Here is a 72,089-nt window from a genome sequence, read left to right as displayed (position 1 = left end):
AAAAAAAAAAAAAACAATGATAAACACTCTGATCTGTGTAGCAATCCTCGAATCATACGCCAATAAATGAAAAATGTTCTATACCACTGTAACATACGGATGTTCCCCCATCCAACCAAACGCACGGTGCGTACGTAGATATAGAAGACAACATCCATTTGGGTGCTATTTACTGTATTCACTCTGAACCGCTGAAATTTACAGAGTTGGCTAATTTGCATCCTCTTGTGGGCGAGCTACTCTCAACATTTTGAAACCGGATCTTCATGGACCTGAATACATCAAGCGTGCCTGTGTATCCATCTTTTCGCTTCACTCGACACGGCAATTGGCTCCCATAGTTCACTTCATCTCAAGAAGAGAGAGAGAGAGAGAGAGAGAGGGGGGGGGGGGGAGATAATTCTCCCGAACTTGCAAACGCGCCTGCGTTTGACAAGCCGTCCTTAGAAAAAACAACGACAAAAACAAAGTGAGGGAAGGAGTGCGAAATCGAAGCCCTACATGAATGTCGCCTGCTATCACACTTCGCTGAGCGAAAACACTTAAGGAAGGTGGTTCTTTTCGATCGGTTTGGCGGGGAAAGTAAATTAAACGCGGAAGAGGAAAATCAAATTTGTCTCATCCCAGTGGTCGGACGGTCGGTCGCTCCGTCTATCACGCCTCAAGGAAGTCTAGCTCCCTGCTAGGCATATGTAGATTGGAGGAGGCATCGTTAACTATTTGCATGCCGGGGTTCTAAATACGTGGGAATGTTAAGGCCACGCGCGACAACCTGGGATTTCTTTTTGCCTTGGTCGCGTTCCGCCGTAGAGCTCAAAGATCCGGACTGTATATAATCAGTAAATGCCCCTTCCTTTCTTACTACATCATGTGAAACGAAACTCCTTGGTGAAACTAAGATGACGTTTATCTGTGCTAAACATTGAGTTTTAAGGAAGCCGTCTATGGCAAAAACAAAACAAAACAAGAGAAATCTACAAAAAAGAACTGCCAGATTTGACTTTTTAGACACGAGCAAATAGAAGTCGAGGATTGACCAATATATATTACTTGATGACGATACGCTTTCGTGACATCTGGTAACGAGCACAGTAATTCCCATGTAGTGCAAGCCACCTTTTCTCCGTGTTAAAGCGTGTTTCTGCCGGGGTAAGAACACGATTCATGAATGTGAAGCGCTTTTACCTTAATACACAAGTCGGGTCTGCCCGGTAGAAATCGCAAGGGAACAATTCGCTTCACCGCGGCTATCGGTATCTCTGACGTTGGCCGTGCGTAGCCAAAGCAGAGACAATGTTCATTAAACACACTGGACAGATAGCTCTTTGTTGGCAGTCAACTTAATGATTCTTTCTATCTAAGTTCTGGCTCTTTCGCGTTCACTGTTGGTATCGCTCGGTCGTTAATTCTTCATAATGTTTGATATGTCATGAGGTATGTGATATCAATGATGATGACGAATAATCATAACAATATGAAATACCACTGGTATTCCATGAATCTTAATCATTATTGGGTTGCCTTTGTATGTTTCTATACTCATATCAATGCCTGTTTCAATTGTTTATACGTCTGCACATTGTTTTGAATAGTGAGAATCAAGTATATACTGAAAATATTGTCGAGTAACGTCTATTTGTGTATTTCCCACATGTATCAAGTCATGAACTAAAAAAAAAAAAAAAATCGATAGTTGTGAATTTTACGTAAGACGCACTATCTGCTATATTTTGCAGGTTTGTTTTTGAAAATGTCATTTTTAACGTACTGACATATCGGTCATTCTTTTGCTCAATTTTCAGATATTGACAATTGCTAGGAATATCGGGGTATAGGCTAGAGACTACTGAAGAGTCAGACGCATTCATACATTGTTTTTTTTTCACTCCTAAGAGATTTATTGATTCATTTTTACATGTGCATATCAGAAACACCGTTTCCATTTATTGGGAGTTGCAATGCTGTTGCAATACTTTGGGGGGGGGGGGGGGGGGTGATAGCAGCATTTTCTTCACTGTCATTGCTCGGGTGATAGTAACGTTTGCTTCTCTGAAGGTACATTGACCTTAGTGGGGAAAGCTATTTGCATAAAATTGCTGTATCAATCAATTAATCGAGGAAGGCTTTCCAATAACAAAAAAAAACCTATTTTATATAAAAATATCCAATCAATCCAATCCAATCAATATCTATCATGCTTAGTAGTATTCTGAATTCCTCTACTTTTCCGTCTTGATCGCTCGGATATAAAATCTCTCGTTTAATTAAGAGAGACTTGTGTATCTTTGTTTTTCTTGACAAAATTTATCAATTTTAGGATTTTTCTTCCGTTTATGTGTAGATGGATTCGCTAGGTCTGTTTTGGAAGAGACAGTGTTCTCGATATATCATGCCTTGAGTCTTGAAAAAGCTCTTGTTTCGAAAAGCATCTGACTTCAGCGGCACCTTGCACTTACAAACACAAATTTGAATAATAAGTTGTCGAGGGAATAACCTCGAAAGAACTTGACCGCCCGGTGCTATTTGAAATGCCTAGGACCAAACTTTTTCAACCGTTTCTGTGCCAAGGAGTTTGGATATAGTGCATACAATTATAATCCATGAACGCTACAGCGGGGTTTTAAGACCTAATCGGGACACAAAACACAGAAAGACTGAACCACCAGGTAAAACTGTCAAACTCTTGGTTTATTCGTTTGAATCGTATTTCTTTCTCTCATCTTCATTGATCCATTCAGTTGCGATTATAGTCATGTCTTTTGGTTGTGGGTATTTTTTTTTTTTTTTTGATGGGGGATGTATGCGCTGACGTACCACCGCGACTCAACATGACACACTAACATGAGCTCCGCGTTTACTAGAGTGAGAGTTATTTCCCAGACACGGTGCGTATTTGATGGGGACGAAGATCACTGATATAGAAGCGACCCCATGTCCGCGCGCTTGAAGGGGTCGTTCGTTCTCATTTGGGAATACCACGGTAGATACCGCGCAAAGTAATCCGTGTCAGGTGAACATGACGCATGGCGATAAATGCGAGTAGCGCTCGATTTCGGGGGCCCTTTCGGTATCCATTCATCTCCATATCTCGAGGACATGTGCCATTCGTGCTTGCAAGAAGGTCCTAGATGACACTCTATTCAAAATTTGACTATTAATCCCCTGCTTCATGTCTGTTTTACAATCATTCAAATGAATATGTAAGTTGCATTTCATGCCATGAGCTTCGGTATAAAATGATGAGAATCTATGTCTTAGAAGCGGTAAAGTTTGGATGTGCATTTTCTCATTTGAATCTTGCGGGGTTTTTTTTTCTTCAATTGAGATACGTCGACTCGCGTCGTTAATACAGAAACATTTCGCTGGAATCATTGCATACGTTCACATAATCTTTACAGAGAGTACCTGTAGCACTGACGCAGTCAGGTTCTACTGTTTACGTCACAGCATTTGAATTGTTTACCTTTAATTTGGATTGTGCTGATTCGAAGTTGTCTGAGACTATCCTTGGAAAAAAAATGTGTATATATATACAATAATCTCGAGTATAAAGTCAAACCTGTGTATAGTGACTGTTGTCAAATGGAAGCAGTGATTGTGGCCTTCATAGACAAGTGACCACTGTAGACAGGGTTTTGTTAATTCGATTTTGCCGCAAGTTGTAGACATGTAAACGCGTATTGCTGCACACGTGTAGGCTATAGGGTGCATAATATGATTAGTGATCTCCTCATGATGTAATGTACGGATGAATGTTAATTAACAATTGATATAAACAGTTTTCAATGTAGCAAAAATAGGTAATTGTGAAATTAAGGATTTTCTGTTGATTTTGTTATTGATGAGGCTTTTTTATCTTTTCTTTCTCACTGGCCATGAAATGGCATCGATGGCCACTATAAAATTAGATAACAACTTTTTCGGATAATAATTGTGTTGCTAGTGGCCGCGTTCGACAGGAAGGTCTTTAATACTGTGTGGGTGGGGGTGGAGATTTTAGACGACCGCATATATCAGGTGGTCGCTATGGACAGGTTAGAGTTTATATGCCTGTAAATATGTACAGGAATCGACACTAGCTTTTTTTCTCTCTCTCTGGTGGCCCATTCCGGCAACAGAAATATGTAAATTTGAAATTGTGGTGGCCCGCAATAAAAGCAAACATAATCAAAATATTTGAATCGTATAGTTGCCGGTCGGGCCTCCATAAAATAAACTTGTAATCTCCCGGGCCACAGGACCACCGCTAATCGCTAAGATCTATTCATAAAACGGCCTTCATGTGAGCATATATGAAACAAAGTTCTCACCGTATGCAAGGCACGCTCTTAGAGGTTACCTTTAACACGACAACTGTCACCTACGATAAAGCCAAGAATACCGTGCGTAGGCTAACAGCAAACAACCTCATGACGCATGTTCGGGGCAGAGACATTACACCCGCATGACTGTATTTTGGGGGCGAGGGGCATTTTAGGGTAGTGTGTGTATGTGTTTTGTTTGTTTCTTTTTTTCAAAGATTGACACTAATGGATGTGTCTGGCTTTGTGGTTTCACATTGGTGTATATATCTTAGCCTGTATGCGTGAGGGTAGGTGGTTGGGGATTTGTCTATATGTGTGCGCGTGTGTGCGTTTGGGTATGTGTGTGTGCGTGTGCTTAAGTTGACTCTGTGTGGCTTAAGATATCTTGCAGTTGCCTTTAAAATCTAAGATGCTATACACTTTAACCATCATATCATTCTCTCTTGTGGCGCTTTATGAAAAGTAATTAATAAGTTAATATCTTCACCCGATAGCAACCTAATTGTATTTCACTTATTGTGTAAGATATACTACGCACTTGCATTGAATTATTATGTATGTATGCATCTTATCTTTACATATGTATATATATATATATATATATATATATATATATATATATATGTGTGTGTGTGTGTGTGTGTGTGTGTGTGTGTGTGTGTGTGTGTATCTAAGGATGAGTGTATGCACACCACGATGACAGGTAGGGATTTTTCCCTTCTCCTATCGAAAACGATATACCTTCAGAGTTATAAAGCGTGTCGAAGGTATTATACTTTTCAGTTATCTCTCTGTCTGTTCCAGTCTTGAGTTGGGAAAAGAAAAGGAGACTCGTCAGTGGAATCTGTAGTTTGCCGACATGAGGTGTAGATTGACGTGTTGACTTTGTGTTTGGCTATATCGCTCGAGGTCAGAGGAAGGAGGTTAAGCGGGTAGACTGAACTATGTCCACAGTGTCATGATTAACAGCTAGGCCTTTCACACCTTCAGGCTGGGCATGTCCAGTGGGGATATACTTTGGAAGAAATGTTATGAATAAGTAACTGTGGGTGTAACATAGATCAGACGTCAACATCAAAGTTCATTGTTCCTATGTGACTTATGATGAACCTATTTCGGGACTGCATTACTTTTGTGCGCTAGGTCATTGAGGATCAAAAGGACGCAGGGTATAAATATGGCTTGGAAGGCTATTCGAATTTCTTTGTCCCTGAATTCATATGATTCCGTATGTAGCTCTTACCAGAAGACTATATACGAAAACGCCCCATTTCTATGGGATTTACGACCTAGTTGGCACGTTACGATAAACTTGACAATAGAAAGTATTTTTTTTCGAATCATATCGTGAGGATTTATGATGCGCAAAGTACACCTGCAGGGTCCGTTTCATGAAAGTCTTATGAGAGGCCCTTTACTCATAAGACACACTTTTGAGAGACTTCATGAAATAAATTTGAAAGTCTCTAATGACTACATAATATGTAATATTATGAGCGACTTTGGCCATTCTGTGGTTAATGTAAAGACGTTTATGTGATGACTTCATGAAACGGACCCTGGTATGATAGGTGAGGCGCTGTGAAAAGTGAGTACACACAGCTCAAGAGAGATAAAAGCGACAGGCTGATAATGCGTATTGTACAAAAGGAATGATAGCTTGTACGAAGAAATGGCTATCTTTTGTCAGCATTTTGTCTGGCTACACAATCATGATGTGTACCCTTTTCTTAGAGACATCATTGCAAAGTACGTGAAAGCAAGGACATTATAATTATGATCGGCTTGGTCACGTGGTACCATTGTTTTCAAGTATTGACGTCTTTTCTAAGCACCATTCCACTTTAATGCGGTGACGTTGATGCGCCTATGATAACTGCGCTAGATTCCACTTATTCTTATACACTTGCAGTTGCGGCCGTCTAGACATGTCGATTTTAATGTGGCAATGACTGCTAGTGTCATTTCCAACATATAGGTGAGTGGATGTGAGCGAAGGAAGGGGAAAAGGGGACGGGGATAGAGGTGGGGGAGACAGAAGAAAAATGCCCGCAATTTGATTACACAATATTTCAGGTATTGTGGGGAATGATAACCAGGAACTCCATAAGGAAAGAGAGGGTTTTGACTTGTTCCATGGAGTCTTCGACCCCCATTGCCGTGAAAGTCTCGACTACAGATCAACGACCTGCATGGAAGCCACTTGCTAAGTGCGTCTTGGCCTTGGGCAAGGACGGGCTAGTGACGGGGAGTTAAGGGTGGGGTGAGGGGCAGGGGTAGGGGTAATCCATCTAGTTGTTTGCAGTGGTTCTAGACGGGCCTTAACACTTGAGAAGTCAATACCTTTTCACTCGTGACATTTGCATTATACAATAATAATGTTTCGATGTCGGTCTTTCACGCTTTCTCGCACGCGACACAAATAAGCATGAAACAGGCTCTATGTTTGACATTCTCTCTCTCTCTCTCTCTTTCTCTCTTTCTTTCTCTCTCTCTCTCTCTCTCTCTGTCTCTCTTTCTCTAAAGCCTTCACTTGTTTTTTGGGGTTTTTTTCTCATGTCCTCAAATGATGAAGGTATACTACTCTTTGAATTCTTGCTCTTGAATAATTGAATATTCGCATGGTGTCAGACGCAGTGAAGTGCTCTATCATAAACTCGTTGCTGACTTTCGTACACAGGTACTTCAAAGAGAACCTGTCCTCAGGGGAAAGGAAAAAAAAACTTGATGCGACAAACATATTATAGATACATACAGGGAAAGACAACTGAGATGCAGTGTTGCTGTAAGATGTCAGTGAGCCGAGCCAGCGCACTTAAAGGAGATGTGTACGTTTAGGAGACAAAAAAGTCATATATCACAGACGTCAGAAAAAGCGTGATAATAACGAGACGCTAAAATCAGAATATTATTATATAGATATTTTTCTTCTCCAAATGATAAGGAAACTGCATGTACGCATATTATGTCCAACAATACATATCAATATTTGTGTTTATGTGAGTAGCTTGTAGATGGCGCATTCACCTGCAAACGTTTTCGCGGCTGATATGTATGACTCCACTACACCCCTCCATTTTCACTTCTGGCCTATGAAGACATGAATGGTAGGTAAATAAAACAAGTATACTCAAGTATTATCACATTTGAGCTGGAACTGATGATTCTGATGGTAGAAACTAGGTATATTAATACGTTTGAAACCATTGTGCTGGGGTTAGATACTTTAGTAACGTAATTATCAGGAAAACCTCTTTTGAATCATTGCTTTCAATCTGGTCTTGTTGGTTGATTATTGTCTTCTATTTGTTCTGTCTTGTATCCCCTTATCCCGTCTGAGCTTAAACACCTGTCTGTTATATGTTTTATGTCCGTATCGACTGTTTTTCTTGTTAGTGCTCACTCGGGAAAATCCCCAAGTCTTCTATGACGTCATGACGTACCACAAGTTCTCATACTCCGCTGGTAACAATGAAGGCTTATGGATATGCAAATCGGCTACCAAAAAAAAAAAAAAATCAGAACCTTTGTTTGATGTGTCACATTGGATCACCACTCATAAGAACCATCTCGTCGGTGCCGTGTACGATGAGATCTTAATCCGAGTAACGAAGATAGCACATAGTAGTCAAATCTAAGACAATACTATAGGATGTAACGAAGCATTTTACTAATTCATGTGAAATCATGATTGCGCTATCGTAGACGTCAAAGAAACGTAAAAAAAAATCAGTACCACCGCTTTCTCTGAGCTTTTGTTGACCCCTCACTTGAAGTTACATTACAAACGCTATCACCGTAGAAGACTTTGATAAAGAAAAACAAAAGATCCCACAACCGACAATTTTGATCTTAAGCACATGTCGCCATCAGTCTCTGTTGATAATAACAGTGTTTCATGCTTGCACGCACCTACCTAACATCAGGATTTGATTAATAAAGCCCTCATAGGATCACCAGTGCGGAAGTCTCGCAAGATAAATATTTACGCCGAGAGCACGAAAATAGAATCTTTCGTCGAGGCAGTGATTCAAATACATGTACAAGCGAGGATATTGGAATCACAAATCTGCATTTCGTCCGCATGTTCGTTTTTGTGCCTTTTTTTTCATTTTGGCATCAGTTGTTTTCCTGTTTGGCAGAACCTTTAATCAATGGAGACCACTTCTGATCGAAATGCATTTTGTCATAATCCATACTTGATACCCCCGCATGCCCCTCCACCCCCCCCCCTTCCCAGCCAAAAGAGAAAGGCACACATTGACATACGTACATACCATCTCAAATGCACTACTTTGCCTCGAGGGACTGAGCTTTAGAATTGATTGCCTTTTGGAATCTTGCAATTAAGCATTCAATTTCTTTTTTATTAAGATAAGATGGCAACTATCTTGATTCAGAAAATAATTCGGACATTTTTCATATTACTTTTCCATCTTCTTCTTTTCTTTCCCTCTCTCTATTTGCCTGACAGCCGTTGCACTTTTTGTATTCCAACGGATCACGTCGAATCAGACGGTCTGATTAGGGCTACTTGAAATTCTATTGTGGCGTAATAAGTAGCTACCAGAAGGATATTCGTAACAAATTCGAAAGGTCGCCCTCTTTTGCCCAGGAAATACCCCAATTCACACCAAATGTCGAGACTGTGTTCCATTCAGGGAGGTGAGACGAACTCGTCTCGCCTCCCTTGTTCCATATGAACAAAAGTAGAAAATTCTCAGTAAGTCTCAATACGCTTAATGTAATGACTGAGTAGGTTACAGTAAAAATATCGTGTGCTAGTTATCTCAAAAGAATTTATGAAGGACAAAAATTAAATGTTCTAAATAAACGGTTATCTTGCATTACTAGCGCCAATCTCCTCGAAAACAATAAAAAAAAAAGAATGTACTACGCTTGTAGTGGCATCCCATTATCAACTTTTAGAAGTTTTTGTTTTGTATTCTCTGCTTGAAAATAAGCGAGTGGTTTCAGATTTCTGATGCAACAAACCCTGTTGTTCAAAATGACACACCATACTTGGAACAATCTGCTTGTAAATTCACGTTTCGTATATTATGATACGTTAGAATTTTTACTACAATTGTGTTTAATTTTAAAGATCTTCGACATTGCATTCTACATTCGACGGAAAATTATCGTTAAAATGCACGCTGTCTCTGTCTTCCGTGAGCGGTATTTTGAGACGCTAGTCTGACCATGCTGCGTAACTTAGTAATATTATTTTTGATCAGGAGCTGAAGATTATGACCCGACTTGAAAGCTTTGTGTGAAGTTTCTAACCAATATTCCCGCAAGGAAAGCAAGGAACAAACAGTTGTACATCACGTCCATCGTACCACATTCCTCATGATTACCTCCAATCGCACTTTGCCTCTTTTATACATGGAAGCAACTATTGGAAGGTTGCACATAGTCATGATGTAACATGTAACATGAAGAGCTATGGGTCGGCAAGTCCTTTTTTTTTCGATCAAAGAGAGGACGCATGCCATGTTTGCGAGTTGTTTATTATGATCTTCTCTGAAGTATGTTGCATGGTCGCAGAACAGCGATGCGGACGACGTCTCGGCTGTAAAGCCGTAGGGCTCGCCGAAATTGATCCGTCAAGCTCGAATCTCCAAATGTCACTTTGATAATCGCGCTTCGCCAAAAAAAAAGAACAAAAAAGTAATCTCGCTCTTCTTTTTTGACTTGCCGTGACGGTAAGTGGACGACGAATGAATGTCAAAAACTCGGATGACAAGTGCGAGTTGAAAGGCCATTCTTTTCAATATCATCATGCGAGCTTTTGCATGTTCGTGCGAAAGCATAAACTATCGCTCTCGTCTGAATTTCTAATGTAATTTGGGTTCGTTTCGCTTTTCCCCCCTGTTTCGGCCGAGTTTCGGCAGTGCGGAGGCCGGGGTTTTCGGACGGGAGCACTCGCCCCGACATAGGCGGCAGGAATTAGATTTATAGGATACGATTTTGCGTGCTGGTAGTGATGAGTTTATTGTCAAATCCACTTTGGAGCGAGAGCTACTATAGGGCGAAACGCAATCAGAGAGCTCGGTAAGAATGAGAAGGGGGAAATAGTGCAACCGTGTCTCTTAGGAGTTTCCCCCATCTCGCTTGCCGAAAATTTTCCTGGGATCTTGTCAAGGTATTACTTCTTCTTGTATTTCAAATGTCATATCTTCACATGAAGCTATAGACCTCCTGTATAATATTCTTCTACTCTCTCTCTCTCTCTCTCTCCCCATCCCTCTCTGTCAGGCACTCACTATGCTCTCATACACACAACTCACTCAAAAACACACAAACAAAAATGACTAAAAGATCAACTTGCAGACATAAACACTTTCCATTTCTCTCCCTCTGTCTTTCTCTTTATCTCTCTCTCTCTCTCTCTCTTTCTCTCTCTCTCTCTCTCTCTTTCTCTCTTTCTCTCTCTCCCCCGCATTTGCTCTTGCGTCAACCCTTGGCTCCATTTCTCTGCTCCATATTCTTCCACACGCTCTCATTTCGGCCCGGGTTAAGGTGGTAAGATTGATGAAATTTTACGATCCTGCTACCAAGTTCTCCCCCCCCCCCTTTCTCTCTGTCCCCTTTCTAAGACGCTATTCAATGGAGAATGCTTTCCTCACACTAGAACCCTTTGAGAGTCTGCTCACAATGCTAAAAGAGCTACAATGGAGTACTTCATTTGAAACGTGTTCTGTCGCTGGACAAAAGACGGGAGAATGAGGGGAAGAAGGGAGGGAAAATACTCTGGACAGTAATGGATCGTAATTGAAGTAATAAACGCCGTGGGTCAAACACTGTTGCGATGAATAACCTTTCCTCCTAGGAGAAGAGATCTGATTATGATTTCTATGGTTTTACGTCACACATCATGGGGAGGGGGGTCATATGGGAGGAAGTGGGATAATCAAATACAGTACATCGAGGGGGACCAACGTGATTCTTGAGTGGGTAACTCGTTGTTACCTTTCCATTTTCAGCGATATCCATTTTGTTCTTATTCATGTTAGAAAGGACTTATGATTTCACTAAAAATGCTGAGAAATGTCACAACCCGCTAGACGATGGTGTACAGCCAAGCAGGAGCTCCATTCACCTTAAAACTCGTGTAAGAATGAATGACCTCCACGTTGCCTCTATAGAGCGTATATAGTCGCAAGCAAAAAGCCCAGATTGCGGGAAAGTAAAGGGACATCAGATATATGAGATTTGCACGCGAAAACACATTAGAAAAGTTTGATACGTTATCTTCTTCTTGGCCACGGCTTAGAATCTAGAGGTCTACTTCCATATTGAGATGACTGACTATAACGGGGCTGCCCCTGCGTTACCATTTATGTTGCGGTTACCTTTTCTCATGGAGACCCATCCTTTTATTATTGAATATTATTGTTTTAAGATAATGATTTAAGTACAGCGATCTTCTACTCACACATTAAAAGAGCAATGTAAACTATTGATATATTCCTTCATTTTATATCATTCTTCTACGTTCCTTCACTGCAAAAAGTCCCGTGTTAAATAGTGAACACCGAGCTGGTGTTAAATTTTCGGTGCTCATTTATGGTGTTAAATTAACACCTCCGGGTGTCATTTCCAAATTTTAAACTGTTTTTGAAGAGTTTCTTAATAACTGCACTTCTTGTTGATTTTTAATTTAAACAAGACGATCAAGAACGTGTGTTTACATTAAAATACTAGATTTTTGAAAAAATGTGAAAATGAATTTACACCAAAGTAACACCAGCTGGTGTGGTCTCTTATTGAAGCTGGACGGGTGTTAAACCATTGATATTAACACCAACAAATATCAAATCAACACCATGTGGTGTCATTTTTGAATTAACACCAGTACAGTGTCAAAATAACACCAGGTACAGTGTCAAATTAACACCACGAAGTGTCAGGTGAACACTTTTCAACACCATCACAGTGTATTTTCAACACCTGTGGGTGTGGTCCTTTATTGAAGTTTGATCGGTGCTAGATTTAACACCTGTGGTGTTAAATCTAACACCGATGTTTTTACAGTGTTGTCACTTTAGCCACCTACATGTTCTATAAATCTTTATCATTGCCTGATCATAGATTTTACACTTAAAGTACACGCATTTTCTTGGTACAATTATGACAACAAAGGAAATGGTAATTGATAAAAAGTGAAACCCTTTGTCATTGCGGAGAAGGCTTATGACCGATATCCGGGAGGCCCTGACTACAAACATAGCCCAGTGCCTACAGCCCAGAACAAGATACATGTAGTTGATCCCCACTGTGTTCAGTTTGACATAAGGCCTGGACTGGTAGTCGGGTACCTGGCGATCGATGCTGCTGTGAAAATGGCAGCACCCTCTGACTTTGTGAGCGCAGCGCCGAACACACACAGGGGCCACCCTGGGCCTTAATAGAACTATATCATCATATATTACGGGTAATACTATCATGAAAATAGTGTTATTATCATTATTTCAGGTAATCATTAAAGTTGCGTTATTTCTATTGCCCTGATCCAGTCGTGTCCCAGGCAAACTTGATTACATCTCAATGACTTTCCTCCCAAACAACCTCAAATATTCATTGGCTTGATGATTTGCCATGATGACTTTTAGTTCACAAGGGCGGAGTCATTCTTTCGCATTTGTGTTAAGTGAGAGCCTTGGAATGGCGTTTTCTTCCTTTGTATTCTTTACCTTTTGGCTGTTGTTTCTACCTCAATAATAATCTTGAAACCATTGCTGTAATTTCTCCATGTTTACAGCAGTGATACACGTAGATATTAAACTGGCTGCGAACTTGTCGTCAGCAGTGTAAAAGTGTTTATCTCAACCCCTTTTATTTCTGTGTCAGCTTGTTCTCATGCCTGAAGATATTGTGTATTGTGAACATTCCTTGCAATGACCATGATAAATGGAAAAGGTAACCGTGCTTTTGGGGGACAAAAAGAATATTACGTATTTAGATAAGGTATGAATATACATATATATATATATATATATATATATATATATATATATATATATATATATATATACAGGCCCGTAGCCAGGATTTTTCAAGGGGGGGTGCGGTCACTAAAAAAACGGACCTTCGGTACCAATACCAATGATCACACACACACACACACACACACACACACACACACACACACACAATTATATATATATATATATATATATATATATATATATATAAATATATATTCTTTGGACGACCGAACTACAAAAGTTGTATAAGAATTTGCGTGCGAAGCGCGCCGCAAATTGTGAATTTTGACTGTTTTAATGACGTTTTAAAGTCTCGAGGAAATTTGTATATTTTTGTCTGTTGCATGCAATCGCGTTACGGTATTTCATCTAGGAAATAGTAAAAACTCATTTTGCCAGGAATTTGCAAAGTTTAATTGTGTTCGAGACTCTGCGCGCGTAGCGCGCCGCAAAATTGAGAATAGTGATTTTCCTGGTGTTGTTTTAACTTTTATTTTTTCTATTGTATACCCGCGTTAGCAGGCCTGAAGCCAGGATTTTTAAAGGAAGGGGGGATTGCGTTTATTAACAAAACGGTCCTTTGATACTGTCCCGGGAGGGGTAGCGATAATTAAAAGGTGGACTCCATGCTCATACATGGACTTTCAATATGGCCCCTAAACGAGTAATGATCATATGATTTTTCGGGCCTTAAAAACAAGTATTCCTTAAATGTTTCCTGCACCCTAAAGAAGTACTTCATCATGATTGAACAATATACAATTTTCCCAAATTTCGGCCTTTTTGATACCCTTTGATTATATACGCTCGTACATCACACTTTCCATCTAATCCGTGAGAAAAAACGACCCCTTTATTACGCGTTTCCTTTACCGAGTATGGTCACGGTGTCCACCTTTCAGTTGGAGTTTTCCATCCCATTGGACGCTGTTTGGAAGATGAAACATTCACTTTACTATACAGTATATCAGCCGTTGGTATGCGAGTTTGTCAAAAACGAAAATAAATAGGAAAATTTTTAAAACAAAATGAGTTGTAAATGTGAACCATTTATATTTTGCCTCCTTGTGGTAGGATATTTCCAGCATTTCCGAACTTTCAAATAATCATTTTAGATTTAATAATATTAAAGGTAGTAGATCCGATTCGCAAACATTTCCAATATCAGTCAAATGTCATATTAACCATCATGCTAAGAAGGTTTTCTTTGTGAAATTTGGAGATCAGTGAAATTCAAAAATTAAACATCCGTTAGCCATTGGAAGAAGTTGAGTGCAAATTCAGACCTCAGGCTTAGTGCTCAGATGTTTTCCTATTTGATTCGATCTGTCTTACTGTGCACACTAAGATACATACTGGAATGGTTATTTCTTATTTATTAAATTATAGTAGCATATTTGGTTACTAGCTGTCTCTAGGCATTTTCGAATTTGGGCTGCAAAGAGATCCACTACCTTTAAGTTAGAAGAGATATAAGTAAATAATGATAAAATAAACAAAAAAAAAGAATGAGTTTCTTTTGTAATACTATCTGACAAACTTTTTACTTTACCATTTTACTTCATAGCTCAGCACTTTCCATTCTCTCTCATACCCTCTTACCCATTACATTTAAATGAAATACAACTAAAATGAGTTTGCGTGCCTGCATGATACTCTTTGGAAATTATAAGTGAGAATGTTCTTAGGTTTTGGCTCTCTTTAAAATGAGAACCAATAGAACTGTCACAACATGAGAAAATGTATAAGTAATAATCAACAGTACATTTCCGAATTTGGCCTGCAAAGAAATCCGCTACCTGTAAGTGAGAAAAGAGATTAGTAAATAATGATAAAATAAACAACAAAAAAGAATGAGTTTCTACCGCCGTATCCAGAACAGAGCCTGAAACGGTGCAGGCTCAAGAAATCGTTTGTACTAATACGTCTTGAAGTACTGTGTGATACTGTTGACTCAGACTTCTACAAAGCTGTAAGTGAGAATTTTAACCCAGTCCGGCTCATTACCTTTGTTTTTTATGAAAAATATGAATAAAGAATGTAAATTAAATAACGACGCGTCACAATGCAGTCTAACGCTCTCACAATGTTATCATACATAGGGTTTTTCCCTGACTGTTTTTACTCCGGAGCTCTTGCAATATTCAGGCTTTTGTAATACTGTCTGACAAACTGTTTGCTTTACCATTTTACTTCATAGCTCAGCATTCTCTCTCATACCCTCTTACCCATTACATTTAAATGAAATACAACTAAAATTGAGTTTGCGTGCCTGCATAATACTCTTTGGAAATTATAAGTGAGAATGTTCTTAGGTTTTGGCTCACTTCAAAATGAGAACCAATCGAACTGTCACAACATGAGAAAATGTATAACTAATAATCAACAATATATTGAGACAGGCAAGAAATCATCCAAAATAGAAAATGATGATTACATAACAGGAGTTAGAGGGGAGCATTTGCCGGTCCTTTGAATGTGCACTTGTGCAGTGTGATCTTCGCTTAGTCTTTTTCTAGTCTTTAAGCATTGTTTGAAGTTCCAGTCTGCTGGGATGCTTTCTGGCGAACAATTTCACCACCCTCTCGTTATCAACGTCAAAGTTGTAATGGATATGCATGAGTGCCAAAGCAGACAGCCTGTCTTGTGTCATGCTGGCCCTCAGATAGGTGTGCAGTCTGCGTAAGGCACTGGCGCTTCTCTCGCATTCGCAGCTGGTTGTGGGGATGGTGCAGCATATTTTTAGCAATGTAAAAACATTTGGAAACATGTCTGCATCACACTGTTTTATTGTTTCCGCTGCAGTAGACGGACGTTCATTGGGGGGTTTTGTTTGGTACTTGTGCTTCCATCGGAACAACTCCTGCGGAAACACTTCCGCTGATGGCATATCCTCAGCATAGGTGTCTATGACTTCATCCAGGGAATGGGATGGTGAATCGTCATCACACAAGACTGACGGGATAAGGCCGAGGATTCTGGAAGACACTACAGAAAGGGGTGAAAACTGGCTCTCCAGCTCATTGTTGATGTGGGCCAGAAATGGTACAGCCACGTTTCTTCGAAAGTGTTCTTCAGGCGAAGACGCGGGTGCGTTACTTCGCATGGATTGACGACCAACAGTTCTCGGCATTGATGGCTCGACGTTGACGTCGGCAGCCATCTTGGTTGCTTGTCCATATGTGTGGGCAAATTCCTCGTCCATTGATTGGGTCAGTGCAGCATATGTCGACCTTACCTCCGAAACTTCGACGTTGGCCTTGATTATGTCCATGGTACGACCTTGGAGCTTTACAGTAAGCCCAGCAAGATGGGATAAGAATGTGTACACCACGTTGAAGGTCACAATAAACTCAAACGAAGTTAAACTGTTGAGCAGTGATGAGGCATCTGCTTTACTCTTCGGACTCCAGGAAGTTCCCGAGAAATCTTGTCCACATGCATCCATGTTTGCTCCATGTGCAATGTTCTCAAGTGCAGTAATGATGAAGACATACGCCTTGGAGAAATGTGTGTAGGCCTCATGTCGTGCAGCCCATCTTGTCTTGCAGAGATCAAGCAATGCTTTCTTTTGTTTTGATCCTTCCGGGTGTGCTTTCGAAATGATGGATTGCAACATTTGTGTTTGTGTGCATGGGGACGATCCGATGGTTCATACAACAAAAGGGTTTCGTACAATTATTTTTAACATTGTTAAACGTACTCTTCCACATTTACGTAGCATATAATGTGTCTTTATATCTATTTGGATTGTTATCTTGAGAATTGCTAAAAACCGTTATTATGAAAAAGTGGACCTTTCAGAATTTGGGGGGGGGTGCGTACGCACCCGACGCACCCCCCCCCCCCCCCTGGCTACGGGCCTGATATATATATATATGTATATATATATATATATATATATATATATATATATACATATATGATTATAACAATGGTAATGATAGTAACAATAATAATCATAATGATGATGATACTAACACTAATAATAATAATAATAATAATAATAATAATAATGATAATAATAGTGGGTAGTAGCATCCCGTCCAAGGACGTAAGCACTGGGCGGAAATCGAACTCGGATCCTCAGAAGCCTTATCCACTATAATGCCACAGCGCCCCCATTTGAGGTGATGATAAGAACAAAATAAATGTTCATTTCTTTTATTAACTTGAATCCATTTTAAATAGTTGATTTGTAGCTTGTGACTACCTTTCCCTTTCCAAAGCCCCCACTCCCAAATGAAGTCGTAATGACCTTTGTAATTTGCTGGGGGCATTATGGCTTATGTTAGAAGACTATCGTCACCTCAGGGCTAAACTAATGTCTTCTGATATCCCCAAATGTGTTAAGCGGGACGTGACACAGCGTCAGACCTTTGAATCGAGCTGTGAGTATCATTATGTTGCATTGATGATTGTGAAATGGGGTGGGGGGGGGGAATGTAAGTTCTCCAAACATGACACAGCATGCATGTCAATGCGATTAAACTCGTAAAAAACGTGCAGCGCAATGACTATGATATTAACGTGTCAAGAAAAAAAAAAACACATTACAAGCGAATTGTAGTTGTCTCGTGCCTCTATAACCTCTGGCTACCAGCGATCAACAAAGATTGTGTTTAAACCCCAAACTTTCAATATACTGAATAGTCTACATTTCTCGGTGGGGCGTGAGCATGGAACTTTATGATGTTGTGGTCAATGGTTCTTCTTAAGAGTGAAGGAAGAGAAAAAACGTAAGAAAAGCAAAAACAAAAACAAAAACCAGAACTGACCGGAAAGTGATGCTTATTGTGTTTTCCAAATCCCAGTGCAACATGGTCGTAAAGCTAACCAGAACTCTGTTCTAAACGAACCTATGTCCTTCGTTTTTCCTCGCTTTTTCTTCGCTGATTTACAGGCAAAAAACATTAACGTTTACAGGCCAAGGCCAAACAAGAACAATAATACAAAAGATTGCGGGTACCCCCAAATGAGAAGCACCCCACGAAAACTTCAAAGTTGATGTGGTAGCTGCTTTCCCAATCTTGCCATTGCTTCCATGATATTCGAAGAAAATGATGTTACTGTTATTGCAAAGTAATGAAGTGACGGGGGCTCCAGCGTGAAAAACGGGACTTTCTGATCGCCAGACCAGACGGAAAGTGCTAAAATATGCAACGTGGGATTGGGCGATATTCCCACCTCTTGGGACCATAAAGGCTAATGGCAATGTCGTCTGCTATTTTTCCCGCCTTCTTCTCGGGCGAGAACTTGCTGCGGTTGTTTGCACTGGGGCACCTCTGACTTCAGAGGGGGCGTACCGACCTGAGAAGAGTCGATAGATATTCGCATGGAACACTTTGATTATTCTAGATTTTGAGGGCTTGCCGCGTTGACGAGTATATTGCGTGCCCATTTACGTGTGTGTGTGTATGTGTGTGTGTGTGTGTGTGTGTGTGTGTGTGTGTGTGTGTGTGTGTGTGTGTGTGTGTGTTTGTGATGCTGTCACCTTTGTTGTTGCTTTAATGTCTGAAAAATAGAAATACCTCGTCTTTCGCATTGCTTTGTTGCAATAATTTACTGTAGGCAAGGATGTTTTCCAAAGAAAGCACTAAGAGTGAAAAAAATGTATACAGTTTATTACAAATATCTATTTTCTATTCTAGTTTGAATCTCTTTGTAACTTGAATTATAATCTTGGGTTTGAACAGCTCAGTCATAAACCCTATGCCAGTTAACGACGCCACAACTCTATTGAAAAAAGTACACTCTTCTCGCGAAAGCAAGCACTCTGCCAGAAGCAAATACAGTGGACACCCTTTGTAATGAAGTAGGGACCGTTAGTTTTCTTTCGTTATATCAAAATTTCGTTATAACCGAACAATCATGATTAACAATAATAAACATAGAGCGGTTTATGTTGCGGCTTCGTTTTTTTTTTTTACTTCGTTGTAACCGGAATTTCGTTATAAGCGTGTTTGTAATAACGGGAGTGCACCGTATAAAGATCAATCAGTGAGATTACCAGTCGTGTTCAAGAGGTCAGAACGTTCAGGCTGCAAAGGAGCTTCCAGCGGGGATGTCTGGAACGATGTCCGGATCACGAAAACCAAACTCTGACTTGAAACAAAACTGCATTTGGGGAGACACGTTAGCCTTAGTTTATAGTTTTCGGGCTTTCATACAGAAAATAAGTGCACCAGCATGCTTCAAAATATGACATAGCGAATTATATCTTATGACTGAGGGAACGAACTGTTTACTGTTATTCCGCTTGTCTTCTTCTTGAACGTGCCCCCCTCCCCCAGACCACTGTCAATCTGAAAACAGACATTAGTTTTGAGCGTTCCTAATACTAACTTCTGAAAGAGAGAGAGAGAAGGAAGAAAGCAAGAGAGAGAGAAATAAAGAAAGGAGAAAAGAATGAGTAAACAAAGGAACTGCAAAAGGAAGTCGCCATCTTGTTGAAATTAAAGTTTGGTCGGTATATCGAGACTATATAGCTGTGACGATATAGTAGCTTCGCATTCACCGATCCTCGTGTTTCATCACTCCAAGTAAAACCTTCTTATATTGATGCTGCATAAACTTGCACACCTTTATAGATGATGATGATGATGATGATGATGACGATGATGATGATGAAACAGCATTTATATAGCGCCATTTATCTGTGGAAACATTCAAAGGCGTCCGACTCCCACTATGTGTCACACATCATTCACGAAGTTGCTGGAAAAGATAAGTCTTCAATTCAGACTTAAAGGTATTGAGGCTGTTGCAATTACAAAATCTTAGTTCTCGCATTGATGCTGCATAAACTTGGAATCACTTTATAGACAACAAAATCTTAGTTCTTTGTTGTCCTTTTTTTCTCTTTGTTTTTGTCTGAATAATTTCTCCAATCCCAAGAGGTCAGTTGTGTCTAGGCGGTCGCAGACGAATCATGTTAAAGACGCTTGCGTGAAACACAACACCACTTTGCTTTACTTAACGATTGGGCAATCAGTCCGTGGAGTGCGTGTGCCGTTACTCCGTCTCCGAATGTTTAAGCGGCAAAACGAAGTCAACGCACTATAAATGGCGCTCTTTTTGCTTAATCTACGCGGGTGGCATGCAGATGAAAGGAGGCGTTATTTTTCCCTCGGGGATAAACCAGTAAAGCTGAAGTTGGAATCTAAACTTGCCAGTGAAAGTGGAAACATTGCTTCCGCTAAAGGCACGCCGGGATCTGCCCGACTGGCTTATCGAGCTCTCGTCTGATAGTGCAGATGCACATTGCTGGGTTACGATGAATTTCTAATCAGAGCACGATGTAAAGAAAATGTGCCTTTCGAAAATGAATAGAGAACTAATGAAAGTAGGTGCAAATGTTTTGCAATATCTACTCGATATGAATTCCCGGTGCTCCTGAGTTCATACCATGAATATCATGAGCTTGACGTTAGGAGGGGGGGGGGGGGGGTGATAAGCCGTAACTTCAAAAGCAGCATTTGGAGCTGGAAGAGAGAGAGACCCCCCAAAAAAGACAAAATTCGATTTAAAAGGAAGCTATGCACAACCTCTGCCTTCCCTAACGTACATTTCTCGATTAAATAAAGCTTTGAAATTATGAAAGAGGCCCGTACTTCAGACAAACCTAAAACATGTTCTCAGTTTTTTCTGCTCTTTCTTATTCCCTTTCTTGTGGGAGCGCTACAGAATAAAATGTTCATGCTTGCTTTATATGTACTCTAATGCAAGATACATATAATAATTATACAGTGATTCTTGTCTAGTTTTTCCAAAGCTTTAAACAGGGCATTTTGCCTATAAAGCCTCTTTTAAACTCAAGTGCTAGAAAAGATAGACAGAGTCTACACGGTATAATGGGTTGATGATGACCTCTAGATCTTTGAATAAGGAAGAGTGGTCTTAACAGTGGTTGCCATGGATATCATTCTCATTTTGTCATCATAATCATTTTCTTATTGATATTATCTCTTCAAGCATAACATTCGTTCTTCTCAACTTCTCTTGTATGTCTTTACACAAGTATATACATTTGCACACTGCCCCCTGCAATCGAAGCATGCACGTACTATTAGATCCTAGTCTCATATTGTATTCTCTGTTGATTTCGACCGTGTGTGTTCCGGGTAAAATACCCTCAACGGAAATGTCTATATAATGAGAGTGAGCATCATGTGGTATCGAAAGAAATTAGGTATTTATATAGTTCGTATAGAGGGTAATCAAACTTCCGTGGAAGTTTGGATTAAAAACACTATGAACGACTCTCAATTACATTGTAATCGCATTGTCAGAGTTAGACATTAAGACATGGGCGTGCCTGCAATAACATACAGCAGAATTATCACCATACAGAAATGAAAACTTCATGGCACGTCTCATCAATAAAATGTAGCCTGGCAAACTCGTTAGTGCAAGCTCTACGGACTACCTTTCATGAAAAGTAATCGTCTTAGCTGTAATGAAATCAAAATAAGAAGAAACTTTGTTATGATACCCCAGTGCCCCTGGCGTGTGTTCGTCTCTTTTATAATCAATGTTTTGCTTAATTTTTTTTTTTTGGTTATCTTTGTGGCAGACGGGGGGGGGGGGGGGAGGGAGCAGGGTAGTAAGAGAACCACAAGGATCGGAAAACACGCGTAACCCATAAATGATTCAGAAATACCAGGACACGAGGGGAATTTCACACCCTGCCCCGATATGACGTGGCCGATTAGCCTTCCAAGTATATGAAGATATGGAAAGCGCCTCAGTGTGGGGGAAAAAAATATGATCCGGTGAAGTGGAAGGAAACCGACAGGGACACGATGGCAAAAGCTGGGGGGTCGGCAGCTCGAATTCGATCAGCCCCACAAGGGAGTGAAGGAGAGAGACGAAGCGGTAGAGGGAGCTAAGAAATTTAAGCAACCTTCTATCGAAGTCGAGTCGAAGTCGAATGCTGACGGTTTTATTTTTTGAAATCCCTGGACTACAAAATATCAATTGTTGAACACACACACACCACACGCGCACACACACACGCGCGCACACACACACACACACGCACACACATACATTTTTTTCAATTTAATTAAAAGCAAATTTTACTTCCAACATTAGGTTTTCCATATGCAGTGATGTGATATAGAAATATTACAAAATTCAAACAAATAAAAATCATTGACTTTAAAAAAAAACTCACCTAATATTTGCATACGTCAGAAGTGTGTCACGGACGCAATTAGATAAGAATATCGCTAGTTTTGTCCAAATATCCGCTGTGGAAGGATTTGGGAACCTCACAAGACTATCCATGAAATATTATCATAGGTATACTGCCTCAGAAGGGATAATATCTAAACCTATAGATGACATGACAGTATTCTAAAGCAGTGTCAATAATGATTAAATGTCGACCTTTGATAGACTGCATAAATTGTACTCGTCACCGCAAGTATAATTTTTAAGATTCTTTTTTCGCGCTCCTGTAAGTTTGGCTTGGTAGAAAGATTCCATCTTGTTATATAAGAGTAATTGTTGCGTATCCGTGATGAGGAATCGTACATCTATATGCATCTAGTATGCAGGAAATTTGTATTGCAAAATTAAGTTGAAACACATTTCATCTTACAAATTACAACCAAACTTACATCATTGCATTTTTTTTTTGTGCATTGATGGGTTCGACCCTAAGTTTGATACAATTTATTGTATCGAAATTTGCACACATTACTAGTATACGGTGTTTGTGAAGGGGAGTGTGTATAACTACATGTGCACTTGATGATGATGCTTACACACCCGAATACCATTGCTGAGTGGACTGCATGTCTACTGAATGAACGTATATTCTTTCTCCCTGCTAAAGATTTGCAACGACGTTTTACACACAGCGATTGAATTTACGCGTCGTGCTTTCAGGTAATCACGTACATGTTGTTTCATATCTTTCTAAGATATCATGTCCATTTTTATCAAGTTTGCGTGAAACGAGAACAGAGGAGGCAGGGGCACCGCACCTTTTAGTGTGTATATGTCTAATACATGTGTTATCGCAATCACCAAATATCAAGTGATTCAACACACTTGAAATAAGAATATTTTAATTACGTGTGAGAGAAATGACGGGTGTAGATCATTACGGTTTCTGAAGATTGGGGCCGAGATGATCAATTAACCTCCAGTCTGATGTAATCTCAGAGTTGACCAAAAGAAAAAAAAAATGGTCCAATTAATGCATTATTCCGGTCTCATCTTTTTTCAAATTGTGGAAACTGAGTGCCGGCTGATACAAAGCGTACGGGGCTGGATTTATATAGTGCGAGTATCTTCTTGCTGTACATACGTTATACCGGTACAACGGTTTCTACATCAAGGTAACAAAAGCACATTATTCTCTTCTTTATGTTATAACTCCTCCACTGACGTTCCACCTTCATTAAGGCCCCAAACGATGTGCTCCGACCTTTTCCAAATTTCACCTGGCACATGCCTTTCGAAATCTTAATTCAGCCTTATTGAGAAATAATTGAATCATCTATCACACATTTTTGCATAGATGTACCCTCTGGTAAAGAAGGAACCCTGTGGGTTTTAACGTAAAAAGACGAATTGAGTTTCGATCGATTGAGGCATAAAATCGAGAGCACAGCTGTTTCACTTTAGCCTTGGTTTAGACATCGTATAAAAGAGGGGTGCTTCGTTAATGCGTGTTCACACAGTGTCTCCCGGATTGCACTGTTTCTTAGTAATTTGCAGAAAGTAAATGCTCAACATTTTCAAAACCGTCAATGAAAACGTTTGTTTTCTTGATTTAAGCGCTAGATTCTGGACAACATCGCAACCGTCAATGATCGCTACTGCCAAAATCTGCTTTTGACTTTTAAATTGATAATAATGTTGACTCGGCAGTTGGTATTCACATGATTAACCAAACTTGTTTTTCTATAAGGACTTTTCTCTCTGAGTTGTTGTAGCAATAGCATTGTTGGTCTGATGTGTATTCTTCCTTTACATTTCTGCCGATCCAGTATTCGATCTCCCCCCCCCCCTCCCCCAGGAGGAATATTCACAAGTTTGTACAGTTGTGCAGATGACAACTCGCGTGTTGTATCCTATCACCAACGTTTTGAGAAGGAAATTGTCGCAAAGAAAGTGTTGCATATTACCAGCTGAGGGGAATGCATGATAAATTATTACAAGCTCTGCTTTTTAGCCTATTCTTTATTTTCAACATTTTCAACATTACTTGATGAATATCAGGCATCTATAAGCTTCTCAATTTATTGTGTTTATATTATCTACTGTGTTGATATGTGTATATTGCTTCTTTTCTTGCAAGATATGTATCTTTGCGCTTGTATTCATTTTTGAAAATGAAAATAAATAAATGAAATGAAAGACATTTTCCCCCTCTTAGTCGTACCGATAGGATTTTGTTTTTCTGTCAGCGCACTAACAGCTAGCTCATTGGCCATCTTGCAATGAGAAGGGGATGGGGTGGTGGAGGGCTATTATCGCCACTGGTAAATTTGTCGCTCATGAGATAGCTATGGGTTTTGCGGTTGCGATGTTGTCCAGAATCTACAAATCAAGAAAACAGACGTTTTCGTCCAGAGGCCGCTGGAAAAGGACCGATGATAACCATCAAACGAAAGTAAAGAAAGTCTCTCAGAGACCCTCTCAAAACAGCGATAAATTGAGCTTAAAGATTAGAAACGTACTATTTTTAGGCTGTACGCCCTCTTGAGGCAAATGTGGTGCAAATTGAGAGCACTTTCCGAGGGGAGCTACTCGTACTACCGATGACTGAATTACGTTTTCAGCACTCAGCTCGTGAAAGGGTAATAGCCGAGCGGGGCATTCAGGCACGGTTGACATTCGCGTGTCCCCATCTCCTTCCATTCATCCAAATTAAGCGAAAAACGGGGATAATCGCTGACGAATTTATCAACACGACAAGGTCCTTTTCACAAGGGAGAGAGCAATGAAAGTAGCTCCCCCACTACTTTTGCAAAGAGTCCTCTACTCCATTCTGTCCTTTCGTGATTGATCGGTGCGTCATTAAAAACGTATTGCAGGGAAGAATCGAAAGCCAAATAACGTTCTGATCACGTGGTCCCACCGTCCTTTGCGCTAAGCATCATGGGATACCACAGTAGAGTGGTTTTGCAGAAAAAAAAAGAAACATACGCAGTTCTCCGTTTCCACTTTTTCATGCATTTTCGCCTACCTTTCTGTCACACACATGTCATGCGGTCAACGTCATTCCATTTCATTCCTCCTATTTCATTCTACTCCCCTGTATAATATTTCTCGCTTTTTCGACCGTCTTTCTATTGAAGTTCCTCCCCTCTCTTACTATCTACCTATCTATCTTGCTGTCTGTCCATCCATCTTCCTATCTATCTTGCTGTCATCTCTCCCTGTCCTTTCTCTCTTTATCTTCTTTCAATCCACCTTTTTTATGAAAAAATTTTATCGCTATATTTCTCAACCTTTTCGAAAGCAGAGCTTATTTTCCTGAAGATTCTGTGTTTCTTGCATGTTGGTGATAATGATAGTGATGTTTATGACGCTACAGATATAAAAGGTTCCTAAATGTCATTTCTAACATTGTTACTGTTTGAATCAGTATTTTTTTCGCTATCTGCATCGCACAATTTTTAGTATAGAATGTGTAGTTCTACGTCCGTTTACAAAATTAATGACAAAGCTCTGAATCTGACCGGGTTTGACCACATTGTGCATTTCTACATGTGACGGGGTAAGCAAGTCTGTGCATATAGATAGGCGGTATTCAGCCTTTGGCTGTGGTAAAAACTAAATGAAATGAACACTGGTAAGTCACGAAGATTTCATTACACTTATAGGGCGCCATCACTTGTGGTGATACTGAGAGCTTATGAGATCCGAACCCTTTCCACCACTTGAACTTTATATCGCTATTGATATAATTCCTTTTACACGACCCGTACTAAGAGGTACCCCAGATTTGTAGAATTTCAGTTGCTCACAAATCGAGATCTGAAATATCTTTTAGCCCTCAGCCATCGGTGGCATTTCAATTCAAAGATATAATCCAATCAGTTAACATTATACAGACTAATACAGGCGAATACTTTTTTTTCTCATCCCCGCTGCTCATTTAATCGCATTTTCTTTGCAGGAAATCACATTCTTTGTGAACAGATGTTCTTACACAACCTAATGCGATTATGAGGAAGGAGGGAGCAGCGAATAATCGGCTCAGCATTAATCCGAAAATAAATAGAATGTTCCTATGGCCTGTGGTTAAAATGAATCCTCGGCCCATGACCCCGTCTGCAACATGAGTGAGTAAACGACGTTTGCAGTGGGCGTTACCTTTAACAGTAGCACGAGTAATTCTTTATAACCTATATGACCAGCTTGTACTGTCATTAGCGGTCGATATTATACATCCTAGTGTCCGATAAACGCGGCGCTGTACGTTAGATACAACACGATTCAATTCAATACAATTCAATTCAATTTGATTCAATAGTTTATTTTATTTCCATAAAAAAATGATTTAAAGCGGTACTTATTGTGTCAATTTGATTTTCATCCAACTGATAAGGACAGTTCATTGAACACAATATAAAACATATGCACGAATGATATCATAACAAAAAGGAACAGGATACGTATTAAGCTCTATGTTCGCACTGATTGTACTTTGGCAAAAGAAACATTTGGAGAGAAGGTCTTAATCAAGGGGGGATACCAAATAGTAATTAACTCTCTGCGTGCCACATTAATCATACCTGCCCATATGTTTGTATATGAAATTTGCGCACATTGTACTCGAATGGCACTGAAAGAATTAAAGCTGCGGCTGCAGTTTGAGTTGTTCAAGACTCACTCAATTCTTGTTCGTCTTCAAGACTATTCATGTTTTCTTATCAATGGTTTTGTTTGGGGTTTATTTTGAAACATCAATATCCAAAAAAGTGCACTACATTTATAAGGGCGTTGAATTTGTTCGAGAACATGAATATTGTGTTGTAGATACAAATGATATCGAAATACAAATAAATGAGTGTATATGGTTTATGTATAAGGGAAACACGAGCAAAATATGATAGTAGCATGATCTATTTTATTCTAAAATGTCATGTTCGAAACCGACAGGGCATCTTCATTTTGATATTCATGGAATACACATAAACTTTTCTCATCTACTTTAATTGCTCTGGCAAAATGCGGAGGTCTCCACTTATCCGTAGCGACAGTGAGAAAAAGCGGGCCCCGAGGCTGCGTTCATCTATTAAAGCTTTCGTCAGTAGTTTATGAAATATGCAGCATAATCAGCAGAATTATGACAATCACTGTATCAGCCGCAGGCACAACTAGGCCGTAAATTGGATGGAGTTTACTCAGTGTCGCCAAACTTTGGCAATAACGCGATGCATCTTAAATGTCAAACAATGGCACGGGGTAGCAAGAACAAAGAATAGAAAGAAATCGACCTAATCTTCATCTCTGCTTGATTCATTACGTACTTAACGCGGAATAATCATCCGAGCGTGGGGTTAATACATTATGGAGCATACTTGCCCCCCAAATGCTCGTTGACAACACATAGTCATGTTCATGATTTTGGCATATAATAGTTTCGCTCCGTAACCTTTTCGTACTCCCGACGAAAATCTGTGTTCTAATTCTCTTGATTTTATCTCTGCCTATTATCTCTTTTACAGCATTTCCTGTAATTTGCCCAATTTTGAGAAAAAAGAATCAGTCCTGTCTTTTTCTTATTAGGCCTTTAAGTTGAAGGTCCCTATATTAGTTATTTTATTTCTTTTATTGCTAAATATAATCAAGAGTACTTTATATGAATTACATCATATTTTGCAGTCAAATGGTATACGTACAAGTATATAATAATGTGTATGTATGTGTATATATATGGGTGAAAACGTTGAACGATGTACAATTGGCCATTTTCGGGTTTTGCGATTTTCAAACCCCTGTAAAATTGTCACCTGGGGGAGTTTTTCATAGTTTTAGGTATCATTTGGTAGGGGAAGGTTGTGCCTTTTAGAAAATATATACTTTGTACTGTTGTTACAGCATTTCCAGAAAATATAATGCCTTAAAGCTGAAAAATTTGCCAAAAATGCATATTTTACGAAAAAATCCCAAAATCACACATCGCAATTTTTGTTCTAACCCAGTTCTAGAGCTTTGTCTTTCCTTGTGAGTAAGCCCACACACTTAAACTATTAAATCAAACACTTCTGCCATGAACGTGCGTATTATTTATTTTATCAGGAAATGTCAAATTCAGTAATGTCTGAAAAAGAACGTCTCTTACTGAATTGTCTTTTCATTAACGCAAAAAATTCAGGATTAATACGAAAACATGCAAGGTCATATTTAGTTAGCGTCTTATCCATACTACCATTCCATCAAAATTTGTGAGTGAGCTGTATGAAGTAATCGAGTGGTGGCTCATGAAAGAAAATTATACTGAATAACCATCAGAGATGTTCAATTGGTTAATGGTGTCATTAATGAAAGTGGATTATGCTTGAGATAAAAACTGGTGATCAGTATGTCAGTGTGATCCAGGCGACTATGATGATTGGCAACTTCAGTAGCATACTGTCCACACAAATAAGTTCTGGCTGAAAACCTAAATAGGCGAATGTCTCTGATCAAAACGAATGTCCCTGACTGAAAATCTCTAAAGGGGCATCCCCTCATCTGACACTTGCGCACTGCATGATACTTTATTTGCGTGCTTATTCTACGCACTGACGTGCCATCCTGGAATAGAGTCAGCACAGTTCAATGACGGAAATGCCCACAAATCCTGAAAATGTGAGTAATAACAAAATCTTTCCTGGTGTTTGTGCCGATTTATAAGAGCTATTATTCCACAGATATGCCAATCAGTATCAATTGTGAAATTATGTATTTTAATCTTTGGATTAGAGGTAAATTAAAAAAGGATAGACAGTAAATATGTAAGAATCTGCACAAATATCAAAGATCGCACGTCTCTGAGCAAAATGGAAAACGTCTCTGACAATTACTGTTTCATGAAATAAAGGCATCCACTATACAAATTATGAGAACATTAAAGTAAAATTAGCTCTGGATGGTTACGGTTAGTATAACAGGAACAAGTAGAACAAAGTTTACACAGGCGTGTCATAATATTAAGAAAATTGAAGCTTTTTGAAAGATGTTGAAAATATGAAGAAAAATTTCAAATTTAAGTTTTTCTGTTGATTGGGCAAGTGTAAACACTTTGCCAGAACAGAAACTATGTTTTATGACTAGTAATAGGTCAATAGACTATGATTATAATGTAGTAGTTAATTGGGTTCACATATGTTTTGTGAGAGAAACAGAAATGTAAGAAAAACAGGTTTAGGTCAGGGACGTTCTCTGAACAAATAGGATCCGTGCTCAAACCAATATCAATGACCCATCGTGGCGAACTGGTGCCTATTTTTGTAGCACATACGTCCCTCAATCCAAATATAATGCCAATATCTTAGAAAAATCAAACCCATTGAATACTGATAAGGAAAGATGTTTACGTCAGAGACGTTACACGAGACGTTTTACATATTTTCAACAAGTACAATTAGGAGTAGATCTTTCATTATTCCACAGTAGATGGCCCTCGTGTACATACATTGTTCTAGATAATTTGCGCAATCTAAAAGCAATGTTGATTTTATAATTTTGATCAGAGACGTTCATTTGTGCGAACATTGTTCTTTCAGCGCATGGCAACTTAATTTAGATATCCTTTTAACTCTATTTTTTTTTCTTACAGCAAGATGGGTAGACCGGATGGACTTTAAACGCTCCAAATGTTAGAATTTCTTCCTATTCAGGATCATTAGGTTCAGTCATGTTCATGGAGCCTATAAGTTCCAGACCACGCCTATGGTACTGGCAAGACTTGGCGGACATCTTCGAGGTGCCATCTGTTTACAAAATAATGATTATCCCAACCCTGGTTCCAGGTAGCAAGCGACACAGTCACTACCATGCACTGATTGAGGACAATGAATACCAAGTGGAGGAAAAATTCAGTTCAATGTTATAATGCGCACTCTGTTTTTAATGCACATACTACATTTGCTTTTGAGCCTGCAAAATTTCAGGTTTACACACTAAAAAATAAAGGTTCAAATTTGCACCCAATTTGAAACAATAACAGCACACCTGCGGTGCACACTTGCATCCTTAATTGTGCTTAGTTGCACCCTTAATAATAAACTGCCTTTTTGAAGTTTTGCTAATTTCTGAAACAAGTTCTCGTACAGTGGAAGAAAATATGCAAATGAGTGAGCTAACCATGTCATAACCCTCAATTTTCCATTGATCGTTTCCAAAAAAAAAAATAATGAAAATTCAATGTTTCTGTCTTTGAATTCTGAAACATGATGCTATTCCTGGTTGATTACCTTCAGAATAGTGATCAGTATAGATATACCCGGATTTAAGCCTAGGGCCTAATTATGTTTGAATGACAAACTTGAAATTTCAAAATATTTATGTACATACGTTATGGCAGTTTGTGAGGGGATGACATGCTCACTTTGCCATTTGCAGATTCATAATGACTGCTAAAACCTGTTTCCTGAAAAATTAGCAAACTTCATAATGTCATAACTTAATTTTTGTTGAGCCCGTAAAATTGTATTCTTTCTTGTCAGCGACTAACTTTTGATGAAGCTTTTTCCTTTAGAAGTAAGGCAAGATATTCTAGTGATATTTTTTAGGCTTGTAAGCCAAATACACTAGAAAAGGAAAAGTACGAACGTCTGTAATGAAACACACACACAAAAAATGTCTATTATAAATGTCCCATACTTAGTTTCCTCTACAACACTACCTATTTTGTTTGAAGGAAGAAAGCTTAATAATCCCATACCGATGTGACAGGTAAAATGTGATATCTTAATGTTATCATTGTCAACCTCTTGAAAGAGGTTTTCACTTAACTTTTGGTCAACAAATAGTTGCTATACCACACCGTTGGTGTTGTGGCAATTGCATTACATTGTTTACAATTTATATCTGTCATAGTATACAAAAAAGCGCATTTCATGCTTCTAGGATGAGTAAAAGTTAAGTACAGCTTTCTGAGACGACATAACAGTGGCCTAGGTACGGTCCCTAATAAAAATCAGAATTGGCCTGACATACACATACAATCATATTTTATGCATAGTGGTCAAATCAAATTAGTATTTTTTTAAATAAATTCATGTTCACCTTTGTTATAGATTTGGAATACATTTCAAAGCAAACGTAATATTGATAGCGTGTGCGCACACCTGCGTATAAACCAGAAGGTGAAATACGAAGTGGTGGTCATCATAAACAAAAAACAATTCTTGACACATAGGCCTAGGTACCTGTAAATGATTCCTCAATGAATGCTGAATGTTATGTTTAATATGAGCATCTTTTAAAATAGGGAGTTTGATGTTCAATTCTAGTGATAACTTACAGCCGTAACGTCCCTGATGGAAAAGAAAATGTCTCTGATATAAACGAGTGATTAGATAAAGTGGTCGAAATTGCAAATACTTTATGTGATTTTGTTGTCTGTCATTCAAAAGTGTTATAAGATCTGAATAATATAACAAGAACAGGTTTGTGCTTGATTTTTGGTGTAGAAATCGAAATTCCTCTTACAATTTAGAGGTTTGTAGTTACAATCGGTTAGTATGAAAAATTATTTAAGTTGAAATTACCATTCTGAACTGTTTTCAAAAGATTAACATGTGTTTAATAAAAGAATAATGTTGTTTGTTCACAAAACTCTTAATTATGGATCAAAGGACATCGTTTTTATTGCCTTTGTCTGAGGAACGTCTATGAGTGAAACCTGAACGTCTCTGATCAAAACATGGCTTCCTTTCATCATCATATAAAGGGCTTTTATGGTGATTTGATCAAACGAAAAGCGCTAAAATCATTATTATTATCAACTGAACATTAACATTTAAACAAATGAGACCCCTCCTATATGTTTTGTTCAAATGAGATGAAAGTGAAGATAAGAATATGAAAATCTCTGCTTAAACGACAAAAAACTCCACTTTTTCTTTAACTTCCGTGTGTATTAGCTTTTGTAAACTTCACAGGAGGCAAACAATATTTTAGGAACAAGTTAACACAGTCTTCGAACAGATAAACCAGATGAAAATATCTTAATTGGAGTGTCTTTCCAATTTTCATTGAATTTTCACTATAACAAGAATTATTTTAGTCAGAGACGTTCGCCAATATGTCACAGTTCTATTTAACCTTGAATAAAAACAACACCCTTGGAGATAACCCAGTATAATCGGGTGTGCAAGAAAGCTGACATCAATGACATATCACAGGGATATATTTAAATCAGTGAGTCACATGTTTTAATTTTGGACCCCTGGTTTACCCAATTGTACATCGTTCAACGTTTTCACCCATATATATATATATAACACACATGCATGTATTCATACATACACACAGCACGTAGTATAGTCGTTTCATATCAAACGTAGATAGCACAGACCTCACCTGTTTCATACACTTGCTACGTGGAACATAAGAACCGCTTATTTCTTGCATTTCTAAACAATGCTTGCCACCTGATATTGTATTTTTGTGATTTTTTTCTCCTTTCAGCTTGTATTCTTGTCTGTGCGTTATGTGCGTGTGCGTGTGTGTGTGCGTGTGCGCGCGTGTGTGATTATTAAGGCCGCTTTGATTTCGGATGATGTTGATGTTGATGTCCACATTGAAATTGACCTTAGGAGTTTGGACTACGTCATCAGAGTGAGAAACACTTTGAAAAGTTTGCTGAATCAGGTTGAATCAGATATTACTCGGAAATCGAGTTGCTTTCTCTGGAAAGGTTACACGCTCATCTGCTGCCTCCTTGTCCTCATGTTCGGCATGTGGCGTGTAAGGTATCCAGACAACTCCTTTTCTTTTCTTCTATAAATACTTTTGCGAGACACTAAAACACTGGCAGGTGGTTGACATATAGATTTTGCCCGCATCAGTTCTTTTTCTTCTTCTTCTTTTTCCACCTCTTCCTCCTCTTCTTCTTCTTCTTCTTCTTCTTCTTCTTCTTCTTCTTCTTTTTCTTCTTCGTCTTCTTCGTCTTCTTGCGACCAGTAAGACTTGAGCAGTCACCTCGCCGCTACTGCCCCGGGCTGGAATCAATCGCTTCCACTCATATCCCGTTGGAGGCAGAGGTTGTGTTCCACCCGTCTATATTTTTTCCCGCCGCCGTCTTTCGTCATAGATTTAGTTTAGAAAGGAGTCACGGTATAGAAGCAAATGACACCGACGCTACGTTCTTTACCTATATCGCTGTATACATGCAGGACGCAGTGTATTTTCTGTCCTGACGATGGTGTATCACTGTCTATATATCCGTCATTCAATTTATCTTTTCTTTCCCGCCTTTTTAAACATGTTTATTTACGGGATGTCCCAAATAAAACTATCCACTTTTTAACATTGCCCCAACATGACACGCCTCAGTTTTTATCAAATTTTGGAAATTTGTTTTACAAATACGGATAGCTAAATTCTTTTCTATCATGACACCAAAAGGTCCAGGAATTTTTCATGCTTGGGTGAGCACTGCCCACTTTTGTGAAGGACATGAAAAGTAGGCTGCGCCGGAATTCATTATCCATGTTAATAGTTAGCATGGTGACGTAGCATAGGGCCTAGACCTGTCCGTGCGAGTGCCCCCGTAAGAAAATGGTAGAATTTGGTTCAATGAAATGTGGGATGAACGGTTCCGAGTGGAGCAAAATACCGAGGGATGGACCTTTGACAATGAGGTACGTCTCTCAGAATTGTGATGCGCTTCACACAGACACACACACACACACACACACACACACACACACACAGACAAAAAAAAAACACAAAACAAAACAAACACACACATTTTCACTTCACCGCAAGTGGATAGCCAATTCCTTCGCAACCTAATTTGCATGTCCTATTTATAAAAGTGGGCGGTGATCACTAAGGCATAAATCATTTTCTAACGTTTTGGCGTCGTAATATAGAAGATACTTTCAGCTATTAATGTGTGTATTTTTTTTTTATTGGTGGAAAATATCATACTGGAGCTATTTTCAAAGTATAATCGTTTTATTTTCAGACACTCTGTAAATCCGTGTTTCCTATTTTCCTGACTTAACATTCTCCCGTTCTGTTTTAAACCTCTTTATATAAATACCTCTCGTGGGGTTTTTTTTTCTGCACCATTGATGCTCATCTGTCTTGCTCTGTATCCCTCCCTCATAGACAGTGCATTTATCTATACATCTGTGAGCTCTTGTCTCGATATACAACGAATCATGTTACTGTCTTGATCATCTTCCATTCCCTCTCTGTCTATTTATCAGTCTGCCCCAGTATGTTATTTTGTATCAATGTATCAGTCCATTACGCTGCACCTGTTAACGGCATCGTATCATGCTATTTTATCTTTCTGTTGCTTTTTCCACTTTGCCCAAGTATTGCGGTCCAAATACTGCATGTTATCATTTCTGTCTGAGACAGCGTAGGTTTCCTTGGTAACAATAATTATTGCTACGGATGTTCTTGCATTAATGACAATATTCCAGCATGTAGCTATACCTGTAAAGCGTGAATCATCTTTTTAAAGCAATTTATCAGTAATAGTACAAATCGGTCCGGACTTTTAGTAGGCAACCACTACAGCAAACGAGGAATCCTTAAATGCTTATACAAACCCATGGATATAAAGGTTTAAAGGGTAATTTCAATTGTTCAGGTCAACTTACATGAGTCAATTGAGTAAAGTTAGACTCACAGAATGACTCGAGTGTAATCACCGATTCTTGAAAACACAGAGAGCGACAACATGTTATGCTGTAGGTCCCATATTGATGAAACCCCTGCCCATCATTGCGTGCTTTCGTATTTACTCAATTTGTTACAGCCAACTTATTTCATTTTGAGCGACAGGGAAGCGGTTCAAAATAATGATAAGTTTTGGGCCCCCTTGTTTGTGCCAGATCTGTCAAACTCTCTGTCTTTTAAACATGTTTTCGAAGTTACCAAAATTTGGAAATTATTTATAGGCCTAGTGTCAATTAAGTTGCGCTTTGTAGGCGTGAAAGAGCGTTCGCCTCGAAACTTGCACTGCATCCAATCTATACCGCTGGAAAAAAAAAAATGTAGTGAAGCGCATCGTGATAACTAGACCGGGCCATAAGTGCGAGTTTAATTTGACATGTACACATGACACCCAATGTGAAGTGCTGCAATTTGACAAGCAAATGATTTATGAAATGAAAAGAAGAGTGGGTGGAGGGAAGAAATATGGCCAAGTTCAGCGTAGAATATTGGGCATGACGGATTATTCCCATAAGAAAAAAGAAAATGGGACACTCCACTTTTATTTCTCTGACAGACGGCAATAAGTTGAGTGGAGCATTTGGACCGAAAACTGCATTTTGTTTTCTAATTAAAGTGAGTGATAGAGTGGTTGCCTAGCACCACTTCGGGTGGGCATCATGAATTTTTGATCGGCGTCAAATGAGTTTGGGGTCCGATTTCGGCGTAAGGTTGACAGTGGTAGTCACTTTCTCCTTATGGGGGAAGGTAAAGATATCAGTGGTTAAGAGCGTACAGCAACATATGCCGGACACGGACAGCTTTACATATTCAGTAAGAGAGAAATCAAAAATCTTATATTGTAAGCTCGTGATTGTAGATGGATGTGCAATGGATATCAAAAACAAAAAGTAATCCAACTTTAGAGGGCTACTATTTCATAATTGTCAACTATGGAGAGCGCAAGTGCTACCATAAGAGAACATTGAATGTCTCACTGAAGTGAGGGAGGAGATCTGTCAATGAAAGTGGTCAATTTAACAGGCCAGCCTGCACGACTGTAGGTTCGTGTTAAGGGTTTCCTCTAACCTTTTTTTTAATATGGTCCATAACCTTCAACATGCATGGCAATGTGTCAGATAACTTTGTCACTCCCACAAAGACCAACCCACACAATCCATTTTTCTCTCTTCATATTCAAGACGTGGTATATGTCACTGCGAGCAATGTGTTGAATGTGAAAGGAGAAAGGGGAATTGTGCGAGCTATTGGCATTTTTGAGAGTTACCAAGTTATCGAACAGGTGGCCATGCTAACAGTTATGGACAACAAGAGATTAGAAGAAACCCTAATTGTTAACACAAACCTGCAGTCGTGCAGACTGGCCTGTTTATTTGACCACTTTCATTGACATTACAGATCTCCTCCATTTCAGTGAGACGCTCAATGTCCCTCCATGATAGCACTCAAACTTGGAAAAAAAAGTGAAACTTGTCATTGTTGTCTTCAAAGGTAATGTGCTCAGTCATGCATGGCATTTGTCCACACAATTAGTACCAATGGAAAGAGGAAGAGTTCCCCTTTCCGTCTTTTCATTTATTTGTTTCCATGTCCAAATAATACAACACAATTGCAAAATATGATAATCCATTAGTACAAGAAGGTGAGAGGTCTTGAACCATTGATACAAATGCAAACAATAATACAAAAGTATAGTACATGACTGTGATTGTGAAGCTGCACCAGTCCTACAAACACATATAAGTACACGTGATTTACATAGTTGATCATCATGAATTCATTGTGAGTTTTGAATAGCCTCCTTTCCTCACAACCAACATTGTGCTCGTATGAAAAGGTAGCCCTTTGATAGAATATTTTGTAAGCACTGAATTGGAATGATATTATGGCGTGTTCTTCTTATTAACCACAGCATGGTCATACTGTTATTGCATTCCATAATCATTCATGTATATTATGTCAAAGCATGTTCATCTTTCAATTTTGAATACCGACCTAACTCATGCTTATAGCATCTGAGATGTTATTTTCAGGTCCCTCGCCAAAGGCTGGCCACTATACATCCTACCCCCCCCCCCTTCTCCAGCAACGAGCTTTATAATTGCTTTACTCACCAAACAAGCAATCCTCGAAATTGTTGATGCTGGGAAATTACTGTAAGTCACGGTGCTTTACCTTGGTATAGAATAAAAGGGGAAAAGGGAGATCATTTTATTGGGGTGGAGGGGGGGGGGGGGAATGCTTCAAACTCAAAGAAGCGATGACGAGGCCAGCTCCAGAGAACACGATGAGAAAGTGTGTTTAATGATGAAGCGTCCGTATTTGACGTAGATTAACAATCCCGGGCAAAAAATATCTCGGTAAATCGCGGCGAAAATTACAGCGCTCCATTCCCGACGCGCCGCGCCGTGTATGTCCACACTCTTGATGATGTGAGTCAACAGTGCACGTGCGCACACCCGTTATTAGGGCTCGGTTTGGGAGGAAAAATGATGAGGGACTAGGGTATAAAGCCAATATCAGATGGAAAGAGGTGACGAAACACAGAAAGGTAGAAAGGAAGAAGAGGAGAGAGGAAAAGCCGTGAAAGTTAGATGAAAGATGGGAACCTAATTATGTATTTATTCTAAACTCTCTATCTCCCCCCCCCCCCCATTTTTTTTTTTTGGGGGGGGGGGGGTCTGCTGCTTCTTACTCGTTCTCTTAGTGAGAAATGTTTGGGGTGTTTCCCCAACTATTAACAAAGGTAATAGTTCTCGTGTATAATATGTTCGTCGCTTGAAATGCTTTGTGTATGGCATTTTTGTTTCTTTTGGAAATATCTTCGGCACTAGGTATCTTTTTTTCCCCCTGATTCTTCTTCCCTGTCACTTTTACGTCATTATATGATACCCCAGTCGTTGGTTTTTTTTTTTGTTTTGTTTTTTGTTTTTTGTTTTTGATTCAGGATTATATAGATACATTCACACGTGTTTAAAGCACTATTAGATTGCGCTTTTTTTTCAAAATCATGCTCACTTACCTAATCCGTGTGTGTCTGAGCGTGTGTGGGGGTGTCTTTAAACTTATCTTTCTGTCGTGTAGACTCAAGGGTCTGCCCAATGACCTCCAGACGCTTAAGCGTTCCGCTACAGTAGAACGTGACTAAAAGCCTTGGTCTGCTTATTAAGTATCTTCTTGGTAAAGTGACTCGGGCAAGGTCGTGGGATTACAATTTTAGATGAAGGTAACCATTGACACCTCTGATTAGACTCATTTTCTTCTAGTTGTGTCTCTTCATCTCTTTTTCAACACCAAGACTCAGTAAAAGCATGCAGAAACGAATAAACTCTATCATATGCTACATATAAGTATCTTAGTTTGTTTTTGCTGTTGTTGGCAATGGAAGTCTGAACATAATAGAGGCGAGGTCGTAGATAACCCGTTGAACACTAGTCCCAGAGTATACTCGGACAGGTGTCGATGGGAAACGTGTGCTATAGCAAAATCAGCTCGTCTTAATGGGTTAAATGAGAATTTCGTACCAGACATATGCCAGATGAAAGTCAGTCTGTAAAGAAGGAGTAAACATTTTAGTAAACATTTTCTAAGCACAACAATGAACATTACATAAGTATCGGATGAAAAGTAAAGAAGTTATGCAAATGTGAAGTTTCGCAAATTTTCCAAAAGAAACAGTTCTTGAGCAGTCAATGGGAATATGCATAGAACAATATGTATAGCTGAAGTGCTTATGTCATCCCCTCACAACTTGCGTAATATAGTTTGTACTGTAGAATTTTAAAATTTCCAATGTTTCGTTCAAACATAATCATGCCCAAGACTTAATCCTGGTAAATCTGACTGATCATTATTTTGAAGTTATTTAACCAGTAATAACGTATAGGCCTATGTATGAGACTTGTAAAACAGAAAATTGAATTGCCTTTTTTTTAATAACTTCGATGAAAAATTGTTAGGTGATGATTACCAGCTTACTCATTTACATATTCATATCAAATTTTCAAGAATTATTATGTAAATATCAGCTAGTCTTTCTTACTTTTAATCCAATTTTGACCAAATTTCCACTCTTGTGTTCCTCACATTTTACTCTTTCTTTTTAGACTAACTATAAAATGGACTGGAATTCCCCTTTAAATATTCAGATATGTGTATCGCATGGCGTGAGTGCGGGTGTGTGTTTGTGTGTTCTTGTCAGTTTATCTAATAATATATCAAACGATCTAGTGTGTGATTGACAAAAGCTATGTAATAACCTTTCTAGAATAATACTGTAATTTGAACCATTTCGTAGTTTTGATCCTTTCCGTACGAGATTGACGTATTTCTCACGTTACTGTGTGATGACGGTTCCCTTAAACAGCAAGTCAAGTTTATCAAAATAATTATTCTTCATGCAAAGTGATGACTTAGTAAGTAAAGAAATGCAAGGCGAGAGGTATGTCCAACGTAATTTACTCGCATCATATTTCAAGATATTAGATGTAGAGTAGGAGGGAACATCTTAGAATAGGCAGAAGATGAGAAATTGGGAATTGTGTGTGTGCACAGGGAGGGGGAGGGGCTTGGCGAAAATATTCCACTTTTTTCACACACCCTTTGACGCCCGTCACTTCCACGTCTACAATGGAACAATGGTCACTCCAGACAGCCAATTTACGGCTCGTCCGATTGCGTGTGTGCGTGTGTGTGTGTGTGTGTGTGTGTGTGTGTGTGTGTGTGTTCATAATCGCTCCCAAGCAAGCAAGCAAGTGTGCGCGCTACGCCGTGCGTTGCAAGGCAATTACCAGTTCGCTGTACCAGAATGGGTGCACACCGCTTCGGGCATTTTTTTTTTTGTCATCTTCTTCTTTCGGCGGGTAAAACTCTTGAGCGGTCTGGGCCTGACGGTTAATTTGAGATGTCTCTTGCTCTGGGTAGGACGCAAATCGAAGGGACATTTATAGTGTACCACTCTCTGGACATCACATGCACTTGGATTTCTATCATAATTGGAAAGGAATAGGACAGCACCTGGGTAATTATTTGTCCTTTATTCTGAGTGTTTCGCTTTTTTGATGATTATACTCCTATAAATTATCAAAAAATTACTTACTACTGTACGATCTTAATGAAATACTGCGAAATATACCAGTAGGATAGTTTATCAGGAACAGAGTCGTTTTCAACAATATAGTTAGTCAGTTCGGGAGCCTTATAAGCATGGAAGATGTATGATTGTGTGTTGTTTGAAAATAAAAGACCACCACACCAAAACTACCCGTTGGTGATCTACGTTTTCTTCGTTGGAGGGTTTACGGTGACTAAGTTTTATGGTATACAACAAAAATGTATATTGTATTTTCAGAGCTCATGTTTCTGTCACTTTATAGTCTTATTGATTTGAATGTTTTTACCATTTTACCTCATTTAAGAAAGAAGAAAAAAGGGACAAATAAAAACGTATTCACTTACGTCATTTCCATAATATATCACTTCTATTATCGTGCAACAAGAAGCGTGACGCATTATTTTTGTTTTCAATTCGGAGATAGTCTTGCTTTATCTGATTTTACGTCGGGCGTTGCTGTTATCACCCATGACGTGCAGTTCGAGCGGGGACTGATAGTGATAGGGCGTCAATCGCTGAAGAAAAGAATAACTGCACTCTGTTGCTATTCTGCTCCGAATTTCGGTCAGGTGAGTGCGTTTTAGTGTATAGGGCGTCAAACTCTGAATAAGAGAATCAACTACACTATCTTACAATTCTGATGGGATTCCAGTCAGTGTATCTTAGTATTCAGGACGTCGGTTTGTGGTGAGGCCTCGCAAAGATGTCCCCTCCTGATCAATATTTGGGTCATGATAAATTGCTGTTGTTTCCGCGATGAACCGTGAATGTGAATTCGTGTTCCGAGCGAGCAACGTTTTCTCCTCTGTTAGTTATTTGCAGTTGTTGGTTTTGTGTCTGATTGCTGTTGTTGTTGTTGTTGTTTTTTTCATCTCAAAGTAAGACTGATAGCCTCTGCACATATCAATGGATGGTATGCCTTTGTTTACATAAAGGTAGATTCACACAATATTGCTAATCTTAAAAGTATTAATTCAAAGTTTTAAATCTCGATTATTAGCAGCAACGTGAGAACGTATACACTAATATGGGGCTAATCGCAAACGCTGCTTATGAGTGTATGTTTTTCTTTTCCTTCTAAGGTTAGATCATCGGGTGGGACTCTCGGTAGAATGTATAATCTTGACGTGTGTGTCGTGTGGATGCTCGTAGTGTAAAGGGTTTTTTTTTTTTGTTGTGTGTTGTTTTACAAAGTTATTGCTGATAGCTTATATCAAGAAGCTCTTATTTGCTTTCTCTTTACACAGCCGAAGAGAAATTGGTATTTTCCCCCAATAAACGAGTGCCTTTTACCATTATAATACATACAGTGTCTCCAAAGCTTGTGCCAAATAGTTACCTCGTTAGGTCGATGAAGTCGAAACATGATATTCAAAGCTCATGCATTAACTTTGAAGTTGCATGCTGTTGTTGGTATATTAAAAAAAAAATGTTTAGCAATACATTGACGTTCGTCTTCTTGACGAGTCTTTCAGACTTGGTATAATTAAGCACCGTGTTCAAATTAATGATTTATAATTTCCAGGCGTAAACTCTCATTCGATATATTGTTGCGAGGTTAAAAAAAAGCAAACAATATCGCGCCTTGGTGTGACAACTAGGAACACACATTAAAGATTGATATGCCGATAACGACCTTTATCCCACAGACCAGAGAGACACTGATATGGGATTTTATTTTCACAATTTCGGAAATTTTTCATCAAAGCTGCAGACAAGGTACATGACTGTATTTCTTCCCTGTAACATGTCCCTGGCCAGTGATAAAAATGTAAGCGTCAGTTGGATTTTCCGCTTTCGGTACTCGCGAAGAAAATTTGAAAGTCTTATCTTTGCTTGGCGTCTACCTGATGCGCACACAGTCAACGGAGCTGTTAACAATGGCATTCATAATGATTGCGACCAATATTTTACCCTATATAGAAGTCGGGGTGTAAATGTAAGTGTGTCTACTAATTCTAAAGGAGGCATGAACGGCAGCATTTAAAGAGCTGTGTAGAATGCATACCTTATATTTTCAATCCACAAATTAGCGCGAGCATGCAGATTCGACTGAAAACAACTTATGGGTTGGCTGCAGTCGACGCGCTGTAAAATAACACACACGCGCACACACACACAAACACACAAACACACACACATACATTCATACAAAAAAAAAAACCCACAAAAACTCAATGCTTAATTGTTTAATGGTTTACTTCCCGCCCCTCCCTTGACCCGAAAGTGACTGGAATCAGGGCGCAGTTCTCGCCACATTATGCAAGAAGGCATATTTCAAGATGTACCCAATTATAACCTGGATCAGTGCAGGATTATAATAATATGATAAAAAGACAGCACCACTGCGTGTTCCGTGAACGTTGTTTTAAACGGCAATAAAGGTGTGAGGTGCCAGAAGTCTGCCAAGATGACCTCCACAGAACTTAAATGCCGCAGGGTGACATTGTTTGATTCGTGGAACTTAATTCCAGGCCTTAACCCGATTGTACATGCTGGGAGGTCGGTGTATTAAAATGAACAATCTGTTACAGATTCAAATATGAATTTGAATTTCACTTGCGGTAAGCCAGATACCCGTGCCGTCCGTTAAGGTTTTAATTTGCACCAATCTAATTAACAACACTAGTTGGCAGATGTGTGCCACGAAAGAACAGATCAAAATCTTGCGAGGGGGGTAATTTGTGGGCGTGGGGCCTTCCGGCATGGGGAGTAACCTCGCCGTGGGGGAACTGGTGGCCACACGGAATGACAGACCGAATGGGAGTGAGCACTCGTGGAAATAATCCGTTCTTTGATTAGTTCATTTGGATATGTTCAACTTTTGAAGAAGTGTTCATCAGCCCCTTCAAGCAACAAAATATAATCTAATATATGCACACATCTCACTTCACAATAATTCATAGCTCACGTACTCACACAAACATGCACGCTTCAAATATAGTATTCAAGTGTTATAATTATACGTACATGTTGATATAAATTGTGTGTGTGGTGTGTGTCTGTGTTTATTGTATGAATGTACATGCAAGGATGTATGTTTCTCTACAAATATGAACAAACGTTATATAGATAGATATAGATAGACAGATAGATAGATAGGAAGATAGTTTCATTGCTTGATTGATTGATTGATTAATTGATTGATTGATTGATTGATTGATTGATTGATTGATTGATTGATTGATTGATTGACTGATTGATGTATTGATGGATTTGACTAGTTGATATGGTATTCTAGCAAGACACGATGCCTGTGTTCAGTTGAAAAAAAAATGGTATATGCGCACCCGTCACTTTGTCCATCAAAAGAATTTTAAGATCGATCGCGAAGCCATTTTAAACTGATGGTACGCACAATTTGCCGCTGGTCAAGATATCGTCAATTTTCTCTCGGGAGTGCTACCTGATTCTCCTTACATAAATCTGAAATCAGACCTTGACCTGTTACCGTGGTAAAGTTGATTTATTGGCTTTATGCTGCTTAAACAGGACATTTTCAGGTTGCAAAAATCCCTATCCATAAATCATGGATCTTTACCCTCGATGTAATTATTTGCTCATGCATTAAATTGCAATGTTGAGGTGATTAGGACAGGCCTTTGTTATCACTCCACTGCACGGGACAAATCAATATCAGTATTACACATCATTACCTTCATGTGTTACGTATGTATGTATGTATGTATGTATGCATTTATTTCCATTAAAAACATATAAAAATTACAGTTTAAAACGGCTCGAATGCCCATATTCAGCGCTGCCGCCATGTCACTTACACTGGTCTTCCATGGGGTCCAGTTACAGCATTTACAATATGCAATAAATATAATTATAATTGATACAATAGAGATAAGTTGAAAAAGTAACGCCCAAAAATACTACAGAGATTAAGGTTACAACAAACATACATGACATCACTTAATCAAACATTACATATCCAGAACAATACAAAACAAACCCGGCTATCCTGTCACGACCAAGAATACATTGTAACTGGGATTCATAAATTTTGTACATATCCTTAAAAAAGCATTTAGATTTATAGCTGATCGAGCAGCTGACGGCAGGTTATTATTTGTACATAAATGCCGCTCAATATTTAAATGATCTTTTAAGAAATTCAGTATAGGGTTTAGGTATAAGCTAAGCTTGTTTCGAAATCGCAAAGAGTAAGGGTGGGAGAGATAATCGAAAGATTCAGACAAGTATTCTGGGGTCATACCATGGAGTGTTCTAAACATGTTGTCATTGGCTGTTTTGTTGTTGTTTTTTCTGATGTGATTTGTTTTTTTATGTGTGTGATCAAAATGAGTGGAGAGCGAAATGAAAAAAAAAGAAGAAAGACGTCCTGAATATTTGTTTTCGCCTTCAAAGTTCTTCCGAGCTTGAAGAGATACCTTTAATTATATATAAGTGACACAGTGCCATTCCTCTTTGTTCACGTGTTACAATATCGACAGGCACGAAGCGTCGTCAATGTCTCTCAGATCCATAGCAGGTGGTTTCGTCTCGGAGGATATAACTGTCGGCACTCTTTGTGCGCTTTCTGTTCTCACGAGGTGACAGTACGGAGAACCCATATGACATAGCTTGAAACCCCGCCACATGGTGTGATCTTGGTTCCTTCTGTTTATTAGATACAATTGCAAGTGTTTTTATTGTTGTTGCTGTTGTTGTTGTTGTTTTCAAGTAGTCAATGCCTTCTCACCCCACCCCAGCATCATATTATATCGCGCAGTTTTATTAAAAGTCTCGCTAGTGTTTTGCGAGCCCTTCGTCGTAATATGAATGACGTCTACTGAAAATAACGACATATAACCTTGTACAGAAAGTAGTAATTATCTAAAAGTATTCTTACAATTATCATCCGTCGATATTTTCTACCAACGAAATGCCTCTTTGACGTCAGTGAAAGGAGTAAATCAGTGATGAAATTTATCTAGAAGCTTTCATTCCTCGTGCAAACTTGATGATTCTCATTAAGAAATGAAGACATGTCAATGCTGTCTTCATGTCGACATTATTAGTTCACTCTAGACAGCCACCAACCAACCCTGCCCTCCTTTAGTGGCATTCGCAGGTGGTAAATTCGACCTTTGATAAGAAGATATGAGATGTAGAGAAATTTTGTCTGCCAGTATTATGTGAGTAGCGAGCTTCTTTCTGTGCACAATGTATTAACAATTTAATTTGAAAGAAAAAATAACTCTTTGTTCAAACGTAACTGTAATGAATATGCTGGAAATGAATAAACGAAGAATCAACGCTTTCCTTGGGACTTCAAAGCCAACACTGTCCACTTCCCTATGCCACCCTTCAATTATGAGGCTCTAGTTAGCGTCGATTTTGTTTCTTTTAATTCATCAAGTTGATACATTAATAATTATGAATAGGAGCAGAAGAAAAACAAATTACAAGTGGCCTTGCCTGTTGGTAGATATGAGGAAAAATAGATACTAAAGAAAAAAAGACAGACCGTTAACTATACCAGAAGAGGGATTTTAGGTCGCCGCTGCAGCTTGTTCGTCTGTCCCGATATCACGCTTGGGTACACGTCGGTCGGTAGCCCGCGCCCACCCTCGCCGCTCGATCAATGAATGTATTGCCGGAAACCCGGTGCACAAAGAAATTTTGATCGCCATTCCGCTCGCTATTAATGCGTAGCCTTCTTGGTACCTTTATGATTCAAACATCGATGGTTGCCAGTACAATCTACCGGTAATGCATTGTTCCACAGTTGTAGTCATTAAGTGCAACGTGAATGCATGTTTATTGTGCGTGCGTTGCATCTTTCCCCCGAGAATGAAGTAAAAACATTGTGCGACACTGTCTCCATCGTGCTAGACAATAATATCATTTATTTGTCTTCAGAACTATTCTGGGAAAATGAGACAATTACAACTCATATCATTTGGCAGAAGAACGCGGCTGTCAACGGATCGGGACAATATGAATTGGGTCTTCAATTATACTGAAGCGGAAGTGAGTGTGCATTTATGGCGGGCCAGTGAGAAGAATTATTGCGGTATATATACGAGGGGAGAAAACTTTAGAGACGTCCTACCTTCTTGCAATTTATGCGTCGTTCTATATACTTCTCATGTTTTATATAATATGATATAATATAATATGACATAATATAATATAACATAATATAATATAGTATGTAATACGCAAAATTATATTATATAATATAATATGATATTATATTATATTATATTATATCATATTATATTATATTATATTATATTATATTATATTATATTAAGTTTACATTATATTACAATATCATACCACAATGTATGGATATTATATTTTTCCATACTATAAAATTATACTACCATACTAACATACAAATTATGAATGCGCTTGACTTGCACAGTAGGGAGATGCTTTGGGTTATACATTTAGACACTTGACCGAATTTTGCCACCTTGATCCTTATCGTTTATATTTCACGGCTTCCCTGCCGTCGTTTACCAGAACCAATTTATGTGACGCTTACCCTGCAAATCTTGGCGCTAATCGTCAGAGTGGGGGAGGGACATTTTCCTCTCTCACCGTGTCAGTTATTGGTATATTCTATGAGGTTGTGTAACATTGCACTGCGGAGCCTTGCAGAGGTGTCCAACGTTTTACTGCGAAAACAAGTTCACATCTTCCGTAGATATCACTTCATATAAGATATCTCACACACACACAGAGACAAGGATTGTATATGTACAAGTGTGTGTATGTGTGCGTGTGTTTGTGTGTGTGTGTGTGTGTGTGTGTGCATGTATGCATCCTCACATTCATTCAAACGTACAAACATAGGCATACACACATACATGCATACATACATACATGCATACATAGTTTACATGCATTCATACATACATACATACACACAATAGAGGGAATGGGGGGAATCAATCAATCACACTCCCTAACGTCTTATACATAACGGTCTTTAGGCCTATAACATGTATCTTATACAGTGTGTGTTTGTGTGTGTCGGTGTGTTTGTGTGTCTGGTTGTGTGTCTCTGCATGTGTGTCTTGTGTTTTATCTGTGGATTAAAGTGTGTGAGTGTGTGTGTGTGTGTGTATGTGTGTGTGTGTGTGTGTGTGTGTATCTGTGTAGCATTCGACTTTCTACTCAGCGTCGGTGTGCCACCATTTTTTTTTTTTTTTTAGCCAATCAGAAAATGTTGAATCACAGCAAATTTCCGGGGTTTTTTTACTCGGCATTGCTCTTTTGAATATTCTAATTTACTGCCTCTATTTCACCTCACGCTTGTGCATACAAAATGAATGGTTTATTTACTAGATTTTACAATAAAAAAAAAACCCAAATTTTGACAGTTTTTAGAGAATGTCCTAGAGATGCCTGAAGAACATTATGTTTATGATTGCATCATTGATTTATTGATAACGAGACTAATCTAATACAAGTTATTGAATCAATGATGTACTGCCTTTTCTTTATTACGTGCAACTATAAATGTTTTCCAAAGATTTTTGTTATGCATATAAACTGCAGTCATTTGGTTATGTTTTGTTTAAATTTGTCACACCCTTGTGATTCATTTTGATTTGATTTGAGAAGCAAAATAAATACGAACGAACGAACAAGTCATGCAACTATGTTAGCAAAATTTCAGACATGATTATGTTTAATGACGTTTTATATCCTACAGTAACCGTCTGTCATTTTGTGCTTTTTATATGCATATATTTGATGTTTTACTGTTTAAACAGAAGTTATTCTTGAGCAGTTACATATTGACCGAGAATATGTAGCTAAATGATTGATATGACAAGGTCAAAAATTGGTATTCACGTGCATGTTTGCTAAAAGGGAAAAAATCATTACGTATCTACCTGGAACATCGATAGTGACTGTTTCTATGATGCCGCGCAGAGCTCCGAGAAAATAATGAGATCATGCAGCCATTCCAGCAATATACGCCCACTGATATATCTCTCTCTATTTGTCTCTCCCTCTCATTTCTACCTCACTGTCTCTTCTCTCCCTCCCTCTCTCTCTCTCTCTCTCTCTCTCTCTCTCTCTTTTCTATCTCTATCTCTGTATATATCTCACACACCCATATCCCAATCACCGTAACGCCCTCTCTCACTCTCTCTGGCTCTATCCTTCTTTCTCTTCCTCTCTACCTCTTCCCACATCGAACCTTCGAAATGCAGGTCGGTTTACACCTAGCCGCATCCATGTTCCCCGTCCTTTTGACACCTACCTCTACCCCGCCAGACCCGCGGTAGCAACGTGATCAACTCCGTTATGGACGTCCTTCCGTGCATTTCCGTAGCAGGCAGTGTCTTGCTCACGCTGACGTGCTGTGGTGAGTAACAGATTTCAATTAGACACCTTTTTTTTTTCTCAGAAAAGAAGAAATTGATATCCATACATTCTACTATGCAGAATAAAGAAATTGCATTAGATTTATTGATATTGCGTGGTGAGTGAAATGCGATGATGAAATTTATGACGTAAAAAAGATCGCAACGTTCTCTCTTTTTTTTTGCGCATACGAGGAGAAAACAGAGTACAGAAAATATGAGGGAAATTTTGTAGCTGCTTGCCATTTCGTTTTTCTTTATTTCTTCTCTGTATCTGCCAGTAAAATACAACCTCCATATCATAATTGTTTATGCGCACGTATGTATATATATAAATGTATTTATATTAATGTATATATATATATATATTATATATATTTATCTATTTTTCTATTTATTTATATTATGAAGAAAGTAGCATAAAAAAAATGAATCCACTTCCATGCCAAACGTTAACTAATTGGCAAATCGCACTAACCGTAAGCGCATGTGTAAATTATTCTCTGCTTCTACAGTCATCATGCAAGCTCGAAATAAAGACACAAAATGCTGGACTGCAAACGCATAGATAAAGCAGAGATCCTCATCACTTGGGTACTTTTATGCTCCAGCGTCATGTATTGCTCTTAACGTTTCAATATTTACAAATGTATCTGCATGTTGCATTTTTGCTGACTTACACCTAAGAATTCCTCAACCTGCGTGCTGTTTGCGTTGTCGCTACGCAACAACGCCAGAGCAATTCTGGGTTTTAAGGTTGGATAAACCTTCACAACCTTGGTCGTCCTGTTGTCCTGTGAAATGTATCATGGAAAAAAAAACACCGCCCGAGAGATATTCCGCTGCACCTAATCCCAAGAAATGGCACGAAGAGGTCGCCACAAGTTTATACCAATTCCTTTGAAATGGTCTACGTACTGCTGACTTGTAATTGCCGCCATCAAAAATAAAAGGGGAAAAAAACCTCTCTCTTTCGCTTTCTCCTTGAGTCGGTTCCGCCAGTCCAATTTCGACGGCGCACACCCATTCTCTTTCAATGCGAGATATATCCACGCGACACAATCCTTCGTTGTTTTCCTGTTCTACTTTCACCGTCCTCCATTAAAAAAAAAAAAATCACTATTAAGCTTTCAACATAGAATCATTAGAACAATGACTGGTGCCTTTGATATCATAGAGTTGGAGAGAATCTTACGACATTCTTGCTTTTCACAATTGTTTTATCAAGGAAGCATGAAAGCTCCGCAATTATTGTATGTTACATGGTCTTTGCACAATCATCCTTTTAATTTATTATGAACATCCTCCCCTCTATACTTGACAATCCAGTCTCTCCCTCTCTATCTATCTATTTATCTATCTATCTATATCTATCTATCTATCTATCTATCCATCTATCTATCTATCTATCTATCTATCTATCTATCTATCTATCTATAGTATGTATCTATCTCTATCTCTATCTATCTGTCTATCTATCTATCTATCTATATCTATCTATCTGTCTATCTATATCTATCTATCTGTCTCTCTATATCTATCTATCTCTATCTATCTATCTATCTATCTATCTATCTATTTATCTATCTATCTATTTCTTTCTCTTACTGCTCTCTTTTATGGCAATTTGATAATGAGAAGGATTCAGGTTAGCTTAGATTTTCACAACGCACGATTACCCCGATTTCCTATTCTCGACGGCTAATGATCACGCTGCAATTTTCTGAAAGTAGGCGCTATCAATACCAGTGCTATTACCTTATTAAAACCAAGCATGTCTTAATGGCAGCGATCACTTACGCTATGCCAAAGCACGAGTGGATCTTTCGCTTATGTCCTATTTGTTTTCCAACTTTGCCAAAACTGACTTGCCGAGCACAAGAATAATGTTTATCAATCAACCCGCGACGGCCCCGTAAAAGTGAACGATCGGATCGGAAGCCCTGACTTCCGCCGATACATCCTCGCTATAAGGAAGTTGTGTGTGATTCGCGCGTCGGGTTATTTTCTTGTCATCCAAAGCAAGCAAGTACTTTGTAGTCGAAAATTTTCTCTCTTTCTTTATGCATATTGTAGCGCGATGTGGATCACTAAAAATCAGGACACCGCAGTCGTTCATCTGTTGTTGTTGTTGTTGTTGTTGTTGTGTATGTGTGCGTGTGTGTGTTTTCTTTAATAATAGTTTCATTTTGTAGTTTGCTGTCTCTGTCTCTCTTCCTATTCGTCTTTCTTCCTTTCGTTTTCTCCTGCGTTATCTGGTAAAAAGAAAAGAAATGAACAAATTTTTTTACATTTTTTTGATCTAGACAAGGGGCATAAAATTTTGAATAATATTATGTACATATAAACTTTTTGGCATAAATCATTCATTTTTGCTTCAATTTTTCAAGTACCTTTAATCATTCTAATTTAATTTTTTTTACTACTGAGTATGTTATCTATTTGCGTCAATACACATTATCCTGATCTTCCTTTACAACCAATATGTGAATATTATATATATAATATATGTATAAGTAACAAAGCTGCAACAAAGTTCATGCTGTATTCACCAACGGTTTATTTCTTCACACAAATTTTCGAGCGTCTCGCCGCCCTTTCTCAAGTGTTGATACTGAGAGAACAATAACCTGAAGATATAAACCGTTGGTGAATACAGCATGAACTTTGTTGCAGCTTTGTTACTTATCTTTTTATCTTGCCATCACGTGGACTACCTTATCAACTAATATATGTGTATATATATATATATATATATATGTATATGTATATATATACATATGTATATATAATACATGTATATGTATATGTATATATATATATATATATATATATATATATATATATATATCTGCGTCATTACACGCTCTTCTGATCTTGTTTTGTAGTCGATACTTTGAATATACATGTATGCATACATTTAAACCTCAATATTGTAAAGTAAATATTTTCAAATACCATAACTTCAACATTTTATTTTGCTTCGATTATGGCGTCGATGCACGTGCTCTATATCTTGACATACAACTGATACTTCAGATGCAAATAGCATCTGAAGTCATAAGGAAACTTAAAACACGTGCCTCACCACCCCCCCCCCCCCCAAAAAAAAAATAAATAAATAACGTCAAGCATTCTTCCCTGTAGTAATGCTTCACTACCTTGTGTCGTTACGTATCGGTGACGAATTACATGTGTCGATCGCTACGACGCGCCACGTTCACTCTGATTTTGACCTTCCTAGCCGTATAGCAGCCGATAAATGAATGTATACTCCACGTTGTTTACGAAGTGCCTGCTGTCGACTGAGCCTGACATCATTTTTCTTGTAGAGTGCCTATATGGTTTGGTAGTCAGTTCCTGATTAATTGCCTTCAGCATAAATATAGCAAGGACAGATTCCGACAACCTGCCGGTTTCGCTTGATGCTTTACTATGTTAGCTTAATAATTTGACCTTATTTAACATGGTATCCCTTTCAGTGTTAACACTGCTTTACCAGAGGCCTCTCTCAGTATGATAATCCCGGCATAATTGCCAGGTATACCTCCTCGTGCACCATGGTGTAAACAGGGGCCTCGAGGATGAAACATTTCGTGTAAAACGGCTTGTATTTGGAGGTACGCGCTTGCTTCTGCAATAGTGCGGAGCTTTTACCATATCCTCATTAGATTGTATTCCATCTCCATCTCCGCTAAAATTGCGGGTTACGTACGCCTCCTCCAAGGTGAGACAATGCGCATGTGCAGAACACCGTGTTGCGCCTAATCGCCTAGGATTAGCGTCGCAGATCTACAGCTCGTTGTTGACACCCAAGAGGCTACCAACCATAAGCATCCATATTTCTCCTAATCTTTATGTTGCATACATTGATTGACACGTGATGTAATGCAATGTCATCTCGCCGTACACTTCCGATCATTACCTGATTACCCCCCTCCCCCTTAATTGTATACCCCCTATGTACCTATCATGGTTACAGGATCTCAGCCCATCTGAAACTAATGCGTCTATTCAAGTATGAATATTCCATGTCACTTTGGACGTTACTTCTAATAAACATTTATGGCAAGAAATAACATACAAGAAAACCATAGTAATCGTGAAGTCATGTGGTTTTATAAATAAGAGGTCTTGAAGTCACAAGTACACCAAAAGGGTATGGGACAAAAATGAGAGTGTCAAAGTGAGGCTATACATACACTTATATTCGCAAAAGGATTAATGAATGATGATAATGATAACTGATGATAATAAGCTACAGAAACAACAACAAAACAAGCACCAATAAAATGATTAACTTTGAGGCACATTAGCATCAATAACGAGAGGTCAAAGTTCTGGTAAAACGTAGGTTGACCAAAAAAAAAATAAATCGTTTATGTATGGGATATTAAAAATTTAATACAGTCATATCATCATGAATAAATGCCTAGATTTATGTAATGAACAGGATGAAACGGAATCAAAATTTTTAGCAGTGTGATGTCCAATTACCTCAGGAGTCGGCCATATTCTGTTTTACTCCAACCGATGCGGCACGGAGGTAGATTTTTCTTCATTCATTGCGACTCTGTGCCCGCTAGCAAGACGCGACCCCATTGCTTAATAATGTGCCTGCTATGTAAGTATACCATGCAGGAAACGACCTGCGGAGTTGGGATCATTCTTTTTTTTTTTGTTCTGTATTGTTTTTACATTTTTTTTTTTTTGACAGAGCTACGGAGTCACCGAGAGGAAAAAGTGGGGGAACTCACAATGACGCCTAGACATGCATTCAAACGAGTGTCGTGACTATCAACCAAGATTATATGTATATATATATATATATATATATATATATATATATATATATATGTTCCTGGTTCCTCCCCTCTCTCCCTCTCTTTCTCTCTCCTTTTCTGTCCCTCTATCCTAATCTTTCTTCTCTCTCCTCTCGATCTCTCCCTCGCTCTTTCTCTCGATTCCTGGCTTATTGCCTGCAGCATTCATTTGTCTAATGTACATCCTCCTGCTCCGATGCTAAACCTGTGGTTACCCTGTCTCTTTCCATCCATATCTTTTCTTTTTCTTTCCCTCTCTTTATCCCTCGATGTTTGTCTATATGTCTGTCTATCTCTCTTTCTCTCTCTATTTCACACACACACACACACACACACACACACACACACACACACACTTACCATTCTGTCCTGCTCTCTCCTCGCCTCTGCCAATCTCTATTTAAATGGTGGATTTCATGAAATTCAATTCCGAGAATAGCATTCGCAAAAGTAGGTCAACATCACAATGGCCGGCGCTTAAACGGTCACACTGGTGTCGGTTACATATCATTTTCATTTAAAGCTTGCATCCAGATTACATAACTTTTCCAAAGAATGCTTTCGGGAATGGAAAATGACTGTTTAAATGAATGGTCCCGATTAGGAATGTCCATGGATGTACACTTTCGCATTGTGTACATGACGTCATGATAAGGAATTCTCTCTGGTCCTCGAGATGGTAGAACTCAGTCTTCATGATTTGAAGTAAGCGGTGGTCGGAGTTAAAAAGGAACTAAGAAAGTCATGTATTCAACGATCAAAATAGGAGCGAATCATTCAATGAATATTTGTCTATATGTGGCATATTTATATATGAATTACAAAGATCATGTCACTTGAGAAATTTCGAGGATGTGAACAGAGCGTATTTACAGAGTTTGCGTCGTTTTACGCGAATGTGAATATCACATTGAACTGAATTAGCCATATTCCATTCACATCAGTATAGTGGTGTGAGAATAATTCCAAACAAGCCTTTCAACTGTGCATTTAAAGAACTTTCCTTCGCCAGGTTATCGACGCTATGACGATAGAATATAATACCTTCTCAATGACTCAAACAGAATAGCAGTATTAAACCAGGCAACACGCATCAAATAATGTCCGTCTCATTCAGTTCGGCCGCCTGCTCACATTTAGGAACATACAGCTCTTTCTTAGAAAAAAATGCTGCTTCTATTTCCCCAACAGAAGCTTCTGCTTTTGACGTTGGAAAGCGAGGCATATCCCTCGAAGACTCGAGACGAGAGTAGCGGCCCGAAAGGGGTAGAAATGAGGTCACCCCCTCTCAGAATTGATTTCGAACGAAGCCGTGGTCCCGTAAAATTTGTTTTTTGTTCAAACATCCATCATTGTAGCGGGTAAATACCCGTTCTGGAGTAATGGAAAATGATATGTCATTCACTACTCTGTCTTCTGTTCGGCAAAATGGTGCATTTCACGGCTGAATGTGCCGAAATGCATTTCAAAGGGCTCGTTGTAAAATTACGTATTATCATATCTGTTTCGAAAACGTTATGATTTTTCCCCACCATTTATATTGCCCTTTTTGAAATAGCTTTTTCTAATCACGTTTTATCATACAAGCGTGTATCGCATACGTCACAGAATGAATTAATACATTTAAAGACTAGAGAACTTGACTCAAAGATAATGAATTTGATATTTACATACTTTTTTAAAATTGAATACCCAATAAGTGTTGTATATTTCCACTTTTGGTGAGAAAATTTCACAACTGAAGATTTGTATTCAAGACTGAACAAAATACAATACTCATATATATATATATATATATATATATATATATATAATAATTGTGTCTGTGTGTGTACTTTTGGACAGTGAACAGTTGAATCGTCTGTCGTACGGTTTTGTGTGTTTGTTTTTGTTTTGTTTTTGTTTGTTTGTTTGTTGTTTTTTGGGAGTCATTTAAAACACCGCGGTATATACAAAATATTGCACGAGGTTAGGGAGGAAGGGAGAAAATCATCTTCAATTGACCTTTGGAGATAATGATTCCATTATCATCGAATTTAGCCTCGGCCGACTCTCTGCACTCGTCGCAGATGCTGAAGTTAATTTCCTATATGTGCTCCTCCTCGATTAACTAACAGAGAGCGAACGATGAGGAAAGCAAGAGAGGGGGGGGGGGAAGCTCGCTGTTTTTTCCCCTTTCTTTTTAGAGAATTCATATCAATGATCTTTGGCGGATGATCTCTGCCAGAGATCTGACGATGGGGGCCTATCAGCTGGCGAGCTTCAAATATCCAGCCCCCATTTCGCCCGTCCTGCCGCTCAACCAGTGCTAGATAGGCAAAGGCAACCAAGGCAAGGGAAGGGAGGGCAAGGCAGGGGGAAATATATATTATATATGTATTTGAACGGGATTTCAAGCTGTCAGCGCTTCATCAATTTCACCGTAAACATGAGCGACTCCATACCGGGAAAATAAGGAGGGAACTTACCCGCCGATATGATCCTTGTGAGGCCCTAAAGGGCAGGTAACCTTTTACTGGAGTAATTGCACTTTTTTCTCACGAACCTCTCTCTACCTCTGTCATTCTCTGTCTCCATCCATCTATCTGTCCATCTACCCATCTATCCATCTATCTCTCTCTCTCATCCTCTCGATTTCATTCACTTTATTTTACTCTTTCCTCCTATTTTTCATGGGCTTTGTGTATTTCGTTGCTTCTTTGTTATGATTACTTGCACATAAAATTACACATTGGTAATAAATACATATATATAGTCTCACCATGAAAATATAGCAAATAGTGTAAAATAGAAACCCAGCTAACAATAACAGCCAAATGTTCTGATCATACACATCTGGAGATACTATAGTGGTCGTGGCATTCAATCCATTAAACCATTGAGAAAACAACAATTTCGTTTGTGTATTTGCTGGTACCTTTTTCTCGATTCCACTCGCCATTGCGACTGTTTCATCCTTTGAAGAAAACTTTTCCATCCCTTTGCTCGCCCCCCCCCCTAAAAAAAAAAAACAACAACAAGATGACAAAACAAGACAAAATCCGCATACTACGTTATAGTCATTATCCTTCTGGATAAATGAAAAAGTGATCGAGCTCACATCCTCGGAAGCACTTGAGATCCTCAACAAAATACTCCTTTACTACGACGCTACGTGTTGTATTGATTTCTTGAGATTGCGTTTACCCCAAGTCATTCCTTCAAATTTGAGAAAAAAAGAAGAAATCTCGAAAACTAAAGGAAGATCCGATTCCGCTTAAGTCATTCACAAGATATGAAATCCTTAAATTTCCAGAAGAGGGAACAAATACGCAAACGAAAACGGTTTGCATTCACAGTTTATTAAAGAGAAGCACGTTCAATTCTAATAATGTTAAACAACATCACATATAATGCCTGTTGAGCTGTTGTGAGGAACTTGAGTCGATTTCAACTTTCTCAACGCAGTGTTGATTTGAGTATGTACTCCTCTTCCCTGTCACACATCTCCATACCCCACCCCACCCCATCGCATCCCCCCCCCCCTCCTCCAGCACCACATCCACCCGATTCACCCGACATAACACAGTGTCACACGGTGTGGTTAAAAGCGAGCGATGTTTGATTGCTTAATTGCCTCGTCTCAAGCACGCTATCAAGTCCTGAATAATGGATGTGCCTTGCTTTAAAATGACGATAATCACTCCTTCCACATGGGGTGCATGATCGCGTGATTTTACAAGGTGAAATACATTAAGCAAGCTGGACTATTAGCCTTCTGGTAGTGTTGACTATTCGGAAATAAATGTCGTTTTCACATTAGAACATGCCTGGAAAACAAAAGCGAAACAAATACAGGACTTGTTATTAGTGCGCCACGTCCGATAAATCCCTATAATAGACAGCGATTTGCTGAAACTGCAAAGGCGTATGTTGAGCGATAAAAGCAGCTTAACTTATACAGCCTAGTCGTTTAAGTACGACATGAGGGCGATTATGTAAAGCCATGTTCAGTGCGACTCCTTGGTACATTTTCAATGGGACTAAATTTGTAATGCGATATTTTATTTTTATATCCTTCGCAGAAATTTGCTGATGCGATTTGAACTTGCATGCAAATTTCCGAAAGCGAATATCTGGTAAATGCAAGAGCAAAGATAGATAGATAGATATATAGATATATATATAGATAGATAGATAGATAGATAGATAGATAGATCAAGATAGATAGATAGATAGATAGATAGATAGATAGATCAAGATAGATAGATAGATAGATAGATAGATAGATAGATGAAAATATATGAATGAATAAATAAATACATTAGTAAATACATAAAAGGAAATGAATTAATGAAAGCACAAATATGTAGTCCGATACGTAAGTGCAAATAGTTAATCAACCAACAAGGCAAGTGCCATAATGTGTCTCGCCCATTCGCGTACAAGAAATTGTACGCGAATGGGATATAACAGATAAAGAAAGAGATATAACAGATAAAAAAAGAGATATAACAGATAAAAAGAGATATAAAAGGGTAAAAATTTATGGCAAAAAAGAAACGTGCCATAAAAATTTAACATTGGGCCCTTGAAGTTCGTTGACCCCTGCCTGTGACCTTTGACCTTGTGGTGACCATCCACTCCCCAAGGGACATCTACCATCCAAGTTTAATCACAAATGGAGTTATGGATCAAAAGTTATGTCCCATAATAGAACTGTAGGAATTTTATATCGGCTGAAAAACTTCATTTCTCAAAATTCCCTGACTATTCTATACAATGCATTGATCTTTCCACATATCACATACTGCAATATCGTTTGGGGAAACTGTGGCTCAACTAAAATTAATCCAATTCTTACCCTCCAAAAACGTGCTGTACGTTTGATTACCAATTCCCGTTACTTATCCCCATCCAATCCCCTATTTCGTCAACTAAAAACATCGAAAATTGAGGATCTTCACACCTTTCAAACTGCTGTTTTTATGTATAAATATACATTTAATTGTCTTCCAAAAATTTTTGATGGCTTCTTCACTCCAAATTCCACCGTTCATTCATATCCAACACGTCAGTCGTCCGATTACCATCTCGAAAACCCCAGAATCATTTTAGCTCAAAAATCATTAAAACATAATGGACCAGATATTTGGAATTCTTTACCCCCTCATTTAAAACAATGTACGTCGTTGAACATTTTCAAACGAGAACTAAAAAACACCCTCATAATCCAGTATACTTCTGACACATAAATATTCATACCACCTGGTCAACAAACACCCTAAACAATGAGTTCACGGCCATAACTGAAGTAACATTCACCTCATCATACTGATACACAAAATAACACTCAACGTACAAACCAAGATTCATCCCAACACAATGCACACCGCACTGCACCGCACGTCCTTCGCACAATTACTTCCCACTCAGTGAGTGGCAAGATTTTCTTTATGTATCTCTTTATTGTGCCCTTTGCACAATTACCCCCCACTCAGTGAGTGGCAAGATTTTCTTTATGTATCTCTTTACCTGGGGCCATCTTCCTCGTCAAGCTTAGCTTATGATGATGGTCCCCTGCATTTCATTTTTATCATTTCCTATTGCTTCCTTTCATTTATGATATTCGTTCTTGAAAAAAAAGAAAATGTATGTCTGTATGTAAGATCCAAACGTTACGAATATTAGCTGTGTAAATGACTATATAAGTATTTTGTTGATTTGTTGATTTTGTATTGATTTTGAATGCAGAAATAAAAACTGAACTGAACTGAACTGAAAAATAAAAACTTAACATTGGGCTCTAAAAGTTCGTTGACCCCTGCTTGTGACCATTGACCTTGTGGTGATCATCCACTCCCCAAGGGACATCTACCATCCAAGTTTGGTCACAAACGGACGTATATGGATCAAAAGTTATGACCCATAATAGCAACGCGCCGTAAAAACTTAACATTGGGCTCTAAAAGTTCGTTGACCCCTGCTTGTGACTATTGACCTTGTGGTGACCATCCACTCCCCAAGGGACATCTACCATCCAAGTTTAGTCACAAACGGACCTATGGATCAAAAGTTATGACCCATAATAGAAACGCGCCATAAAAACTTAACATTGGGCTCTAAAAGTTCGTTGACCCCTACTTGTGACCTTTGACCTTGAGGTGACCTTCATATATGGGGAAATGTGAAACTTTGTATGACCCTTCACCCCTCGAAGTTTGATTGCAATTGAAGCCCACAGTAAAGAGTTATTGAAGTTTTTTTAGCGTTACGGACAGACGACGGACGGACAACGGACGGACAGACGCCGCAGGCGATCCCTTAGTCTCCCCTCACCTCCGGTGGGCTCGACAATAAAAATTATGGAAAAATTCGAGGACGACATTAATTATCTACAAATCAATAGTTGAATAAATAGACATATACATGATTAAATGCCAAGGAGTCTTACAATATGACATCTGCGATCATCATAATCATGATTATTAGTGTGCGAGGGTGACTGAAGTCTACTACATAGTTTACATTAGGTTATGATTGCTTTCTTGCTCAATAACCAACCTTTCGTGTAATGTGGCAACAACAAAAAAAAAAACCACAGAGAGAATAAATTGGGGATGCTGCAGGTTTAATTGAGCCTTTTCAGTCTACAGGCTGAAGCTTCCAAGAATAACGGATTGAAAGTGAGAGAGAGAGAGAGTCAAGCATACCCTGGTTTATACAAAACGCACAGGAAAACATAATAATAGCGATGTTTTATTAACTCTGTAGTATATCCATCTAGAAAGAAAGCGGTGCGCACAATAGCCTTAATCGATGGCGCTATATTTCCCGGGCACACGCCTTCGCCTATAACGCCATCCATTAAGAACCATTAGGGTGGATCTAGACGGCCAGGGATCGCAAATGAGTAGTTAGCGCTTGCCGGAAAACGTTGCGGTCCGCCGCAAATGCATTTTGACTGGTTATCCACCTCCTCAATCCCGCTTGTTACGTCATCAGTGTGCACACATGTCATGAACTTTTAGACAACACGGATCAGGCGTAATGCTGTAATTCTGATGTTCCGGACCTTGGCTGCTTGTTAGCGATGCCTTCATTGCACCTATCGCCTCTACATTACCTTTTGTATAAAGCAAAAATATTGCCTGTATTACGCCTTAACCCTATATTAACTGGGGGGGGGGGTACCCCCCCCCCCGCCTCCACATTTCGCCCCGCGATTCCGCAACGCGCAAAAATTTTGCCGCGTCGTTTCATGACTTTTTTCATTGAAATCTCCCGCATATTTTGAGACCAAATTTGCGACGTCCGGGTACACCGTTCTGAAGTTACGTAATGTTTTGCATATGCATGTCAACCCGAAAACAGCTCAAATTCATGATTTCGTGTGCAAATCCAATGCAAATTGTGTGGTTTTTTTTTTTGTTAAATTGATATAAATTAGATTATTTCAACTTTTAATCATAGAAATTAATCAGTTCTAATGAAGATAAGCTTGAAAAAGTCCCTGCAACAAATTTTGGCCCAAAAAAAGAAAACAAAAGGTCGAAAAAACAACAAAATACATAAGAAATCAACAAAACAATAAAAACAAAAGAAATTGATTTTGATTGTGCTATCTTTTTACAAGAAAATTGTTTCGTGTGTCTTGAAGAATTCTGACCCAAAACTTAAGCAATCCTTCAGCCTTTTTGATAGAGTTACAGGTGAAACTATTATTTCATGCATACATTTGCATAATTAATTTATCAAAAATAGAAAGTCAATATTTTTCTATTGTATGACCATGTAATCTTGTAGATGACATCCGGCTCTATGTTAAGGCAAAATTTTGCGGCGATTGCGCGATCAGCGGCCTATTTTAACTGGGCTATTTGAGACCAAGTTTTTACGGGGGGGGGGGGGTCTTGGTCTCAAATAGCCCAGTTAAAATAGGGTTAAAGCTGTGGTTATGGATGATTCACAAAAGGAAACATACAAAGTTTGGGGTTTTTTTTTAAATTCTGCACATGCATATTAATCATTATGCCCCTTGTAGACCCTGACACTTTGGTACCGCGAATAAAAAATAACGTTGTCGGGTTTTTTGTTATTTTCCCTGTGGTTTTTTTTTTTTCAACATGCACCTGGAATTAAGCCTTTTATGGATTTTTCCAATCATATTCTTTCTCCACATATATCAATTCCTCATTCCCCAGTAAATATATTAGAGAAGAGGAAGAAAATAAGCTGTCAGACATTGACGTGTTCAAAGCCGTATACCTGAGGAATGAAATCTATACTGTAAACGACTCTCTTCTAAGGGTCTCTGCGGATGACTCACTGTCTGTCGAGCATCTTAAGAAATCAAGGAGTTAGTGTCCTTGCACGCACATGATATTAGTTGCATGATATCAACCTCATAGTAGAAGTGTATGTAGGTGAAAAGAGGAGGGATTGTCGAAGAATTTCGAGATATCTCCTGTGCATGACGGATTTATTTACAATACTCTGTCCTCCATAAACCCTTCTATAAACCATTTACAGGTGTATTATCAATTTTTTAGAGGCTCGCGAGGACAGGGTACAAAAACGATTACACTTTTCGGTGCGCATGCGTGAATTTACCCTGCAAACTAAAATGTGATATAATGTGAATATTTAGTCTCGACGGGGGAAGAGTATCTACTAATGGATGTTAAATATACATTAAAGTGTTTACTACGAGCAAACAGGTTTGGATCTTGATCGTAAAGGGAGGCGAAACCCGGACTTTCATTTTCGGGTGCACCCAGGTAGTGATTAAACAGTACATCGCAGAGAGCGATAGATCCTCATTTTGTCTGTCTGTATCCATCCGCTTTACTCCGTGTCTTTGATAGGCTGCAAACCTCCACTAAATTACTTTCCCATTTCGCAAAATTTGGTCAAATTGTCCGGGCGGTATATATCATCTCAGTGCCGCAGGTAAACAAGGTACGCAATAAGCGAGAACTCGAGTCCACGTTTGATGGCAGGCCGGCAGGTTGGCCATGGTCTCGTGAACACAATTTCGTTGTCGGAATTGTTGTTTGCTGTTGTTTAAAGACACGATCTAGCGTGGGGGAGCCATGGAGTGGGAAGGCTAGCCCGGCTCGGATATATTCGTGAATCCTCGTAACGAATTGTGTATAGCTTTATCACTGAACTCTATGTAAATACACACACAGCCGAAGGATCTCGACTGGATTCGATCGTTACCGATGAGTGCACGCTTCGATGCACATGGTATTCGCTGACCGGACGGTGCTATTCGTGGTTTTCGAATGTACCCCGGTGGGCAGCGAATAAATCGGGCAACCCACTAATCTCCATGCTACTGAGACTTTAAACTCCATCGCCTTCTTTCCTCACTTCCCCTTACAAAATAAAACACTAACAAACAAACAAGAAAGAGCTGCTGCTGCCTATACCCTACCTTTAAGGTAGTGTTATAGGCCGGAGTGTTAACCCTATTAAAGGCAGCCGATCGCCATCCCTTATGGTACATAACCTCCGAACGACCGAAGTTTGTGCATGTAATTGCGCAATGCCAGACTCGGTGCTATATCCATAAACGTGTGGGACAATGCTGCCACTGAGACACGTGTGTGTGTGTGTGTGTGTGCGTGTGTGTGTACGCATCGTACACAAACATTGTCACCGCGAGCTGCGGTGATTGGAGGAGAGAGGCCAGAAGACGCGTGGCTCTTTTGGCCTCTGTTCATGCGCATGCGCACTGAGTGTGCGTCCATTCGGAAGCTCTCGTGGCTCGCTCGGACAGCCATTTTGGGTTAGGAGATTTGTAGCATAGAGCTCTTGTAGGTTAGCGTGTTGTTCGCTGACCCATTGAGCCAGCGCTATTCTCATTCGGGGTCACTACATTACTAGTATACAGAATGGGGGAGGCAGCGTGTTGCGTTCGTCTCCGTGCCGCACAAACCACTCGCCACGATTGAGTGCCTTTAAGCCCAAGCTTTTTTGACCCCTCGCAGGCCCAAGGGGGGGGGGGGGGCACATTGTGCCCCCCTATATAACATTTTTATTATTTGATTTATCATCGTCATATTTGGCACGTAGGTAGAGTAACTCATACATTATATGACCGCACATTTGAATTTTCACAAGGTCACTCATGGAGGGAGCTATTAACCAAAATATAAAGAAATACATGGGAAATATGCTAAAAACATGATTTTTTTGTATAATTTCTTTATCCCCATTATATATGTCTTATTATAGACCAATCATTTTCATATTTGCCACAAATGATAAGCAAGTAGAATTTTATTATTTGTTATGGTTAAAATTTCTCAAGGTCTCCACATGGGGGCGCTATTCATATCAACATAGTGATACATTTTGAGACCTGAGATGAAATGTTTGGGATGGGTACATGTATAGTTATGACATTTCACATTTGCATAATACTGGAATTTTGAGATTGCAAATTGATAATATGATAAACTAATGATATTAGAAGCATGACTTGGATGAAGGAATCAAAATAACTCAAAATATAAGGGCAATCTTTAGAAAATATTATTGTTTTTAATTATCTCTATTATATCTATTGTTTTATGCCTTTGTCACATAAAAACAAAGGAAATAATAAGAAAATCTTTCCAGGACCATAATTACTTCAAATTTTGCTCCTTCAAGAAATTTCAGCCAAGAAATACCCATTTCATACACTGTAATGCTGTTAAATGAAATGGGAACGAAAAAAGATGCAAAATCTGACTGACATGGTTGTCAGTTTATGGTTGCCATGGCAACCAGCAACATCAAATATAGCTAAATTATGTATTAAAATGTTTGCAATAAGATTTTAGGAAAAGTCACCAAATTTGGTTGAAATCGGATTAAGGGCGAAGGAGTGGCAAACGAAAATCTGGTAGGGGCACAATGTGCCCCCCTTGGGCTTTATAGGGTTAACATGAGAGTCGCTTATTTTCATCAAGTCCCATCCCTGTTTTTAATACTCACAGAGTCAAAATCTGGATACCACCTGGGATGCGATGAAAAAAACATGTATCTTTGCAGTGGAATGATTTCTTCTTTCGTTTTGACTATCAATCAGTGTATATCTCAGTCCAAACGTTAGGTATGGGCCTATTAGTCTTATCTGTTGGAAATGCAAACTGTTCCGTTGACATTGCACCTCGAAGTAGAACAGTTACCACACCGCCTCGTGTCGGCCGATCAGTGATTGGCGGTCAATCAGAGAGAGAGTGAGACGGCTGACCTCGGGGGCGCTATTGATTACGACGCAGCCCGTGGATTACAGGCCAAGTGATTAATCGCGGGGGGTAAACATGAATCATGGTTCGCTATACTAGACAGTACTCCACATAGCGTACCATGAACAGTGTCCAGTGTGTGTTAGCGAATATGATTCTCGTCCAAGCGTATACAATGTACTACACACAGAGAATGACTAAGTGTAAAAAACCGTTGTGCTTCGATGCAACTATAGTCTTAAAGAGACCGTCTTACAATTTGGATGGCGCTTATACGATATACGAGCAGTTTTCAATGCGTAGATATTCGCAGGTGATTTATTTTGTTTATATTATTCAGTAATGACGTATATCTAAAAGCTTTCGGTGCACGTCACGAGTGATGCAGTATGATACCATCTTTTAGCTGTGAGAAAAGCTCTGATCCCTTTCTGTATAGAAGAATGAGTTTTAAAAACTTGCGCCCTTCAGCAATTCTACTTTTCAATGTCCTTAATAATACATATGCATATATAGAAACAAAAAAGTCATACAGGGTCACCGATCAAAACGTTCTATAGTTTGTGTCAGATATTACATGAAATGTACGTAATGATGATAGCGATAATGATAATAACATCAATGCTTGTGATATACGCAAAACAACATTGGTTCACTACGTTATCGATAGGTCAAAAATAAAGTTTTTGGTAAAAACGTGTTTACCATTTTATGCCGGTGATTCTGACATTGCTGTCATCCGAAGTTCACATCTAATGTAGATACGTGGACCCACGATTTTCGGCGGGTTCCTCTCCCTCCCTCTCTCTCTCTCTCTCTCTCTCTCTCTCTCTCTCATCTGTCTGTCTGTCCTTATGTCTATTTATCTGTTTCCTTTTTTCTCTCTCTATTTCTCTTTTTCTATATCTCCTCAATCTCTTCCTATTTCTCTCTTTCATCACCTATGAAGATGGCTGACCCAGCACAGGTTGGGTTCGAATACTTGTGCGGGGAACTGTTTGAAACTCCATTAGTTCTTTTTCAGGTGACACGCCCCCCACCCTCTCTCTCTCTCTCTCTCTCTCTCTCTCACTCACACACACACACACACACACACACGCACACACGCACATCGTGTCTTGAAAAGACAACGTTTGTAAATTTCCCGGTTTTTTTTTCCTTCATCGACTATGACAATGTCACGGTCCACGTAGACCTAGAGACACATATTGCCATACTTCCCCCGTTGAGCCCCGGGTGGATAGTGCATGCTTAGAGACTCCATCCATTGGAGGGGGGGGGGGGGGGAGAAACTTCCATCAAAAATTTATAGATGTGTCGAATGTAATTGAAAATACCAATCTGAAGCTGGTGCTAACACTTCCACTCTATCTTTTTCTGTTTCCACTCCTCAGCCATGCAATTTACATGGAACCGGGTTGTCGGGATAATTGATTTATGCACAGGCATGCTGGGCTTGCGTAAACAGCTATATAGCTTCGAGTTCTCGCGGGAATTAAGAACCCCATACCAGCCTAGGAGCGTCATAGCGTCAGCTTTTATCCTTGCCATCTGGCAGTGCATGCTGGGAAACGTGAGCGGCTCTGCGCATGCTTCGAATTTGTAAGAACTAAAATTGGCACCCCTTCTCCTCACAAGGGCATATGCGCAGAAGAGGGTAACTCTGATAAGATATGCAGATGAAGTACATAACAAAAATTGTGATTCCTTTGTGATTCCATTTGATGTATATTGCATCTGTATATAATGCTAGTTCCAAACAAATACACAATTGTGATTTTCTTTTATGTGACGCACTACCTCTGTTTGTTTGTTTGTTTGTTTGTTTGTTTTATAACAAAACGAAACGAAATAGCAATACTGTACACGGATAATGGATTTCAATATATGAGGTGAGTTTTGCCGACCAAAAATTCAGCGTAGAAACTGAAGTTGCCATATACGAGTGCGTCCCTCTGTGTAAAGAATACATTTTGATCTCTCAATGGTATTATAATCATCATCATGATTTTTTTTTACATTTTTGAATATTCCATAATCTCCCAACGCCACACTTTGAGCTCGTTACCAGTCTTTCTACATATTTGAAAACAAATTAAAACGCCACGTGGGTGGTCCTCTTTGAACTTGCGTTATTGGTATTACCTAACGCCACTAAGAACATCATGTGTAATAAAACGCATCAGAATCGCAACACCCCTAGAACTCAGAACTGTAGCTCCCCTATGGGGAACAGGTGACAGGCAACATCATTGTATTGTGTACTGAGAAGTTACGCCGGGCCACGCTCGCCGGATTCTGCAATTTGAGTGTATTCCAATAGGAAAGAAGGAGAATCATGCCTTCGCATATGAGGTGATGTGGTACCGAATTTCTGATACAGTGGACCCCCGTTATAACGAACACGCTTATAACGAAATTCCGGTTTCAACAAAGTAAAAATTCAGGCCGCAGCATTATCCGCTCTATTTATTTTTTATAGTTTATTTGTTCGGTTGTAACGAAATCTCGATACGCCTGTACCTGTTACAATCAACACTTCTTATTTTCTTTATAAAATCCTGTTATTTTTGTGGGTTTCCTTTTTTTTTTGGGGGGGGGGGTGGGGGTCGTCTTTAATAATTCAGAATTATTTCTTTCTTTCTCTCTTCTTCTTCTTTCTCTTGTTCTTCTCATTCTTCTTCTTCTTCTTCTTCTTCTTCTCCTTCTTCTTCTTCTTCTTCTTCTTCTTTCTTATGGAAACTGTTCAAGCCTTGTTCTGGCGAAGGGCTTGTGCCGTGGAGTGATTGATAAAATCTTCAGTCTGAAATTAATATCGAGGAGTCACTTATTACCTCATGATGACTGAAATCGAAACGCGGGGGCCCTGCATGGCAAACGCTGGAGAGGGACACGAATTCCCCCAAAACGAAGTTCGTGTTCGTACATTTTCGCCACACTCTCTAGTCTAGAAACAGACCCGGTATTTGCATTTTCTGTCGACAGTTTAGTCTAGTTCTGCATGACCTCATACACACACACACACACACACACACACACACACACACACACACACACTCACACACACACACACACACACACACACTCACACACCCTCACACACACACACACACACACACACAAATCGTTTCAACTGATAGACAAATTGCCCTACATCGACGGAAATATATGTCGTATTTTATGGCCATGTAGGGCAATTTGTCAATCAGTTGCAATAAAAACAACTCGATGAAAAGAATGTCACCAATTTGAAGTAAAATCGCGTTCTGCGTAAAGTTTGCTAACACGACGTAAAACCTCGTCTTTATCTGGTACAAATGGCAAAGAAGACGGATTTATATCAAACATGTGCTCAGATGTATCAAATCAAAACTTTGTCATATGAGCGTTGAAACAAATCGTACAGGTAGGCCTAATTTGCTTCTATACTCTGTCAGCTGATATTGTGTGGTAGTTGAATGAGAATCGTTTTGTCTGAAGCTCTCGCCCCTCTCTCTCCCGTCTGAGGATAAGATTGTCTAAACTTGTGCCTCCATTACGGTGTAACAGCTATGGTTCCATGATTTGTAGATAATAATCACAAATTTACAATATCAATGGAATTTTAGGTAGATATGCCACGTTGCAGATTTAGATAAATAATATAAAACAAAAATAATTATATATAAATACATAGTATATTACTCATGATAGTTTATACACATACAATGCAATTATATGAAGAGTGCGATCGCAGAACGGGCAGGGCGCCATTTCAAACACTTTAAAATATTAAGTCTATCTTCAGAGTGCAAAATAAGACCTTTCCAATGATATCTCACTGTTGAATAACAACGAATATTCTTGGAGTTGTGATCAAAGTATCCCGTATTTTCTCATGATTTCCTTGAGTTTTTTTTTTAATGTAGGTGTAATGACAAATATCTAAAATTAACAAGAACGGAGTTATTTTGCCATCAAACTCAAATCAATAGTCCGACATCCTCTGGACTTTGTGGGAAAAATGTTTCTTTGCTCGACTTTCATGCTCATTTTGGTGACGAATCTGAACCTTTTCTCACATATTCGGCATATCAACTGTATCATATTGGAACACGTTGATGGTAAAACGCTATCAGAATGGGAGGAATGCTTGATGTCGGTGTAAAGATTTAAGTGCTACATCCCTTCAATCTAAAAACAAAATAAAACACGTTTGATAAACAAAATATACAACACTGGAGACCGTGCTGCCCAGTTTAACCCAAGAAAACCAAACAAGCCTACGTCTGTGTGTATTCAGACCGAGTGTAAGATAGAATGGATAGAGATGAGATGAGCAATAATGTCAAACAGTCTAAAGCATCAGACTATTTGCTTTTAAACCACTTTTTGCGGTCGGTTACTGTCAGTCAGCGAGATTTCGTATTCAACCGAATTTCGTGCGTGTCCATGCCGCGACACGAACCGTCACTCTTCTCCGCGCGTATACTCCGGCGCATTATTCGCTCTTCTTCTCCAGTCGAGGCTCGGTTCGTGCTCACGAAACGTCTGGCCCCGATATCAATAGAGCTGAAGGAAATTGAAAAAAGAGCGAGCGGTCCGCACACCTCCGCCTGTCTTTTGGTGGTTCATGGCACATTGAACCAATCCCTCGCATGATTACAAATTGGCCACTTCATGAGAATTTTTTGCTGATCTGTGAAGGAATGAGAGAATGTTCGAACGCCCACGCTGCAAGACGTTGAATCATTGCAGTCTTAGATAATTATGGTTGAATGTAGAAACTTAAAGTGAACGTTGTCACTTATTTCCATTGCATTATTCAAAATGAATATTCAGCTTTACTTTACTCCACGAATACTTTCTGTGATACTTGATTATCATTTGTGAAAATACATAAATATAAATTAGAAGATGTGCTTAAAGAAACTGTCACAGAACCTTCCCAACTCCAACTATGAACAGTGCGGCGTTTTTGCACGAAAGAGATGATTGGCTAATCTAAATCTGATTTTTGTTTCTTGAAAGTCTTCACTGCTGATTTTGCAGTTCTCATGACTTGTACCGAACTTTCACTTGTACAGCCATACACTAGTATATGATAATTTTGATTTGAGTTGATTGATTTTAACATTTAATTTATCAGTTTAATTGGTCCTCTATTACCAACATTAGAGTTCAGTCACTATGTATCAATGTCATAGCGAATGTCTGAACATAAAAGTCACAGTTAACCTAATTGTGTTTCCTTCCTTGCTCATTCAGTTGCGTCTTCCGAGCTCGCAACAACTTTTGTGCCTTCCAACCAGCCATCTGACCACCATTACCATGGCGTCACGCAGACTTTGATCGGAAACAGTGACGCCACCAATTTCGATGACGTCACAAACATGTCGCCGACAGATCTTTCTCCAGTTGAAGATATTGCAACGACTCAGTTGTCTGTGACTCACGAGGATGCCCTGAGTGATCATGAAATAGAAGGCAACAGTGGAGTGGTAGATGACAATGTGTCTCTTACAACAGAGAGTGTACGTAGCAGAACTTCATATTTGGGAGAGGGCACAAAGGAGAGCCTCAAAACGGCAACGTTTTTGCCTGACTCTTCAACGAGTTCATACTTGCCTCCACACTCACTGCTGAAGTTCGGCGTTGAGGGCGGTGGGAAGGAGCGAACACCGTGGCCCGAAGGAGTGGAACAAACTTCATTACCAAGCGACGTCGATACGGCGCAAACGTTACCTCCAACAACAGCGAAGATCGATGACCTTAATATAAAACTGTCACAAACAACAGCAACAACAGCGTCAGCGTCAGAGGCAACCGTGAAGAGGAGAACGGTAAGGAGAACCACGGCACCTGCAACCCCGACAACCGCTACGAGGGTCCATGAAGTGGGACGGTCAAGATTACATGGTAAGATACGGTCTCTGTAGATGAAAAGCTTTAAAGGGTCTTGAATATTTAAGCGGACATCATTGTACACCATTATCTTACCACAAAACGGCTCTTAATGACGGATATAGCAATGTCAAACACGATAGCATATAATTGTAAATTTTTAATGCTTGGTCAAGTGAAGCAAATCTGGGGCCCGTTTCATAAAACTTGTCATCAGTGACAACTGCCACATTTCTATGACAAATTTGCTCTCAGCCAATCAGATGCGAGGATTCCAGTAGCTTGTCACATCTATGACAACTTGTCCCTGATGACAAGTTTTATGAAATGGGTGCCTGGTTGTACATGACTGTATTTTGCACATAGATTAATGTAGGCCACATATGGGTCAGCTTAATGCTGGCTGTCTAGTGCTCAGTCGTTTCATCTCCTCTTCATTGTCATTGATGTGAGACAGTTACAACTAGCTGTTGTCACACGACATCACAATCCCATGTCGCTTTGCTCTGACAGATTCATCGAAGCATGGTCACGGCCACGGCCACGGCCACGACCACGGCCACGAGAAGGAGGATGAAGGCCTGACGGAAATTTACATCAACCACGCCGCCCTGTGGATCACCGTGGCCTTCGTCGTCGTTCTCCTCGTCTACATCGTCGTCCTCATCATCTACAACGCGAAAAGGTGAGTCACGTGCAAGCGCATATCTGGTATCCACGCCCATTCAGGAGACGCCCCTGCAACTTGTGGCTGTAACCCTCCTAAGCAAATTCACACAGACTGACGACAGCTGTCACCCTTTAATAGCAAAACACTCTGTGCCTCGGATAGGACATACAATGTGGGTCCCGTGCGTGAGAGAGTCACAACTCATGCACGTAAAAGATCCCGCTCCAGTCATTCATCGCAAAAAGCAGGGTGCATAACCCGGTTAAGTGGTCCGCCTCATATCAAACTGCACATTGAAGACGAGGCAGCTAATACAGCTGAATGTGGGCTATCAGCCTTCTTCTCCACGAGTTCTCAGATAGAAAATGAAACAAACAAACAAACAAACAAACAAAAGTCTAGGAGTTGATGCTCCTATACACTGTCAAAACATCGGTGTTAGATTTAACACCATTGGTGTTAAATCTAACACCGATCAATCTTCAATAGAGGACCACACCCACAGGTGTAGAAAATGTATTGTGACGGTGTTAAAAAGTGTTCACCTGGCACTTCGTGGTCTTAATTTGACACTCTAGCTGGTGATATGTTTGACACTGCGCTAGAGTTAATTCATTAATGACACCGCATGGTGTTGATTTGATATTGGTGGTGTTAATTTCAATGGTATAACACCCGTCCAGCTTCAATAGGAGACCACACCAACTGGTGTTACTGTGGTGTAAATGTGTTTACACATTTTTTTTTCAAAAATCAAGTACTTTATCGGAAATTCTTCATCGTCTTGTTGAAGTTCAGAATTTACAAGAAATTCAGTAACTAAGAAACTATCAGAAAAACAATTTCATGTT

General features: G+C 39.2%; 2 protein-coding genes across 2 annotated transcripts; one reads left to right on the top strand and one right to left on the bottom strand.

Moving 5' to 3' along the window:
• Nucleotides 1-15,812: 15,812 nt before the first annotated feature.
• On the bottom strand, nucleotides 15,813-16,745 carry LOC139713428 (52 kDa repressor of the inhibitor of the protein kinase-like). The gene has a single exon (XM_071625164.1). It carries the CDS (start codon nucleotides 16,743-16,745, stop codon nucleotides 15,813-15,815), a length of 933 nt encoding a protein of 310 aa, XP_071481265.1.
• A 31,749-nt stretch (nucleotides 16,746-48,494) lies between these two features.
• On the top strand, nucleotides 48,495-70,603 carry LOC139713417 (uncharacterized). The gene is made up of 2 exons (XM_071625155.1): nucleotides 48,495-48,639; nucleotides 69,933-70,603. The coding sequence occupies exons 1-2, from the start codon at nucleotides 48,579-48,581 to the stop codon at nucleotides 70,601-70,603; spliced, it is 732 nt and encodes a 243-aa protein (XP_071481256.1). The 5' UTR covers nucleotides 48,495-48,578.
• The last annotated feature ends 1,486 nt before the right edge of the window (nucleotides 70,604-72,089 follow it).

The sequence above is a fragment of the Diadema antillarum genome, unplaced genomic scaffold, assembly GCF_040938485.1.
Source record: "Diadema antillarum isolate AM-2024a unplaced genomic scaffold, OU_Dant_1.0 scf00000043, whole genome shotgun sequence".
NCBI lineage: Eukaryota > Metazoa > Echinodermata > Echinoidea > Diadematoida > Diadematidae > Diadema > Diadema antillarum.
Note: the sequence above shows the minus strand (reverse complement) of the source record. Positions and strands in the feature narration are given on the sequence as shown.

Bases quoted from the DNA above. Each gene is read 5' to 3' on its own strand.
- LOC139713417 (XM_071625155.1), top strand. From the start codon at position 48,579: ATGGACGTCCTTCCGTGCATTTCCGTAGCAGGCAGTGTCTTGCTCACG. The intron at 48,640-69,932 runs GTGAGTAACAGA...TTGCTCATTCAG, and splicing joins GCTCACGCTGACGTGCTGTG to TTGCGTCTTCCGAGCTCGCA.
- LOC139713428 (XM_071625164.1), bottom strand. From the start codon at position 16,745: ATGGATGCATGTGGACAAGATTTCTCGGGAACTTCCTGGAGTCCGAAG.